The sequence below is a fragment of the Glycine soja genome, chromosome 20 (genome assembly GCF_004193775.1).
Source record: "Glycine soja cultivar W05 chromosome 20, ASM419377v2, whole genome shotgun sequence".
NCBI classification, from domain to species: domain Eukaryota; kingdom Viridiplantae; phylum Streptophyta; class Magnoliopsida; order Fabales; family Fabaceae; genus Glycine; species Glycine soja.
This window is the reverse complement of record NC_041021.1, coordinates 38,639,128-38,711,216: the sequence shown is the minus strand read 5'-3', so window position 1 is coordinate 38,711,216 and position 72,089 is coordinate 38,639,128. Positions and strand designations below refer to the sequence as shown.

The 72,089-nt window shown below is 30.3% G+C and overlaps 1 protein-coding gene, 1 long non-coding RNA gene and 2 pseudogenes across 4 annotated transcripts; 2 read left to right on the top strand and 2 right to left on the bottom strand.

Annotated features, from left to right (window-relative positions):
- Window positions 1–16,886: 16,886 nt before the first annotated feature.
- On the bottom strand, window positions 16,887–19,163 carry LOC114403081 (ethylene-responsive transcription factor ERF118-like). Of its 2 annotated transcripts, none has more exons than XM_028365808.1 (2): window positions 18,647–19,163; window positions 16,887–18,565 (listed from the first exon to the last, which is right to left on the bottom strand). In XM_028365808.1, the coding sequence occupies exon 2, from the start codon at window positions 18,339–18,341 to the stop codon at window positions 17,235–17,237; it is 1,107 nt and encodes a 368-aa protein (XP_028221609.1). In that variant the 5' UTR covers window positions 18,342–18,565; window positions 18,647–19,163; the 3' UTR covers window positions 16,887–17,234. The 2 variants fall into 2 exon arrangements, with proteins under 2 accessions (XP_028221609.1, XP_028221610.1); XM_028365809.1 differs by having other exon boundaries at window positions 16,887–18,568; window positions 18,647–18,789.
- Window positions 19,164–29,074: 9,911 nt separating this feature from the next.
- Window positions 29,075–35,469, bottom strand: LOC114402096 (annotated as a pseudogene). The gene is made up of 13 exons (XR_003664388.1): window positions 35,398–35,469; window positions 35,141–35,296; window positions 34,906–35,044; window positions 34,712–34,814; window positions 34,469–34,618; window positions 34,328–34,382; window positions 34,154–34,218; window positions 33,794–33,980; window positions 33,129–33,165; window positions 32,901–32,937; window positions 30,725–32,802; window positions 29,989–30,117; window positions 29,075–29,802 (listed from the first exon to the last, which is right to left on the bottom strand). The product of XR_003664388.1 is annotated as a protein RNA-directed DNA methylation 3-like (transcript).
- Window positions 35,470–35,624: 155 nt separating this feature from the next.
- On the top strand, window positions 35,625–38,232 carry LOC114402294 (annotated as a pseudogene).
- A 4,258-nt stretch (window positions 38,233–42,490) lies between these two features.
- LOC114401399 lies at window positions 42,491–45,965 on the top strand. The gene is made up of 8 exons (XR_003664264.1): window positions 42,491–42,623; window positions 42,723–42,788; window positions 42,909–43,014; window positions 43,595–43,682; window positions 43,782–43,931; window positions 44,139–44,259; window positions 44,654–45,644; window positions 45,771–45,965. It is a non-coding gene; the product is annotated as an uncharacterized LOC114401399 (long non-coding RNA).
- The last annotated feature ends 26,124 nt before the right edge of the window (window positions 45,966–72,089 follow it).

Sequence of the window (72,089 nt, the reverse complement as noted above, 5' to 3'; positions counted from 1 at the left end):
GAAACAATGCGGAAAGTAAGGTGGTTTGCAATTTGCAAAACGATTTGGAAAGTATATGAGAAGGTGGGCGTTGGCAGAAGTATGTCACTAGCAGGTGGCAATTCCTTTTAAATTGTTTTATGTTCAGACTTTCGTATTTATATGTGAAAGTATATCGTGGCAGCGTGAAGATTTTGCGAAAGAAAAATGTACATCAACAGTCATTATACTGTTTAACACCTAAAAGATTAAAAAAATATATAAATATAATAAGATTTATAATGTAATGAAAAAAGAGAAATATTGAAAAAAATATTTAAAATAGTAAGATATTTGAATATCATTAATTAGTTTATGTAAAAATTATCAGGCCACTAACATAGAGTGCCTTTGGCAAATCACAGAATTGTTATGGTCACCTAAAACAAAGTTATACTTTTAGTATCTTTATTATTATTAATAATTTAAGTGATAATTTTATAAAAAATGATTAAGTTTTTATCACCTTAAATTAAAAACATATTATCAATATAATAGTAATAATAAAAACCATTTTTAATTTTATACCTAACTTATTGTCATTTTTTCATAATTTTACAAATTAATAATTTTTTATTTATATAAAAAATTAAATATTTAATATTGTAATTATTTCCATTTTTTTGTTTTTTCATCTCGCTTTTAAATGCGTTTTTTACTTATTAATTTATCATTATCTTTCTTCAATTTATGTCAATGATTTATTTTATTTTCTTTATTTAGAAAACGTAGCGTACATTTGGACTATATTTGAAATAATTTTACTGCTTTGGATTATATTTGATCAAAGTAACCGAAATGCTAATTAAAAAGAGAAATGATACTTATAAAATAAAATGTACAACAGATTTTACAACTGAGACGGAATAAAGAACATTGAAATGTAATAAATGTTGTGAGGGAAATTATATAGAGAGATAGACATAAAAATTATGTTGTATAAATTATTATATATGTATTACATTTTAATAGAAAAATGAAGAAATTAGTTTTTTTACATGCAAAAATTAGTTGAAAGCTAAAAAAACCTAGTTAATATAACGAAAAGTTAAAGGTATTAATTAACCTATTAAATTATAAGTGTTTAATAAAATTATTTATTAAAATGACTAATAAATGTAAAAGACATTAATTAAAGGACATGTTTATAATATTTTAATATTAATTTTAATTTATTTTACCGGTAAAAATATATAGTTGAAAGTTGTTAATTAGTTTATATATAATTTAAAATAAAAAATAACATACACCTAGGTATATGTCATGATTAGGGTTATATATATATTTGACTTTTTATTTGATATTCAATTAATCATCATATCCTATCACATCGGATTATCTTGAGGTAAAATGACACTTTCATTATAATTTTACGTTTAAGTCAAAGATCAAATCCCAAATTTTACATAGGAGACTTAAGTGTCAAATTACTTGTATCAACATTTTTGGTTAATGGTTAAAATATTTTGAAGTATAATTTTAAAGTAAAAGAATAAATAAAACTAAATAGTATATAATATAAAAATATTTAAAATAATAAAAAAAATAATTTTATCATCAATATCAATATATCATTATCTTGAAGTAAAATACTAAAATAATAAAATAAAAATTATAAATAGTGTAATAATACTTAAAACAAACAACATAATACAAGAAAAATGCCCAAAAAATAAATTAGAATAAATTTATTATCTATCATTTTTTAATCTCCTATGTAATTTTTATCGTCTATATACATGTCTATAATAATGTTACACGATTCCAACAAGATTATCTTCTATATACATGTCTTCTATACATAATAAAATATAAAATCCTATCATATATAAAAGGACAAAAACAATAAAATTTTATCTTTTGAGTAGAAGAAGAAAGTAACAAAATGATAAAAAAAAAATCTACCTTATGTTTAAAAGAGTAGAAAAAAATATTAAATAATTTAAGGAGAAAAAATGAGTAAAACATAACACGTTAGAAGTTACAATGTTAAAAAGTACAACTTGAAGTAATATATTAAAATCTAATGATAAAATTTTCTTTCTTTTTATTGTTTAATTTTCTAATTACATCTAAGGATATTTAGTTTGACATATAAATAATTGACTATATTTGATAAAATAAATAAATAAATAACTACAAATATAAAAAAAAATTAATCTATTATTAAATAATTTATTTTTCAGAAAAAATGAGTTATACGCTGAAAATTAAACGATTTTTATATTGTGATTGAATAACAAATTATAATGTATTAGAAATTTCTTAACTTTAATAAAATTACCTCAAAGTGGTGATAACAATATTTTCTGATTAGTTGATACTTAATAATGATATTATAAAATAAAATTACACTACAGCCACTGAACTCTGTTTCTTTTTTGAAGGTACTAAGCTCTTCTTTTTACAGAACTAAACTCTATTTTTAAACAGAAAAAAAGTCACGAATTACGTAATTAGTTGAGAATATAAACTAATAAAAGCACATAGACCCTACATATCTGCGCTTGATCTTTTTACAGCAAGACCCTAAAATTAAGGTTTTGCTGCCGAAAAACTTTATTTCTTTGCATTATCTGTGTATGTATGCGGCTGTGGTTGCAGAGGCTATATATATATATATATATATATATATATATATACTTCATTGTAATGTAGATTGGCTGTGGTTCCACACTTTGATGTTCTGTCATATGCTAACCGGTAATTAATCAATAGTAGCTGATCATGACTGCTCACAAGTTTCTTCCAGTACATGCTCAGGTTTGTTCTTCTTTCCCTTTCATTCTATTTAAGTTTTAATTTTCTTTATACCACATCATAAGCAACACTTTAAGCATCCATTTAATTTTGTACCCACTCATTCAACTTAAATTTTCTTAATTAAGCCCCTCTCCAGTTCATCCGTTGAAAGAGCTTCTTAAAATTGAAATATAAAAAAATAGATACTTTTTTTTTCTTTAAAATAAAAGCTTTAATTGCTATAGGGAAGCATTGTAAAATTCAATTAACAAGGTTTTGAGCCAGTACAATAAGAACTGTTTATTTATTTACATCATGATAGAAAAGTTAAGAAATCAGGTCATCCACTCAATCAGGAATTTGAGCAATATTACGCTTTATTTGTTGAGGTTTGCTATTTGTTTTGCGTCTGGTCTCTTGACCAATGTTTTGCGCACTATGTTCTTCCTGATATTCACATGAAAGTTATCTTTTTGGTTTTTCCACATAAACTCACTCTTAATTATATTCATTAAACTTAACCTGAAGATCAAATCTCAAGTAGCGGATCGATTTCCTTAGATTCCAATGTTAAACTTAAAAAGGTATTCTTCCTCCTTCGACAATTCTTTCTCCTTCATTTTGCTTACTATATATTTAATTCTCTCGGAAACATCCATCACAAAATTGACTGAAACTATTTTAGTTTACTCTCATCGCTTTTACGGAGTCTGAGGATACAATTGCACACATAATGAATTGTAGCTTTTTTTTCCTCTATTCTATGATTGACTTGATTTCATGCTTCACCGTTTGATGCTTTTGGTGATTTAAATACTACTACAACCCAAGCTAACAAACACTGCTCAATCATCAATGGTAATATATCCAGCATTAACGGTACGGTTATAGACTTATAGCTTGTCCTTAATTTAAAGCATGCATGTATCAACACTCCCACGTATACATATAGGATTTATTTTTAACTATTATGAATTTGTTAGTAGTGATCAAACACGGTTTTAATCCATGGGCAAAAGTGAGATAATACATAAAATAGTTTCATTATAAGTTATAACTAGTATTTAATACAGTAAGAATTTCTAGATCGGATCATTTGAAATTGAAATAATTTTTCGTTTATGTTACAGAAAATCTTCCAAATGTATTTTCACTTTTAGAAATTTGGATTCAAGAAAGAAAAAAAATATACAAATTAAATACAAGTTTAAATGAGACTGAAAAGTCCTACTCATGAGAGAAGGCAAACTGCTGTAAGCCTCTTGTTATAAAAGCTATAGTTGTTGTTCTTGATCGTGCTGCTGAATGTCTGCAGCTGATGATGATGTAGCAGGCTATATATTTTATTTTGAGTTTACTTTAATCAATTTTCATTGGGTGTCGAGGTCGATGTATAATTGATTTTTTTTAAAATATAAATATTTTTATTAAATGATAGAAAATTATATTGTTTATGATTATTTATAATTTACATAATAAATATTTTTTTTAGTTTTTAACCAACGTCCTAATTCTTTAACTTCAAAGTAAGATTACAATCTATGTTTAATGAATGGCTGATGCCTGATGCAAAGAATTACTACTTAATTGGTTGTTACGTATTACATTTAAACGCAAGTATATATTTTGTTTCCGATTCGTCGACACTCCCTTTTGCATGCAGAGGACAAAAGCATAATTGGATGCCTAGTTATCCAATTTGTTATCAGACCAAACATGTGATAATCAAGCGGTAGTTCAAACGTAAGTACGCAGAAAACTCAGCACCACACGCTTTACTTGCCAATCTCGTGATAACTTCATGCGTATATGCATGCTATTGCGTTTTCGTGATAGTGAGTATATATTATCTACTTATATCTAATTAAGGCTCTAAGCCTATATGCCTTTAAGAAAAAAAGGCTATAAGCCAATATACATTAAAAAAATATAAAGTTGTGATAGATATACTTTGAGTGTTTTGGTTTTATAGTCAAAAAAAAGTGTTTTGGTTTTATGGTAGGAACTATGAGAATGGATTATTACTGCAGACTAACTTGATTTTTTTTAAAAATGGTGTTTCGTTACCTAGCTAGGTAAAACTAATTTTTCATTAAAACTTTAATTTGACTACAAGTGATAAAAGGTATTAGATTAAAAAAATTATAATAAGTTCTATAGAAAAATTGTTTGCAAGATAAAAGTATTCAAACACAATTTTTTATACTTGAAAATCAATTTTAATTAACAAAAAATAATTTTACAGAATTAATTAATTTGTAAATGCTCAACGAAAAGCACACTTTAACTTGCATAAAGGGAACAAAGTCTCCAACAAAAAGTGCGGAGTATGTTGTTTTACTTTCTGTTACTCTTCTTATTTCTTATTACACAATCTATCACATTTTTTTTCTTTTCGTCTTTCTACTTCTCTCTTTAATCCCCCTCTTCAAAACACATTAAATATAATATGTAAAATTAAAAGTCGTTTAAAATAACTTCAACTTAGGCTAGGTTTATATATGGCCACAGGATGGTTGATGAATATATCCATATTGAAAATCACTATTGTTTGTTTCAAGATGTTGAATGAAATTGTGATTTTATGATAAGACAGTATCATAAGTATTATTGATATTGTTATTTAATCTAAATTGATTCTTTTTAGTAGTTGCATGCTGTTAATGTTAGTGGATGAGATAAAAAGTAATTTCTAATTAGAGCCAACATCAACCTATATAATATTGTTCTATATAAGTTTTGTTTAATATTGTCGTTTCTCGTCATTTTGGTTAGCCTAGTCATAACTTCCCATGATATAATAAGTAGAATTCGTTGCTAGTTTTTCCTCTGTGTGTGTGTGGTGGCTTACTTGACCACTTGGAGTTTTTTCGGTTTCATGATTCATCAAAGATAATCGTATAATAATTACCAAAACTAAGATAATTGTATAAAAAAAATTCTGAGAGAGCAAGCATGGAAGTAAGCATCCTTCATTAAAGCAGTGTATGCATGCATCATCTTGACTGACAACAAAATCATGAGCATCCTTGTCACGTTTCTCCATTAAAAATGAGACAACTGGTCTGCTCTATAATTTAATTTTCTAGGTGTGAAAATTAGACTATACTCACGACAAGATCGTATTTCAATCCATGTTGTGTATTTTTATTTTATTTATTTGACTCCATTCCTTTCTATTATTAATTATTTTTAGGGTTTTGTTAGTAGTGTTTTAAAGATAAAACAAATAATAATATATGTATTAATATTGTAAGGAATGCTATATTCTCATTTACCCATAAATTTTTATATATAATAATTTTGATTAATTTTATCATAATTAAAATAAAAATCATATCAACACTTCTCAAAGATATTGGTCGACATTATAAAAACATTTACTTTAACAATGTATCTCTATTAATTAAAGTCTTAAAGATATTGGTTAAAATTATTAAACCAAAAGTTTGTGTTAATTAAAACTTTTAATAGTATTAAAAATCAAGTGTATTTATCACACTTTTCATTATTTTATTGTATTTTTTAATTCTGTTACTAGTATCTTATAGATATTTGTTAACATTCTCCTTATTTTTAGTATTATACCGAGTGAGACCTATTATGAATTTGGAGAAGTTGAAGCAGCCATCGACCACCTACTTTAGCCCTCAAAGCAAGTAAATAAACCAAGTATGCCACCCATAATTATGTGGCTATTTCTGATGGGGAAATAGTAGTTGAGAACCTCCAACATGGCCTCAGGCCTAAGCAACAGGAGACAATGACGAAAATGGAAAGAGAAACAGCAAACAGAAAGTTGAGTTTCTATTATTCAAGCAAACTCGTACAATAACGACAGAGATATATATTATGTTTTGAGAGTAAAATTTATAGGATGCTGTAACTTAAGTTGAGAGAAACTGCAAGAAAGATATGCTATGGGGTGATTTCTACTAAATGTTCTTAACTTGATATTTATTCCATAAAATACCACTGTATCTTTTCGTAAATTAAAGATTCGTATTTTAAAAAGTTTTGTAATGCATTGTAAAATACTTGAGAACAAGTACAAAATAAATAACAATGTATATATCTCTTAAAAATAAATATTTTGCTCTTCAAAAAAAATATTTTGATTTTTTTAAGTAAAAACTTTAACGGTTACTTTGTCTTACGGGAATTTAAATTACTTGACTACCTCTTCCTTCTTCCAAATAAAATAGAATGTCCACACACAAGCAAACAAAAAAAATTATTTCTCTTTGATTAAATAACAGTATTTTTCTAGTGAGATATTTTATTTTTGTGATACTGTTACCGTTTTTTTTAAGCAACATGGACCGAAAAGTCAACTATTTTGATTGCATCTATTTTTTGTGTTTGATCATTCATCCATGAGAAAGCTAACAGAAAAGCCGAAAATTGACCCAAAAAGAAATATTGCAAAGCACTTAATGTATATATGACCGATTGAACTGGACATTTGAATCTGCACCTCACATTTTATTTATATGAAGAAAAATACCTCAAAATGACTTATGTGTCAACACCTGCTTTTCCCACCATGAAGCATCGACCAACAGCAACTCCCTCTGCCACCATCGCGCCTCCACCAACACATTTATATATTTGATTTAATAATGCAAGTATAAGGAAAACGAGGAAAGGGGAATGTGGATTCCTAGCATAAAAGATGGAGATTGGGGTTCTTATTGATTTTGGAATAGAACATTATTCAAGAATGGAATTTCCCATTTAAAGGATTATTTTTATCCACACAAATAAAATAAAAGGTAAACTATACAAATTGGGAGATACAAGATTCAAATGCGCTTAACTGATTAAAAAAGTAGAAAGGTTAATAGGAAGAAAAAAAAACCAAGCTCTTACTGAATGGACTTAGTAATTCTTAGCCCACTCATGCCGGAAAACTGGTTGAGCTTTTTTATTGTTATTTTTTTTTATAACAATAGGTGAAGTGAACTCTGAATGAGCCTGTACTAAATGGGCGGGTTTAGATATTACGAATGCATCCAGAGCTTTCAAATTCTCCATACAATGCAAAAATTGGTTACACAAAATTTCACATAATAATAAATTCAAATTTATAAGTATTTGCCAGAACTAGAGTCTTTGATTTTTAGTCTTGTTGGTAAAAAGAAAATAATTTATATATTATGTTAGATATTTTTTTATAATAATTTTTAGAAATAGGACTATCAATGTCAATGTAAAATAAATTCACACTGTCATTTAATCAAAAGTCAAAAGTTATATGAAGGTGATTTATGATTAGGATGACAGTGTAAATTTGTTTTATATTGTTAGTGCATCACCGTTAAATTCATTTTTTTAACAAAAAAAAGGTTAAAAAAATATTTTTTGTTGTAAAATATTAATACATTATCCATACTGAAAAACATTGCAGATGAATCCTAATTACATTGTTTCGATTGGGAAGAAATGGATAAAGAGATCAAAGGATGAAAATTAATATAAGTTTGAGTTTTCAGTCTTCACAGTTGATACACTTGGAGTTAAAGATATTGGTGAAACTGAAAATGTCATAAATCTACCAACACATTTCTCTGCCAAGTTGAAGGGAAAAAGAACAATGAGTGGTCACATAATTTAACGATAAGATTCAGTAGAATAATTTTCTGTTGAGTATAGTCCAACGCTTTATATACAATTATACTTCTAAACGAATACTTAAAAGAAGAAGATAAAGAGGTAAAACAGATAAAACTTTGCCTTCCAAAAAAAATCATTAATTAAAATTAATTTATGCATCAGGGCCTTCTTTGATATAGTTGTAAGTTTTAAGATTTGAAATTTTAATTTTAAAATTTGTTTTAAAGTTTATATTATTTTGTTACAAATTCTTGTACTTTCCCAGTTTCAAAATTTTAATACAAAATCTTAATTCAAACCCCAAAAACCACATTACACTTCTTACCTCCACATAGGTCAACTCAACCGTAAGGGATACCTAAAGTAATTTATGAGATTTTTTTACTTTAAATAAAAGAGTTATATGTTGATTTTTTTTCCTAATATATATGACTTTTTTTCTTTTATAAAAATTAATAAAAAATATATATTTTTTCGTTGGTGACTTAAAATTTGAGTTTAAGTAGTGTTATCCTTAAGTGAATCTTATCTCCCAATTCAACCTCATTTGGTGACAAGAGAGGTGATAATTGGGGTGGCCACAATGAGGTAGTAAACTTGTAGCAATGAAAAATAGTGATAACAGCTAACAATAACATCTTGATAATTGCAACAGCTATTATGAAGGTAAAAGAAAGTATTATTGTCATTTCACCGCATTACATAACTTATTTACTATTAAGGTAAAAGAAATATGCAATAACTTGTATTAATTAAATATGTTTTTTTTCTAAAAAATACTTATGCTATAGTCATTTTCTATGGTAGTCTCACGAATAATTGCGCCGAATATAATTTTCAATTGCCGAAGGTTGAGTGTTATGATGAGTAGCATGCAATTAACATGAATTATTTTATTTTTCTAATCACGTCTGATCATGTTTCTCTTTTGTTTTATGTATCTAAAGTATACCCCATTCTAGTACCAAGTTTTATTATTCCACCGAAGAAGTCAAATAACGGAAATTTTCTCAAAAACCTCGTAATATACTCCTTCCTTCTCCATAGCTTGTGAACTCTCAAGAACCCACTAAACCTTGTTGTAATTTTAAAAAGAATTTTTAAAAAATTAATTAAATGGAAATAATAAGGTAAATAAAGAAAGTTATGACATTTATTTCAATAATTTAAAATTCAAATCTCCTACAATTATGAAAAGTTATTATCGAAACTGATGCAATCAACGAGTATTTGAACATGAATTCAAAAGTCATGGTCTCTCAATTGTTTTGCTCCTCCTCTTTGCTTCTATTAATCTTTCTCCCTCTTTATTCTTGGGTTGTTTTATCTTTGCAAATTCTATAACATTAGCTTTCCTAAGACATTTATGTTGTATCTTGGGAGGTTTGCATAGGACACAGCGGATTAATCTTTTAGCGGATAAATCTTTTAGGTCAGTGACTAACACACCTCAGAAAGTTCAACTGCGTTCGTGATTTTCGACTTCAGCACCAATAATCTAAAAGGTTTATATCATGGCTGAAGCCACAAAACCTATCATCAATGTCGACGCTTCCAAACCCACACCACCGACCGCAACCTTTGCCAAGTCGTTGCCTGACGTCTCAAAAATTGAGGTCTTGACTAGCCAAAACTTTCACCGCAGGCAAGAACACGTTCGTACCTTGTTGGACATGCATGGAGTTGTCTTCGCTCTTTCCACTCCCAAACCTGATGCCGCTATTGATGCCAATCAACTTCAACAATGGGTTCAGGCTAATAAGGTATGTCGTCACACTTTGTTAAGTGTATTGTCTAATGATCTTTTTGATGTCTACTACTCCTATAAGGAATCCAAAGAGATATGAGACTCTCTCATACTCAAATACACTGCTGAGGACGAGGTCAAATAGAGATTCATCATCCCCAACTACTACCAATGGACCATGAACGAAGAAAAAGACACCAAGGAACAAATCAATGAATACCACAAGCTGCTGGAAGACCTGAAGCCTGAAAACATCTCTCTACTTGACGAGTTCGTTTCTGAACTCCTGATTGAGAAGTTGTCAAAGTCTTGGAGTTAAAACACAGACACAAACAGATGTCACTACCAGACCTTATCACCCACATTATCACTGAAGATACAAATAAAAAGGAAAGTGTTGTAGCAAGGACCAAAGTAACGTTTACCAAGGCAAACACGACACAAGACAAACCGTTTCATAAGAAGTATGTCAACAAAATTGATCTCAATAACAAGAAAAATTACAAACATAATAACTTACGTGATGCTCTTTCTAATCCCATCCCACGTGCTTTTACTTCTAATTCTTCTTTCGAGAAAAAATGAGCCTTTTTTGTTTGTGGGAAGCCTGGACATTTTGCTTTTCAATGCAGAATGCAAGTATAGAGTTATGAAAAATGACAATCCTCCTAAGCTTAAGGCTAACCTGGTTGAAGGAGATGACATTATTGTTGCGGTCATTTATTAAGTGAATGTTGTCACCACTGTGAACAAATGGGTGGTAGACTCTGGGGCTACCAGGCACATATATGCTAATAAGAGTATGTTTACCTCCTACACTGATGTCGGTGATGGAGAAGAATAAGTTTATCTTGGTGATTTGAGAACTACTTCGGTTCAAGGAAAGGGAAAAGTTTTTCTCAAGCTCACATTTGGGAAAACACTGACTTTGAATGATGTGCTACTTGTTCCCTTTATCAGAGTTAACCTTGTTTATGTAGCATTGTTGGAAAAGGTTAGGATAAAGATATCCTTTGAGTATGATAAGATATTTATGACTAAGAATAATGTATTTGTGGGGAAGAGTTATTGTGATTAGGGTCTCTTTGTACTTAATGTTTCTGAAGTGATTAATGAGAATGCATCTTCTTCTGGTTACTTGATTGATTCTTATGATATATGGCATGCTAGATTAGGACATGTTAATCCAACATATGTTATGAAGTTGCAATGACTAGGTTTAATTAATATACATGATAAACAAAGTAAGAAATGTGAAATATGTGTTGAATCAAAGTTAACTAAAAAATCGTGTCCTTTTGTACAACATGAAACTGAATTGCTAGGCTTAATTCATTCTGATCTTGCTGATTTAAAACAAACTATGACAAGAAGAGGTAAAATTTATTTTGTAACCTTTATAGATAATTACTCTAGATATACTAAAGTTTATCTAATTAGACACAAAGATGAAGTGTTTGGTATGTTCTTATCTTATAAAGCCAAAGTTGTAAATCAATTGAATAGAAAAATCAAGAGGCTAAGATCCGATTGGGGTGGTGAGTACACTTTGTTTGATGACTTTTGTGAAAAGGCAGGTATAATTCATGAAGTAACCCCAACATATTCACCCGAGTCAAATGGAGTACCTGAAAGGAAAAATAGAACCCTTAAGGAAATGATGAATGCTTTACTTGTTAGTTCTTCTGCTCCTAACAACCTTTGGGGAGAGCCCTTTTGACTGCTTGTTTTATACAAAATAGAATTCAACATAAGAAAACAGGTTTGAGCCCTTATGAGTTATGGAAAGGATATAAACCAAATCTAAAATATCTAAGAAAGTAGGGGTGTCTAGCCAAAGCGATGTTACCCAATTCAAAGAAAAGGAAAATAGGATCTAAGACTTCTAATTGTTTGTTTATTGGTTATGCTGAACATAGTGTTGCCTTTCTAGTTCTTAAGAATGATATGATGAGTGTGACAACATCATGGAGGCTAAGAATGTCAAATTCTTTGAGGGCGTTTTCCCTTTGAGGTCTAGTGCTAGTTCCAATATCGTTTTTAGTCTTAAACAACTAGTTGAAACCTATAGTGAACCTATAAGCGAGGATTTGAGGATAAGTGAAAGACATAGGACAGGGAAATCTTTTGGAGATGACTTTTATACATATCTTATTAAGGATGACCCCTTAAGTTTTTCAGAAGTTATTAGTTCTTCAGATGCAAACCTTTGGGAGCAAGCCATTAGGATTGAAATTAATTCTATTAAAAAGAATAATACATGGACTTTAGTAGATCTACCTGAGGGTGCAAATCCTAACATAGATTTTTTGGATACCTTTGCACTTGTTGCAAGGATTTCCTCCATTAGGATTTTGATAGCATTAGTTGCAATCCATCAATTAGTGATTCATCACATGGATGTTAAGACAACTTTCTTGAATGGTGATTTAGAGGAAGAGATATATATGACTCAACTTGAGGGGTGTGTGGTAGATGGTCAAGAGAACAAAGTGTGCAAACTTTTGAAATCTCTACATGGTTTAAAACAAACACCTAAACAATGGCATGTTGATGGTTTTTCTAGTAGTGATGATGATAGATGCGTGTATACAAAGTCTGTGAATGATAATTATGTTATTATATGCTTGTATGTGATCAATATATATGCATTGTGATTCCCAAATAATGATAGTGTGGCTAAGAATAAAACATTCAATGGGAAAAATAGACATATACAACTGAAGATCCTTTGACAAAACCCCTAGGAAAGAATATGATATTAGAAACATAGAGGGGAATGAGACTTAAGCCACTTGAAAATAAACAAGTAATGGTAACCCAACCTTTGCTATTGGAGATCCTATGAAGAAGGTTTATATGGGTAAAAACAAGTCATTTGTCAGTTATGCTAACACTCAAATTGATTTCTATCAATTTCCTTTTAGTTCCTTCCTATGGTGTGAGAAAGTGTTAGAGATGCATTAATGAGAGGATAAACTTTTTAGTAAACTTTACGTGTTTGAGAAAGCTTTACATCTTATAAAGATTTTAATGATTTCCATATCCCTTATGGGTGGTGTATGATTTGTAGCATGCACTTGATGAAATCACCTATACGAGTGTCAAGTGGGACCGCTTGTATGAGATCTTGGCGAGATCTCTAGAGTACTCATGAATATCAGGCACACGCATGGCCTAGTAGCACAACACAACGATAACAGTAAAGATTGTGGGGGTATCATGTGATTGGTAGACACAATTATCGCACACCAAGTGTTTTTGGTTCATATAGCTTGTTATACCAAGTTCGATGCATTACACCCCATGTTAATCCAGGAATTTTCTTTTATTTATTAAATGTAATTTATTCTTTTGAAATATGTGGTGGTTTGTTGTGTTTTTAATGTTTATTTCAAAATAATTTTTTTTAAAAGATTTAATAAAATGGAAATAATAAGGCAAACAAGGAAAGTTATGAGATTTATTTTCAATAATTCAAAATCCACAATTAAGCAATTGTGTGGGATACCGCAGATATCTTTTAGGTAAGTAATTATCACATCTCAAAAAGTTTCGACCGCATTCGTAATTTTTTATTTCAACAGCAACAAACCTAACCAACTGCATTAGTGATTTTTGACTTCAATAGCAACAACCCTAACGTCTCGTTCTTCTCCCACAAAGTCTACACAATTTTTTTTTTCACAAGAAATTAATATTGGCAGAGGCACCCCTTCACGAAAAATCCTCACAAATATTGTTGACACTTTAGTGCTACAATTAAATTCAAGATTGAACTTTTAAATTGAGCTTTCTTCTATCACGATTAATGTGTGATTTATTCTGGTATATATTAATGCGTAATTTTAGTCTTTTAATATTTTATGAACTTAATTTCTCAATATTTTAAAATGTTAATCAATTTCAGTTTTTCTTTGTATAAAATTTTTAAATATTTATTTTCTTCTCGAGTAATTAAAATTTTAGGACATACTGTATTTATTAAAGAGAATAAAGGTTATTTACAAAGTTTAAAAGTCAGGTTGAAGTTTTTTGTTTTTTTAAAGAAAATATAAAAAAAAAAGGCAATTCAATTAGATATGACGTAAATTGCAAGATTGAAAATAAGAATTATATGAAGTCCACGAACACCACCATAACGTGGAGTGAAAGCAAAATTGTTACACTCCTTCGACTTTTAGTTAACTCGAGAAAGCACAGTATAAAGTCTTTTGTTAAGTACACAAGAGGGAGATGTTGATATTATTGTTTGGGTGTGGGAAACAGACAATTGACAAAGATTTGCAACAAATGGTGACAAAGTCAGCATTGCCTCCAAACATAAAGCTTAATTAAGGCTTATTAATATAAAATATTAGTACAATTGTTATATGATGAGCAAGAGAAAAATAAAGTTGAACAAGAGATTACATGGAGTGGGGCTAGGAACCAATAGTGAAAGAGGGGAATAGTGTGACTGCTATTTAGAAATGTTGATTCTCACTCCCATCATGAGAATATGATTAATTCTCATATTGTAAATGCGAATAAGGGGCCCACTTCACCCCATACATATCAACATTATTCTCTTCGCCGCACCACCAATCACCAAAGCTTTTTCTGGTCTTCCACCGCTTGATGCTAGCCACGTGTCCTGTTGAATAAACCCCATTCCCTACCCTACACTCTCTATGCATGGACCTAGTTGTTAGTTGTTAGTTGTTACATTAGGATTCTCCTTTTGAGCATGAAAAAAGTTGGAAATTTCAAAAAAAAAAAGAAAAAAAAGAAAGCAGAAACAAAAATGAAACTGAATTGCTATAATAATATGGGAGTATGGGTTGGTTGGTTGGTTGGAGAAAAAAAAAAATCAAAAAGTCGTAGGCATGTGAATCAAATCTGAGATTCTGAATTGTCTGCAATGAACCACCTACACCGAGTGCTTCGCAGCTAGAAGAAAAAAAAACTAATGTGAAATTTAATAATAATAATAATTTATTTTAATAATAAGAAGGATTTTATTATAACATTAACAGTGTATAGATATTATATTTTATTGTCTAATTATAAATTATTATGCATAATAAATTTATTAAATTTTTATAATAATAATTTTAAAATTCGTAGCAATTCAATTAAGGCTAAATTAATTGATAATATAAAATGTTACATTAATAACAGATTAAAATTAAATAATGACAATATTATGATTTAATTTATATACATTCTTTTTCGGAAAATACAAGGTATTTGTCGATCACAAATCAAAAATTAATCTTTTGAAGTATTGAAATATATTTAAAGAGTTAAGTTTTTTTAATATATGTTTTACTATATGCATAAACCTAGTATTGAACTTCTGAATATGCTTAAAAACACAAGATTATTCACTCTAATAATAACAAGAAGAACACTCACTGAAACCATTTTCTTATATTTAAATTCCTAAGTCAAGGGGTTGTCTAATAATTAAGAAAAAAAAAATATGTGGAGATGATGCCTTTATTTAAACTTTAGCATGTCTTTAGTATTGTGTGAAAAGTAATTTAGTTTAAATTAAACCAGGAACGATGTCGATGGAAGATACTTTCATGATACCGGAAAAAAAACATTTGAAAATCCTAAATCCCAATCTAGTGATTTGGTTTTAGCCGGCCCATGCGTGGTCGAATAAAAAGATGTAATATTTTATGAGTGGAGAGTGATTTATTGCAATTGCAAGGATATGAAATTGTAAGCTTCCTAATAGCAGAAAATATAGGATCCTTTGGTAGGATATATTAATTCATAAAATCAGAACAAAAAATCGGATCCTACGGTATCTCACCTTTTGGACGTACCACTACTGTCGTATACGATATGGAACAACACATTTCTTGGCAGAGGACACGTGGAATAAAGGGTCCCCCTGCTCACTAATATTATACTACTAGTATTTCTTAATATTATTGAGATACTACCTTAAAAGGTACTAGTTAAAAAACTTATAAACATATTTTTACTGAGAGATAAAAAATTATCTTACCAATCTTTTTTATAATTTAAATAAGTGCTCAAAGGGTGTGAGAGTGTAATGCGTTACAGCTGGGTGCTGTACTGTGTACCCTAACGTCTACAGTACACCTTTCTTTGTCTCCGGTTGACGAGCTATGCTTCGCAAAACCAAGTTCCCTTTGGGCCCCACTTTCTGCATATAATACTTGCCTCCTCAACTCTACAACTTTTTTTTTTAAAGCCAAAATATTTATATTATTTTAAACCAAAAATGACATTAACGTAACCATCTAAGAATACCGGAAAATTAGTTTGTACAGAACGTCCAATATAAATTGAATTTAAATATCAGTGTTTGAAAATCAAATAAAGACATTTTGAAAAAAAAAAATCAAAGAGACATTTCAATTTATTAATTCAAGTGAAATCAACTAAATAAATTTAATAAATATCAATTAAAATTGTATTTAAAAAAAAAACATTTAATTTCTTACCAAAATAAATGAAATACTTAACAATTAATAAATGAATTAACTTAAAAAATTCAAGAATATTTAATAATAAATCAATATTATGTTACTTAATGCAGAGTTCTTATCCAATTTTAGAATCTTAATCCATAAAAGGTGACCATGATCCATTCTGATAAATAGGCAGATCAACCAGCCAAGAGATTTTGATGACTATATGAAGAAAATACAAAAAAGATCTTCGCACATGGGCAAATTCGTGAATAAAAAGACAAATATCAATGAGACGACCAATTCATATGCAATGAGACTGGAGAAAAAACGATGCAAAACATTAACTTTCATTCCATTAATACTCTGCCATTGAAGAACCTTGAAATTACGACATAGTATCATGGTTCGAGATTCCCTTGGACGGCTCTTTAACAGCACGGGAAAACCCAAAGGATTCTCTCACCATCTCACTGCTCTAACTAACAACTCCATCAAAAACAAATGAAATGTAAAACGCATATAGTAACCATTCACTCACTCATCATTCCTGAGATCCCACAGAAAAACTAACTCATCATTCCTGAGATCTCACAGAAAGACTAACTTATAAATAACAAAACTTATAATATTGTAGAAATCTAGCCTCATATTCCTACGTAGTTCTGCAAAACTTAGGCACAAGGTATATTCAGGGGCTCCTCAATCCAACCAGCAAACTCATCAGCACCAAAATCACCAAAATCAAAATCAGGAAGCTCAGTAGGCTCATTGTCATCAAACCCACCAATATGAATATCTTCCAAGCCACCGAAATCATCAAAACCTTGTCCATAATCATTAAACGATAGCCAATCAAAATCAAGCCCAAAGTTTGGCTCAATCCCAGATGAAACAGCAGCAGCTGCACCACCAGAATCAGATGGTGGTGGTAACAAGTTTAACAGACTGACATCTGGTACCTCTAACCCTGCAAGTTCAGCCACCAAATCATTAGCCTCAATAGCTTCCTCGGTTGAAACATTGCCCTTCTCAAGGGATTTGGAAGCCAATGTATCCAACTCTAGCACAGAGGATGGTGAATTGTGAGACAACACACTCTCTTCTAAGTCATCAAAAGTAGTAGAAAACTTCTCAGATACAGACACATCAGCGGCGGAGACGGCAGCGGCGGAGATAGCAGCGGCAGAAGAGTTACAGCAGTTACTCTTATTATCAGAAATTGTAGCCAAAGGTTCAGAAACAGAACTAGTTTTGTAAGCTTGAGCCTCTGCCATAGCCTCAAACTCAAGCCTTCTGGCCTCGTAGGCTTGGGAAGCCTCTTCTGCAGTGTTGAAAGTGCCGAGCCATATACGAGTACTCTGAAAGGGGTCACGAATCTCTGCAGCCCATTTACCCCATTTTCTCTGCCTAACACCTCTGAATTTCCCAGAAGTGTTCCTCCTTGTTGATGGGGGGTGAGTCAAAACCCTCTTCTTACTCTGGGGTTGACCTTCAATGAAACCCTTCAATGTTGCATTTTTGCCGCTATTCACCTCACAGGAGCTGGTTTCAGGAGTGGTGGTGAATGGTGGAGGAAGAGGGGGAAGAGAGATCTCAGACACGTTTCTTTTAACTCTTCTCGGGCTCTGAACCTTCTCAGTCTCATCTTCGGATGAATCAGTAGCATCAGGATCGTCGCAAATGATGCGAAGTTTTCTCATCGCCTTGGACTCTTGCAAGGAGTGGTGATGAAGCTTTTGCTTCGGTCTAGAAGCCGGTTGTTTCCGAGACTCGGGCATGGTGGAAAAAAAATGAGAAAGAAAAACCCTCCAAAAACCCCTCAGAATACCCAGAAAGGAAACCAAATGGAATCAAAGAAAGGAAATCTCAAAGGAAGAAACGAAGAAAAAAAGGGTAACAAAATCTCTCAAGGTATCAGGTGAAATCCCCTCTTAAGAATATGAAGAGATAAGAAAATCTTTGTATGTGAAAGCCTCCGAAACACTCCACTCCACAACAAGTCCTGCTAAAAAAAACAGAACCAAAACCCATAAAAATAAAACCAAAGAAATATAAAACACAAAAAAAAGCACACCAAACGAACCTTTTTGGTCTCAATCGCATTGAAACAGATGGGTTCACAGTATTGTGGCTCAGGATGCAGTGTAGCATACAGCAACAGTAGAACACTAAGCGAGTCAGGAAGAAAAAAACGGAAACATAAACAATGAAGAGCTTCAACGGAGCCCCAATCACTGCCAGAATAAACCCAGACGACATAAATCCACTGCTGCCCCTTCTTTTTTTGAAGACAAATTCTCCAAGAAACGCAGAAATCAAGCCTCAAGCTTTTATATGCTCTCTCACCTCTTCACTCGCCCAAGCAGGAGAGAAAAGAGCATCAACAGGTGAAAGAAACTGATATATATAACCAAAAAACAAAACAAAAACAAAAACAGTCTGGTCTAGTTCCCCAGATAAAATATTACAAATCTAAGGCCAAGATTGTATCTTCCCGTACAACAAAACACTAGTTTTTATCGCTCTAACGAAAACACTGGCATGTGACTTGGGTGAAACAAGCTCAATAAATCCAGAAGAAAAAGAAAAGAGAAAAAAAAGCCAACCTTGACACAGAGAGTGAAACGAACGCAAATCTCTATAAAAACATGACAGACTGAGAATTTTATATTTTTAAAAATAAAGAAAAGCCCATTACACGACCACTAATAATAAATAAAAAAAGGCCGTGTTTCTCGAGAAGGAAAAGAAGAAAATTCAACGGAAAAGGATTGAAACTACACAGTCCACAATGAAATTTACCTTGTTTGTTTTTCACTGGGAAGGAGGAGGCTACTCTGTCTCTCTTGGTTTCTCTCTCCTCTGTCTCAGAGTGTCTTCTATGCGTGGCAGTGTTTTTCTCTCACAGTGAGTGGCCCCTTTCTACTTCTACACAGCACAGGCCTTTGGCCTTTTTTTTATCGCCGGTCAAAATTTCGCATTAAAGTGACCGATTATGCAAAGTTAATTTATTTCCATTATTATTAGGTGTGAGCTGGCATGGGCTCTGTGTGACACACTGCACATACTAGATCAACCATGCATGACCCATCAACGTATATTATGCCAACATAGTGTAAGTGTGCAACGTCTCGTCTTTCGATACTACCTCCTCGGAATCCGATGTTTCTGTTTTTCCACGCGTGCATCTAACGTGCAGGGCTAGCTCCGTTACGAGGATCCAACGCGAGGTGAACCACACGCGCGTGAAGAGAGATTGGGAGAACGAAAGTCTCGGGGGATGCAGCTTTTTGCGCCGCCAACGGTGACTAACCAAAGGAGCGCTTCGGTTATCAACACACAATGATAACGGACACCGTTGCTAGTATTTTTACTGGAAATACCAATATTGGTGCCTGTCTGTTCGCCGAGTAAAGTAGTAAATGATATTTAAATTTTTTTTAAAAAGGTAAAAGAAGGGAAAAAAGGAAAATAAGGTAACTGTATTTTTACTGTTATATACTCTTTTCGATGATTTTGTTTCTTTTTACAAAATACTTTTACTTTTTTGTTTGATTTGTTTCATTATTTACTTTTTTAATATACTAGCTCTCTCATTCTGTATATAAATAATATAGGATAAATCATCAAAATCAAAAAATAATTATTATATTTAATATTATCATAATAAATATGAATTTTATTTCAAAATTATCTTTAAATTTAAGTATTATAATTGATAATCTCATTTAATATTAAAACTCCTACATATATTTAAGGACCCAGAATAATTTATCATAAACATAACAACAATAATAATATAATATAATTATACTGATAAAGAATTATCTCAGAAAAATTATACAGATAAAGAATTATTTCCAGCTAGTTGCTACGAACCATACAATATCTTAAGGATAACATATTATAGAAGATCTTTCTTGTCTTATTATAAAATTTTTAGTACAATTTTAATTTATTCCGATATTATCAATATAAAATAACATCCTTCGATAAGATGATTTTCAAAAATTATTCTCACTTTTAAGTTTCAACAGGATATGTCTTGTCTTAATTCTATACATTTTGAATAGTTGATTTTATTTTTTAAAATTTATTCTTTCAAATTTATTATTTATAAATTTCAAATTAATAACTAGTCCAAAAAAATACTTATCAATCTTCTCAAATTCTTTTTAGTTTTTATCTTTATCAGAATCTTTATCAGATATCTGAAGATGGAATGTATTGTCTTTCACGTTCAATCAATTTTATTCTTGTTTCTAAATTAAAACTTCAGTCATTCTTTAAAAGAATTTGTCAATATTAAAAATAATATTTTATCTGAATATAAAATATTTTTCATAAATTTAAAATTTAATTTATATCTTAAAAATATTGATTATAATGAATTTTAATTACAATATAATTTTCTGTACAAAATTCTAAAATAATTTACAAATTTAAAAATATTAACAATTATAAATTTAGTTATCTAAAAAGAAATATTTATCATGTGCTTTAATTACACATATTAAATTTATATATATGTATGAAATAATGTATATTAATGATAAAGATTAAACATATTTAATGTTTTTCTATATTTAATCTTTAAGATAATGGTTAAAATATTTTTTAAAATACCTAAACAAAATATAACTGTAATGCTCTTACTTTATTTTGCTTGATTCAACACTTACTATATAATAATATAATTATATAGATAAGTGTTAATTTATATTGTAAAAATAAAATGGTTTTCCATTTGACAGCTAGTTACTATGTGTCAGAATATTTTAAGAAAAAATAATAATATTTTTTAAATTATATTTATTTTTTATAAGAAAACAATTATGTTTGAACTAGATGGGATAGATCATTATACGCAATAAAATGTTTTCTCTAAATTTGGCTCCCTTTTAAAGAATATTTTAAATTTAAATTTTGTGAATAAAAAAATTATAATCTGTAAAGGAAATCTTAATAAAAGTAATTAATTCGATTTTTTTTTTACAAAGATTAATCATCAATAAATTTAACAGATAACCCATGTCTAAAGAAGACAAATGATAAAAATAAAAATCAATGAATTTAAGTATATAAATATAGGTGAAATAAAAATATAAATTATAAAATTTTATTTATAAATTTATGTTTAAAAAAATATTTGTAAATTTAAAAAAAAATAGGGAATACAGATGCACCCTCGATCACAGTATAGGTTCGCTGATGCTTCATATCAATATGTTGATAATGAAAATAATTAGATTATTACACTTTTATAATATATATATATATATATCGCGAATGAGATATGTATCTAGTTATAATAATTTTTTTATAGAGTTTCGTTATAATAATGTAGCTTAAGCTACATTATGCATGAATCCATGTTAATAGTGTTATTACACTCATTTGATGCTTTTGTTATTTTGTTTTAATCATAAAGAAAATATTTTTATCTTTTTAAATTTTTAAATAATTTATCAATAAATGTTTAACGTATGAGATTAGAATTAAGATGACTTTTTAAAATATAAATATAAAAAAAACATAATTGTTAAGAAAATAGTGTGAGAATATATGAGAATTTTTTTAGTGTGCAGTAACAGTTATGAAAATTGAAAATAAATGCTAATGCATCTATCCCAATTCTTCACCACTTGCTGATCCCAGTGGTCATACGTGCTGCTATAATTTAAAAAAAGACAATTTTTTTTATTAGATGTGTGTGTTTATATGTGTTGTTTTTCATATATATAGTTGTCATTGTTTGCCTGTGTGTTTTTTCCTCTGTTTTTTTCTCTCGCGGTGTCCATGTCTATGTTTTTATCATTATGCGTGTCTGTGTTTTTCTTACTGTTTGTGTGAGTACGTATGTGTATATTTTTTTTACTGCATTATATATATCTTTAAATGAAGTATTTGATTCTTTTTTTTTTTCTTTTTTTGACTCAGCAGTATTTGATTCTTAATATAGTGATACACATATAAAAACTTTAACATTTCAATATTAAATTATATATGTAATAAGTTAAAAAAAATATAAGTTGCACTAGGCACAAACTATTAATTGGTTGAATTAACACCAGTAAATCCTATAGTTATAAGTTAATGCATGTTTACATTACCGATACAAAACTATCCCCTCTTTAAACTTAAGTACTCCCCCAACGTTGATTATAAGAAAAATCAGATAAATTTTACACTTATTAAGAAATTAATTATCTTCATTAAAAATAGGTGAATCCCAATTAAAAAAGATAAATATTAATTAGTACTTTTGATATATTTGATTAAGAAATTATAAAAAAAAATATTAGAATAATATAAGAAAGAGAGGAATCCAGCAGTTATGAGAATGACATAAAAAAATTAATTAGTACCACTTATTTACTTTTTAGTAGTTAATTGTGTTTGGGTGTATAGAATGGATGATTTTTTGAAAGTTATTTTAAAAAACGCGTGAGTGACAGTAAAGTTTCATATTGATATATAGGAATCATCATTAATTTTGAAAACAGATAAGACTAATTGTCAAAGTTTTAAAAAAGGTTATTTATAAAAAGTTGTTTCCAATAAAAATGATGAGTGAAGTATCATAATAGTATGTGAATTACTAAGAAATCCACAAACCAAAGGGATATAAAAAAAATTAAAACTAATTAATTTTATATTAATTAAGAAATTTATTTTTTTATGATAGAAAGTTAGTTTGCTTAAAAAAGAAAAAGAAAAACAGATGGTTAGCATTATTTAATTAAAAATTCATTTGAACACAAAGTTACATTATACTGGAATAAAAGTATTTAATTTTATGAAATTGTATTAATATTTAAATTATCCAGGTAAAAATATTATTCTAAAATCACATTTTTTATATACAGTGTGTATGTAATTCAATACTGCACTCTAAAATTTTATAATTTAAATAATATTTTTATATTTTTAAATAGGAAAAATATTTTTTTATTTTTAAATGGTGTGTAATACGTCTTCATATATTGTATGGATCACCATGTTAGTATAATATATGAGAAATTTAATAGTAATAGGTGGCAAGAATCCATGATGCAGTGCATGAATATTGTAATTACAAAGCGAAAAAAAAAATAGTATTAAAAATTATTTAGTAGTAATAAAAATATGAAAAATTTATATGTTTAATTTTTAACATAAAAATAAATTAATTGATGGGCTATTTTCACCCTACTGAGTAATTTATTTTCATTGATAAATAAACATTTTTAAAAGTAAAAAAATCTAACAACTTTTCTATTTAACTAGGTTTAACAATCTTTCCTGTCAAAAAAAGGTTTAACATCTTATTGCGTAGGGAATTAGTATTAAAATATAGCAACAGTAAACAGTAATACATTATCGGATAAATATAAAAAATGCTTTATCACCTTTTAATAATATAGCAACAATGAAAGTAGTTTTAGGAATAATATAGTGATTAGAGAAGACTTGCTGGGATATGAAGCGGTTCTTCGTAGTGCATCTGCGATAACTGAGCTCCAACGTGGGATCTCGCCAAACGACGACAGTGTCTGCAAATATGAAGGGGTCGGAATTAATTAATTAAGGGTCACTTCATAAAATACTATTACTCTCATTTTTATCAAATGCCAAACACGTCCTTAATCCTTATTAATAATTCATGTGTGGGGAACAAGAAGCGGTGACCTTAATTACTTTTCAGGGTTGTGTTTGGTAATGCTTTAAGACTGGATAAATAATTTATAATAAAAACGTTTTATTAGAGATAAATTAAAATGGTCAGTTTTGTTTAACGGAAGAAAATTAAAAAATGAACGTGCGAGGATAGTGTCTTATTCATTAGAGTTGTAAATTAAATAATAAGGGTTGTCAGGTGCAAGCAAGAATCCATAACTAGTCATGGATCAAGTTGGTTCATATCTTGTCATTATTTAATACAAGTATTAACACGGCCAGTAATAGAATATCACGTGATGCGTGCGTGCAGGCAGAGTGAGAGTGAGAGTGAGAGTGTGTGGTGCATAATTTGGTGTCCCATTCTGAGTAAGATATTTTCAATTGTCATGATGGGGGGTCACGTGACTCATGGCATCATGGTATTATATATGCACATGATGATATGGGGTGGGTGGTATGCATGCACATGCATGTGAATGATGATGATGATGATGGTGTTTGACCACTATAGAGAGTGTGGGGTGGGGAAAAAGGCGAAGAAAGAATGCATGTGGGTTACGGAAGTGAATGAGTGAGAGGTGCTTGCTTCGGTTTCCCGCCAATAGCGCCGACGTGGTGAGTGATGGGACAAGTGTCCTTCCTAGGTGGTTGCGTGGAAAATGCTGCTGCCGTTCGTTTTTGTCTAACTAAATTACTGTCTTTCAATTTTTAATATGCCTAATCCTGAGACACGTCACCCTTGTCAACGACTTACGATGATGCATTGTTGTAGTACTAGTATGTGATTTCTCATTTCTCTCTCTCTCTCTACACAGTACACTCTACTCTACTACCTACACACTCTATACGGAACTACCAAACCTTGTTCTCGTTAGTTATTAGGATAAATAGTCATTCACTATCGATTCACCAAAGTATTAAAATTTTAAAACATACTTTTTTAAAAGTTAACATTTTTGTCTCCTTTACATGTGTAATTTGTCAACTAATAACACTTCATGGTACGCACGTAAAAGATATGTGATAATTTAGTGTGTACATGACAATGACAATGAGTAATATACGATGATAAGTGGCAATTTAATTATTATTATTTTGGTTTCTAATTAGACTGCTAAATGTATACTATTAACTATCATGTACACATCAAATTATTATTATGCCTGTATCATCAACTCTTAGGATCGATAGTGTGTTAATAATTATATGTGTTAACTTTATTGATAAAGTGACAAATAAATCTTAAATTGCACTTTCAAAAACTTTTTTGAAATTTTAATACTTTTAGGACTTACGTGAGAGCAAATTACACTGTACCAAAGTCATAGTTCATCTTTTCTTTTTTTTTAAAAAAAAAATCATACTTTTATTTAGCACTTGACTAATTTTCTTTTATTGGGGTGTTCATTTAGGGTAAAATGATATTTGTAATCATAATTAGAGATAAAATCACATATTTTAATTAAAAATAAGGTTATCAAACTTGATAGTGTATGTAAATTTGTAGGAGCTTTATAAATTTAATTTATAAACTCGTAAGAATATGCTTCGTTAAAAAATAATAAAATACTTATAAACAACATATTAATTTAACATTTTAATTAACACCATAATAAAGTAAAATAGTAAACAACAAACTCCATGATACTAAATAATTAATTTTAGCAATACATTACTGTTAGACACATTCAAACTACACCAAATAAAACATAGATAATTTCACAGAATTACAAAACATAAATTCTTAAAATGATAGCACTTAAATAATTAAAAAAGACAAAGGTCACTTAGATAATTCATAAAATAACTTAAACCAATAAAATGTAGCTCATTACATGAACATTTTGAGTTGAATTTTGCATTTCAATAAACTTGGACTTAAACTCACGAATATATCAAGTATGCTCTAAGTCTATCGAATATATAAAAAGTGAGTTTGTTAACAAATTAATTAGAAATGTGGATGTGAACTCATAAAATATGTCAAATTTATAAGTTAACCTGAGAATTTAATAATCATTTGATAATCATAGATAAAAAATCTAAATGCTAAATTACTTGTGCTAATAACTTTGAGTACTACCAAACATATTTTTAGTGTATAATTTTTGTTTTTTTTTTCTCCATTGTTATGTTATAATACTTTTTTTAAAAAAATGTATAGTAATTTAGTTTCTGTATTACATGTTATAAATTAAATATTTGTTTATTTAATATTAAAATATAAAAATAATTACTTTTATTACATAAATTATGTTTTAATTTACACAACACAAAATAAATTATAATTTAAAGTGGTTTCTTCGATTTAGACATAAAAATAAAAGAAAGCAATAAATTAAAAGAGAAACCCAATTAAGAACAAAAATCAAATCAAATATATAAATAAAAAGAATAGGGAGATAATATTAAAAATATCCATGTTTAATATAGAATGAGGAGTTATTTGAAATGAGCAGCTCATCAGGAAAGAGTGAGGGTGTGAAAAAAAAACATAGTAAAATTATTTGTTCTTCTATTTATTATTGTTTAAGAAAATTTCATTAACCCATTATGAACTATTATTATATCTCACTAGCATCTCACCTATAAATACTAGAAATCTAGATTTCTCATCTTAGTCAGGTATTTTCTTTTCTTCGCTCTGATACACCGATACTCAGTTCCTTGCTGACTAAAGCATAATAATCTTTACAAATGTCGCCACTTTTATCCAAAAATGTGAGTTCAGAATTTATATTTAATTCCATCTGAGATCAAATATAATTACATAAGATATTTAATATAAATATTTGTATACAAATTTAAAATTGGCTTGCATTAATTATTCATAAAAGACATGAACCGATACGAGACAAATTTAATTAGCAAATTTGAAGAAACATGGTGGGTACGCCAACCCAGATGAAATGTCAAACAAAAATAAAAACACACCAGTTCAACTTAAATCAAAAACTTCGTATCGGGTCAAGAAACAATTAGCGAGAGTGACGCCTCTGTCGGCTAAAACACGGGTCATTTCTCTTTTAAGTAGACTGTTGTTCACCTAATAATCGACCAAAATGCCTAATTAGTTTCCAACTTTGTTTTACCAAACAGCAAAGCTAGAAGAGAGTAATGCCAAACTCTAACCAAAATCCAATTTTTGTGATCTTGTATCTTCAATCCACTGTAGGCCCCTTGTTCGATTAGACTCGGTCTACGCTGAATCTATCGTATAAATTACGATTTTAATATTTACAAACGAATGCATGTTTTGTAATTAAAAAAATATACTATGATTTTATCAGAATACTAACAATGATGAATGCAAGAATTAGCAAATTTTACTCTTATATATGGAGTGGATCAAGATTAAAATACCAGACAAGACAATCATTTAGAGAAAATTTCAAATAAAACTAGACTTAACCTTGGGTATTTGGGGGTGAATCAAGATAAATTGGCTGCTTTGATCTCTTTATTTCTATATAGGCTTTGAAGATTTGCATGATCATATGGTTCCTGATATTCGAGTTTTAAATGATGAAAGGATTTCAAAAGATTAACATTTGAAAATTAAAATAATGTTATGATCAACTTAGCAAGATATTAATAAGATGAGTAAAGAGAAAAATTCAAATAAAAAGGCCAAGAAACAATGTAGAATCGAAGAGATCAATTTCGTTGAAGTGCCAAAAAGAAAATCTTGTTGATCATAAACAGTGAACAATTTGTTCATATTTTCTGTGTCGCACTTTATTGGTTGGGTTGATCAGGGTTATATTTCAATATTTTTCCTTTGTTTGAGTCTTAGTTTAGACCCAAACACCAAAATCCAAAGAGTCCTTGATTAAGGTAAGCTAGGGAGTGAGCCTTAGTATTGATGAGGTTGTGCAAAGCCTGTAGAGGCTACAAAAAAAAGAAATACTACAGTGTACCTTGTAGAGGTTTTAGAATAGTGTATATAGGCTTGGAGAGTCTGATTTGAGAATACTCTAGGTGTAATCAGGTTGATTACAATGAAAAATCTCTGTAAGTGAGAAAACTAGACTTAACCTTGGGTATTTGGGGTTGAATCAAGATAAATTGGCTATTTAGATCTCTTTATTTCTATGTCATCTGTTTTTGAATTGACAATTACTGTTTTATAACTTGTTGATAAAGTTTCAGAACGTAAGTCTTTCTCCACATAAAATTTTGCTGGTCAAACTGTGTGACACTAACGACAGGCCAACAATTATAGCATATGAAAATACAGTGACAACAGTAATTAGTAGGAGTAGAAGGACATGCAATGGAAAAAATGAGAGGTTATGGGTCCAATCCGAGAAAGGAAAAGAAACAAGGTGAACATGTAATTTCTATAAGTTTATTGAACTAATGGTTAAAAATTTCAATCAGTAAATAATTCTGAGTTGATGTAGATTTGAATCATTTGACTAAATTCATGGTCCTTTTCTCACTCAACTCCTTGATGGCATACGAATGTGAAAAACTTTTGATTGACACTCTGATTCTGCAATATTGCATTTTGGTACAGAACATCTTTAGGTGGACATAATTTTGGATGAATTAACTTAAAATAAAGCTACTTTGCCTCCATTTCTTATTGTGTGGCTCATCAATAATCAATACAGTCTCTGACTCTGCAGATTTATAGTACTCAATTTTTCGATTTTGTCAGAAGGAAATAAGTTGCGTTTGATAGTTTCAGAAACACGTTTGTAACCTGTAAGGCCAACATTTCTCAGGATTTTAATTCCTCTAGTCCTTGCTTGTGCATGTATCTTTGCATGAATTGGAATATAATGACTACTTAACATTTCTCAGGATTTGTATTGACTACATTTATTAAACAATTGATACGTTTAATCAGGGTGCACTATGCACCAAAGGCAGAACGAAATTTGAATTCAAGCATTTCAAAGATTCAACATAACATTGAGAGGCAGCTTAATCTAAAAGCCTCCGTTAGTATGGAAAAGGAAGAGCTTAATTCTAGCTCATCTCTCCTTCCACGACACTAATGGGATTTATAGAAAACATAAAAGAAGGTTACAAAGTTTCAATTAAGATGAAACAATCTCAAAGTTATGATCCCATCTTCCAGGTCACAGCAAAACTTTTACCTACAGGGATATTCAAACCCTTCAACCCTACCATCAATATTTTCTCTCCATCTCCCTACCAATACAAGTATTTATGTTCAGTTGTGCTAACTTGCGCATTTGAGATACTCATTGGTGGTTCTCCATCTATCTCAATTTTAGGTAGTGCTCCATTTCGGTTTAATCCCAACACATTTATCGTGTCAATAACCCAACCTTTATCTAAAGCAAACTTGCCCTCTTGGACTTCTAACCAAACTTTCACTGCTCCATCTAAAAAATTATTTCGTTATATTTTCACCTCAGTATTATCAGAGATATGCCTAGTCCAACAATAATGACTCAAAGTTGGGGAACCATTTACAATTGCATATGTAAGGAAGCTTCAATAAAAGGCTACAATGATTTCAATGGGAGCATCTTTAATTTTATAACATACCTCATCAAAATCTACAAAAATATGTGAAAATTCGGCCATAAACCAAACCTGCCAAGAGAAAAAGAAGTCAAATAAACAATGCCCTGACTCCTAAAAGACTCTGAAACAACAGTAAAATTCACTGCAACCATGAAATTTTACGTGAAAATAAACATTGGAAAGCAATCAGAACTCGATGAACTTAAATGTAAAACATCATAAGCACAAAGGATATCAAAATGAGGCACCAATTACCATTGCTGAAAGGCATTGCAAGCTTGATGCACTCAAGCAGCGCTTTTCACATGCTTCACCATGTTCCCGTGATAGCATGCACACTTTCGGCACCAACTTTTCAATGTTATGAGTATAAGTAGCATCCACCTGTTTTTTTTTTCATGATGTCAATAGAATGAATATGCATGGCAAATTGACATCAGCTAATTTATAGGTTCAAAGAAAGTAGGAGGAGGAAAACCAATCAATAAATCATTTTTGAAAGGCTGAATATCACCCAAGGAAGGACCTATAGTTATTATTAAAAACAGATCAGACCTAACTCACTTGCAAAAGCTAGCTCAATTGACATCTTAATACACCCCCTAACCCAAGATTGGACATCTAGAGCACCCAACATTAAGACTGAATAGATTTAGATACCATGTTAGACATGGGGGTTGAGCTTAACTCACTCCCAAATATTAGCTAAAGGGAACAGGACTGACTAAGTCTTATTAGGAGTATTCCAACCATATTACTAACCAACGTGTGACATCTTAACAATTATCAAACAACTCTCTTTTGAAAATTACTAGAATACTAGTATATACACTCAATTTTGGTTGTATACAAAGACATTGTCTGCAGGTTTTTTCTGTTCCCAAGTACAAAAATCCAAGAGAACATTGATCTAACTCAATTACAATCATGCATAAGCCACAAATGCAAGCAGCCAATAGGTATCTTAGGGTTTTTGGATTGTATAATTCACCTGACAGTAGATGAACTTTGATAAGCACTGGCAACCAAGTGTCTGAATGGTCTCATCCTTAGAAGTAGTGTTTGAACTAGATCCCTTGTTCCACCCACCACCCTGGATATTGGTCCCTTCAGTTGTAGATTTTTTCCAGCTAGCCTCTGCAGTCTGCGATGACCCATTGTTGTTCCAATTATTGTTACCTCCACCACTTGCTGAACTCCAGCTCTGCTTATTTCCAACTTGGTTTCAGCTTGGATGCTCCTTATCTGCATTTCCCTGGTTCCAAGCCTGAGATCCATTATCATTAGCTCCACTTGCTGAACTCCAGCTCTGATTTCTTCCACTTCCTTGGTTCCAGCTAGGATGCTCCTTATCTGCATTTCCCTGGCTCCAGCTCTGCCTATCCTTGTCACCAGTATCTTGGTTCCAAGCCTGAGATCCATTACTATTCTTCCATCCACCATTATCTGCCCCCTTCTTCCAGTCAGAGGGCCCATCCTCACCAGAATCCCTTCTGTTGTTCCAACCACCAGATTGATCGTTCCTTCCCCTGCCTCGGCCTCCACGTCCTCCTTCTGATCCCCACCTACCACCAAAACCTTCCCCGTCTGATCTACCTCTACCACCAAAGCCTCCTTGTTCCCCTCGGCCACCAAAGCCTCCAAGCTCCCCTCGTCCACTGAAACCGTCACGCTCTCCTCTACCCCGAAAACCTCTACCTCTAAAACCCCCTCTGTCGGAGCCACCTCTACCCCGGTAACCACCTCTCCAGTTCCCACCACCTACTCCATCAGAATTTTCATTTGAACCTTCATTGCCATCATCGCTTGAGGCATTTGCGGTGTTCCAGCTGCTATTGCTTCTCCAAGTGGTGTTTTGATTAGCATCACCAGATCCAGAAATGCAATTATTTTTGTTGCCCCAGTTAGAATCTTTATTTCCAGGATCCCCAGAACTCCAATTAGATTTCTTATTTTCATTCCCAGCACTCCAAGAGGATTTGTTAGAGTTCCAATTGCTATTAGGATCAGAAGGTTGGTTACCACTGTTCCCAGAGTTCCCATTGCTTTTCTTGCCCTGATTGGCATCTTGATTTCCAGGATCACTATGCCCAGAACTCCAGCTGGAATTCTTGTTTTCATTTCCAGTACCCCATGAAGATTTGTTATTGACATTGGTTCCCCAGTTGGAATTTTCATATCCAGAATTCCAATTGCTACTTTTTGGATCGGAAGCCAGGTTTCCACTGTTTCTAGAGTTCCAATTGCTTTTCTTGTCCAAGTTGGAATCTTGATTTCCAGGCTCATTACGCCCAGAACTCCAGTGAGAATTTTGGGTCTCATTCCCACTCCTAGATCCAGAGTTCCAATTGCTTTTCTGACCCCAACCATTACTACCCTGATTTCCACTGGAATCACCACATACATCGCATGAACCAAATTTCTTGTCGCCCCAATTAGAACCTTCTTGGGTGTGCTCACTCAGCCCCCCTTTCCAACTAGAAGCTTGACTGAAATCTGCAGCCGAACCACCTGAAGCTTTTCCTGCATTCCACCCACCTTGATCATTACCTTTTTCCACTTTATCATTTGATGAAGAGACTGGAGCATTCCAATTGTTTTTTGTTTCCCAACCAGATGACTCACTCCCATCCTTATTTGGTTTGTTTTTCCACCCAGCATCCTGATTAGCATCAATATCTGAAGTACCAGCAGGGTTCCCAGCTTGTTTGACTCCACTTGATCCAGACTTCCAGCCACTCCAAGTAGAATTCAAGTTTCCTTCATCTGATCCACTTTTAAACCCATTGCCACCACCCCATCCAACTGATGAAGTTTCATTTGACTTTTGGATACTGTTCCAACCAGAAGACTCCCCTTCAGAAGCCTTGGTTGTATTCCAATTGCTATTCTGATTGCCATCACCCACACTTCCAGTTTTATGCTCTGCCTGACCCCAGCTCCCTCCACCACTTCCCCAGCCACCAGACTGATCTGCATTAGAAGCAATTCCAGTCTTATCCACTGCAGCACCCCATGAGGAGGTCTTATTAGAATTACTTTTAGTTTCCCAAGCAGAATCTTCTGCACCTACACATTACAACAGCAATGAGGAACATGATGAACAAGTAGTTAACTAGAAGCAAAGACATGCTAATTATATATGCAGTTATGCACTACAACTTTACCCTTGGAACTGAATGGATTTGAGGTAGATTCTGTATTCTGCAAAAACAAAAATATGTCTACATATTAAATTAAAATGCAGTAAAATCAAAAATATAAAAAGCAACTGGGTGTAAACGGATAAATATTATATCAAGGATGGTTAGACCATGCACAGGAACAAAAGGGGGTAATAGGACAGATGGGCATGGAGAAAGACACACACATAAAGGGTGTTAGGCAATACATACCAATAAGCTTGGAGCAGAATGATTAGACCCTGCATCCCTGCAAAATGTTATCACAAGACAAAAAAGTCAAAAATTAGTAACTATCTTTTGAGTTGAGGTTAAAAACTAATCACTAATGAGAAAGAAAAGACCGGGTATTTGCAATTTTAAATCATCTGGTCAATGTTTTAAAAACAATAATAATATAGATGATGTAAATACAATAACACTTTAATTCCTTGATATATCAATTAGATACGGTTTTTAAAAATGGCAATGTTCCATATCAGAGGAACATTTAAAAACTGAAATGGCGTATAAAGAAGGTCACAACACCCACATCTACATAACTTGGTTATGCTTTCTAGGTTTTAGTACGTAATAGCCATACTTGCATATGTCAATTCAACATTATTCATAATTATTTGGCATAAATATGTTTTTGTTGCATTGTCATCTGTGGCATACTATTGTCTGCATCAATGCTCCATAGCCATGACTTATCCCTTCCCAATTATCACGAATTTCAAGATTACTGGACAATATCTGGACATTACTAGAATCTTCCTTTTGATGAATAAACCCATCATGCAAAATTAGCCAGGATATATGTTAGTTGAATATAATATTGACTATAAAGCAGATGAAAATCAAGTAGATTTAACTAATATCACTATGAAATATACCTTTTAGATGACGCCCCTCCAGCATTCCATCCACCACCCCCAGTGGATGACGCCCCTCCAGCATTCCATCCACCACCCCCAGTTGATGATGCCCCTCCAACATTCCATCCACTACCCCCAGTGGATGATGCCCCTCCAGCATTCCATCCACCAGCCCCAGTGGACGTTCCCACTCCATTTAGCCAACCTTTACAATTGGCAGGATTCATGTGTAAATAAAAAAAACAAGACCAAACAGTACGGGAAAGGTAACTAGCACACAAGTTAATTGATACTGTGATCCATTTAAAGGGGAATTTTTTTCTTGTTAAAGGATAACAGGATAAGATGACAAAAAACTAGAGAATAAGGGATTCCCACCTCCAGAGCTGCCTTCAGTACCCAGCATATCAAATGGCTTAGATGAACTTGAATCTGGATCACCACTGATATAAAAAACATTGGGAAACTCAGGACAATATTCACAGGTGCGATCAAAGTAAAATCAATAAGAAGTATTGCGGCATGCAAAGTTATTGTCAATGACAGAAATACCTTGATGAAATGGCAGTACTCTTCCCCTGAACCTCAGAAAGATGCTCACATTTAACTGTGAAAACATTTTTGAAGAAATTGTTCTAAATAAAGATCTAATATATCAAGAAACAATACTCGAGTTGACCATCATAAACAAACCTGTAAGAACCTTCTGCTGAGAATCTAGTTTCACAGTAACATCAGCACGACGCAAGGCAATGACTCGGCAAATGTATCCCTTCAAAGGACCTATCCTAATTCTCAACGTCTGACCAATAGTAAACATGTTGTTGTTGTCCCCACAGTTAACTGCATGCACAATTATCAAATTGAGAAAAAAAATAAGAAACATGCATATCCACAGCTAATACACTTGTCAAGGACGCATGTATCTTTACAGACATTCACGGTTATTTTCTCTTGCTTGCCATGGTTTTTTTGGTGACAAGGGAGATCTTGGTGATGATGGTTGGTCTTCAAAGACTAAAGGACCCGGTTCACTATCCTGAGTATGGAGCATAATTAAAAACATTAAAAACTCTAATGAAGTCATCAGACAGTTTGTAACAGAGCACGATACAAGAAAGATTACAAACCTTTCCACTGCAATCACCAACAACAAGCTTGACCTTCTCACACATATTAGATTTACAAGTTAAGTCCATTTTCTTCCTCATTTCCATCATATAAAAAGACAATCCCTCTATAAATGTGCTTAACAATGCCTTGTTTACCCTGCAAAATGACATATTATGGAAGTATCATGTGAGGCATGAAAATTCCAAATATACCACAACTAGAAATCTTGCAGTTCAGAAATATGAATCAGACCTTAGTTGGACCCTCAAGCACCCTGACAGTATCATTAACCAATATAGTCTTACTGTGCAGATCTAGGGCAGTAAGTTTCAAATCAAATAGCCCACTCTTAATTTCATGTCGATCAACAGTTACAGCATCAGGTCCATCTGAACCCTCTTTTAGAATCTATAATAGAAAGGGAAATTAGTAAAGAACTTACCAAAAATAACAGGTACTCAAAATCAAAAGTTTGGAACAAATGAAATTGCATAGAATCAATGCTATACCTTGTAGATATCATCTTTATCCATGCCTACTATTACACCAAAGTCCTTCTTACTGCAATGGCAAAGATTCATTGGAAAGGAAGATATGCGTAAGAACTTGCAGATATGTGCAACTGTAAGAACTTGCAGGTATGTACATGTGAAAAAATAAAAACAATTAAAAAAATTATCAATTAAAAAAACGAATTAAGAAATCAATTATTGGATTATTTCTTAACTGTAAAAAATAAAAAAAGGGGATGAATTCAGTTTTGGGAAGTGAACAGCAACGTGGCTAAAAAAACCTTGCTGCCTCTCTCTTCGAAAACGCTTCTTCTCTCTCGTTACTGAACCTAGAAGTCAAACGCCAAGTGCTCTTCCAACCTAAAATAATAGAACAGAAATTCTAAACTAAAAATGCCTCCAAAGCCAACCAAACTAAGAAATTGCGGTCCTCCATTTACCACCCCCAAACCCACCAACAAGTTCTACTTCTTCTACGGCCACCGCAACCCCTCCCAGAACCGCCCCACCGTCCGCGGCGGCCTCTTCTCCGACCGACAAACCCTACACCCTAACCCTTCCCAACCCAAACCCACCACCAAACCCTTCAACATCAAAAACTGGGACCCACACTTCCTCTCCAACCCAAACTCAAACCCCTCCCCATCAACCCTTTCCTCCGCCTCCCTACGCCTCTCCCCGATCGCGCGCTTCATCGTCGATGCCTTCCGCAGAAACGACAACAAGTGGTGCCCCAATGTCGCCGCCGAACTCAGCAAGCTCCGCAGGGTAACCCCCAATCTGGTCGTCGAGGTTCTCAAAGTTCAAACAAATCACACCCTCGCTTCCAAATTCTTCCACTGGGCCGGCAGCCAGAGAGGCTACCATCACAATTTCGCTTCCTACAATGCCCTCGCCTACTGCCTGAACCGCCACCACCAGTTCCGCGCCGCGGACCAGCTCCCGGAGCTCATGGAGTCCCAGGGCAAGCCCCCCAGCGAGAAGCAATTCGAGATTTTGATTCGTATGCATAGTGATGCCAATAGAGGGCTTAGAGTTTATCATGTGTATGAGAAGATGAGGAACCAGTTTGGGGTGAAGCCGAGGGTGTTTTTGTATAATAGGGTTATGGATGCGTTGGTTAGGACGGGTCATTTGGACTTGGCGTTGTCAGTTTATGATGATCTTAAGGAGGATGGGCTGGTTGAGGAGAGTGTAACCTTCATGGTGCTGGTGAAGGGTCTATGTAAGTGTGGGAGGATTGATGAGATGCTGGAGGTTTTGGGGAGGATGAGGGAGAGATTGTGTAAGCCGGGACGTGTTTGCATACATGGCGCTGGTGAAGATTCTGGTGCCTGCAGGGAATTTGGATGCGTGTTTGAGGGTTTGGGAGGAGATGAAGAGGGACCGGGTGGAGCCGGATGTGAAGGCATATGCTACCATGATTGTGGGGCTGGCAAAAGGGGGGAGGGTTCAGGAGGGGTATGAGTTGTTCAGGGAGATGAAGGGGAAGGGTTGTTTGGTGGATAGGGTGATATATGGAGCGCTGGTTGAGGCGTTTGTGGCTGAGGGTAAGGTTGGATTGGCTTTTGATTTGTTGAAGGATTTGGTGAGCTCCGGGTATAGGGCTGATTTGGGGATTTATATTTGCCTTATTGAAGGTTTGTGCAATTTGAATAGGGTTCAGAAGGCATACAAGCTTTTCCAATTGACTGTTCGGGAAGGCCTTGAGCCAGACTTCTTAATGGTGAAACCGTTGTTGGTTGCATATGCTGAAGCAAATAGAATGGAAGAATTTTGCAAGTTGCTTGAGCAGATGCAGAAGTTGGGTTTTCCTGTTATTGCTGATCTCTCCAAATTCTTCTCTGTTTTGGTGGAGAAGAAGGGACCGATGATGGCATTAGAGACATTTGGCCAATTGAAAGAAAAGGGTCATGTTAGTGTTGAAATATATAATATTTTTATGGATTCTCTTCACAAGATTGGTGAGGTGAAGAAAGCGTTATCACTATTTGATGAAATGAAAGGCTTAAGCTTGAAACCTGACTCGTTTACGTATTGTACTGCGATTCTATGCCTTGTTGACCTTGGAGAAATTAAAGAGGCATGTGCATGTCATAATAGGATCATTGAGATGTCTTGCATTCCTTCAGTTGCAGCTTATAGTAGCCTCACTAAAGGGCTTTGCCAAATTGGAGAGATTGACGAAGCCATGTTGCTTGTTCGCGATTGCTTGGGCAATGTTAGTGATGGACCAATGGAGTTTAAGTATAGTCTTACCATCATTCATGCATGTAAATCAAATGTTGCTGAGAAGGTGATTGATGTATTAAATGAGATGATAGAACAAGGTTGCTCTCTAGACAATGTCATATATTGTTCAATCATCTCTGGCATGTGTAAGCATGGAACAATTGAAGAGGCCAGGAAAGTTTTCTCAAACTTGAGGGAGCGCAACTTCTTGACAGAATCCAACACAATTGTGTATGATGAATTACTAATTGATCATATGAAGAAAAAGACAGCTGACTTTGTGCTATCAAGTTTGAAGTTCTTTGGTCTAGAATCTAAATTAAAAGCAAAGGGTTGTAAGCTGTTGCCAAGTTGAAATTTGACACATGTTAAATATTGGACTGTTGCATTGTGATGCTCATAAATTAACAGGTTGCATAGATTGCATCCTTTAACAAGCCAAAGTCCTCCAGAAAGGTCAACTAACATCAAACCATAGTTTAAGCTCTTAAATGGTGTAAATGGAATTCTGAATATAAATTGTTAGTGCTCATGACATAAATCCAATGTGGAATAAAGTATTGAATATAGATATTTAAAATACATTTTTTATATATAAACTATATAATTAAGAGTATTAAGAATTTATGCAAAATCTCTTTGCTCACACTCAATCCACCTTTCTCCATCCCCTCATCAAGTCTTAAGGCCTTCATCGGAACTGAATAAAAAGGCCTTTTTGCTTCCTTTCAGGACCATTTTTCAGGTGCTCGGATGATTTAGATAATTTTCCTTGTGTTATCATGCTAAAGTAGGATAGGTACTGTCACTGTTGGGTTAAATTGTAAACTATAAAAAATTTGAACACACTCAATAATTTTACTTTTACCATAATTGAACCTTATCTTTTAGTATATGCAAATGAATGGTTTGTTTGTAGTTTGTAGAACTATGGATTAACTTTTGTTGCATACGCCCTCCTATTCCAAAAGCATTTGGGGTAGGTTTTACAAAGATGAGCAATGGACTACTAGCCATTAATGTTGCTGCTGCACATACCTTGGATAAAAATATGGTTGAGGCCAACTCTGCGAGCAATAGAGCAAGTAAGACGCCTTTACATTTACTTCATTTCAGACCTTCTTTATGTAGTGGTATGTGTATTGATTATTTTTTCTGCACTCGTAGGTATTTGCTTGAATGCATCTCAGATGCTAAGCCACTTGTTTAGCATATGAAACAGTTTTTTTTTTATAATATTGTTTAGGACTATACTAAACTTCTTACTCCTTTTTTTTTGTTTCCTTTTTGGACTACCAAAATTCTTAATTTTTTCCTGTTCATTGAAACAGGCTGAATTATACCAACCTTAATGGGATAAAGTTTGTCTTACTGGTTACGTGTGTAAAAGGACACACAACTAAGACATTATCAATTATAATCATTCAAAAGCTTGTCATTATAAATTTAATTCAAGTGAGGATAATCATGCATTTTTTTAAATATCAATGATCTCCAAAGCTTAATATTGGAAAATGGCCTGATTATGTTTATAATAAGGAAATTTTTATTTGGTTTTTCCCTTGCCCATCTTAAGTCACTTAGCAAGTAACTTGAATCTTTACGGTCTTGAGTTTTCTTTCTTCACTGTTTGCAACTTTCCTTTATGTTTTGTTTCCCTCATACTATATTATGATTTGTGGCATGTATGGGATATGTGTTGTGAAGTGCAAAAATATATGGACCGGTTTGTTAATGCAATCTGATCTGGAGTGGGAAACAGTAGCATCATTCTGATAGGGATCTGGATGAATTTTTAGGATTTTATACTTGCTAGATAGCTACTGCTTATTTGAAGAAAACAAAAAATAAGTGGTTTATTGTACAATGGTGAGGGTGCATATTTAAGAATATCCAACTCATTATTATTATTATTATTATTATTATTATTATTATTATTATTATTATTATTATTATACATCTATTTTCTTTAATTGGAACATATTAGTGAGTTACAACTTAATATTATTTTAAAATATTTTGATGATCTAACTTGTTAACATATTTTAATTAGAAAATAAATATACTTTAACAAATACTTTTGAGGTTTATCCACAAAAAATTTCTTATTTTTTAATTGGAGTACATTAATTAAAAAATATAATTAAAATTATCTTAAAATATGTTAATATTTAATATTTAAAAATCTCTCAAAAATAATTGTCGTAAAAAAATATTTATATATATATAGGTGCGTATGAGTGTTTAGATGTGAAACTTAATATATAATTAAAATTTTCTACAACAATTACATATAGATCTTAAATGCAGAAAAATAAGAATTTAAATTAATATGGTATGTGCTTAATATTTTTTATTTAGTTGTAAATTTGTCTTTAAAGTTTTAACAAAAAGAAAAATTTAAATGATAATTATTTAATTTAATTTTCTTATATTTCATTGATAATATTTAAATTTTTTGTATGTAAATAATATTAACATACGGAGAAGTCAAATTCTTACAATTTTGAATATACATATTTAAATATTAATTTATATACATATAAATGTATATATCATTAGTAATATACATATATATCAATTTTATTTGGATTATTCTTATTAACAAACGAAACACACCAATCTTTATAAATATATAAATTTTAAATAAAGATCTTACATCAATATCTATATACTAAAACTGAAGTATGATAAATATACTAAAATGCCCATGGCTGAAGTGTTGACATCTGTCCATTTTCTTGGTTTTTTGGTGATTTTATAGCCCTCCAGTTTTGTTTGATTTTGTGCCACCTCGTTGTCACGTGTCCTGCTTTGAACATTTTTTCTGCTGTCAACTCCACGTATCATTCTGAAACTGGCAAATTTCAATTTTCGTTTAATTTTGCTTGATAATTTGTCTCAAATTCTAAATCTTTCTCTTTTTTTCGAAAACTGAAATTTCCCCGGAATGCTGAAGCCACCAGTTTTTTGCAATGCATTCTCTCTTCTTCTTCTTCTTCTTCTTCATTTGCTGCTCGCGTTGGTCTCTACACGAGGATCTCACAGAACCACTTGGAATACTCTCACGAGTTCGTGTTGTTTCCTTTCACTTTTCTTTCTATTCCTTTTGTGTGTTTTTTCATGTCTTCACGTTTTGCTTAGAAAATGCACCCCAGGAAAAGAAAAAACAAAAAATTAACATGTTTTATTTTTGGAATAGGCTATGGTAACAACAGCGACTTTGGCAAAGAAGTTGTTAGAGAAATTACGAGGAAGATAGAGGTTCTTTTATTTTGATTTTATTAAAACGGTGTTTATGTTTTTATTTGTCTGACATTTTGTGGTTTTTTTGGATGCTTCGTTGCTATTTTTTCCTTAAACTCATATTTATGATATTGTTCCGAGTTTTACGGAATAGTCTACGAGGTAAGCTATAGTTTTTATGCATTTTCCTCAGTGCTTAATTATCTGGATTTGCATGTAAGCTCTCCACCTCAGAGTATCTTTTTGCGGTTTTTATTTTTGCGATTTTTATTTGAATCAGAGTGTCTATGGCTCAGTGGTATTTTTAGTGCTAACAATTATGCATTTTCTGATCATGTTTATTAGGGCATTTTTTTGTTGCAGGTTATGTGTTTGATCAAATGTCAAGATGATATTTTTGGATATGTTTTCTTATTTCTTATTTTAATTTTAAATTTGTGGCATTTTTAAAATTATTTATTTGTGATGCATTAGTACAGTTTAGAACTTCTAATTTTTCATGTTTAAAAATCTATCTTTTGGTCTCGGTGTGTTTTGGAAGGGGATTGACGCATTGATTTGGTTTCATATCCTGGGTGAAATATGCATGTCGCCTACGCTTCATAAGATGATAAAAAGAATAATGTCTGCATACTTCCACTCTTGATCAAACTGTAATTACATCATCTTTGTCATCATTGTAAATTTGTTTCACTTGAAACTGTATTTAAGTTAAGTGGTTTAAATTATTCTCACCCACATATGAATAAGGTGTACATATTACTTTTCCTAATAAAAATTGGAAGGACGGTGGTTTGCATCTTGATTTAAGTTTTAATTTCATGTCGTATTTGATTTGTAAATGGGATGAAAGATAAAACTACAACAATAATGTACTCTATAATACTCTCATGAGAAGGAATTATATGTATTCAAAGAGGAGAGACATAAATGATTTCCATTGAGTGCTACTTTTAACTGAGTTTGGAATTTGCACCATACCTTTCACAAATCTTTAAAGAGTTAACAATCTATTTATTGATGGTGTAAAGGATTTTTATAATGTCATCTATTCATAAATTTCTATATTTGATAAGTTTATTGACTTTTTGATTAAAAAAAATCACACAGGATTTCTGATTAATTAATGATATAAACAATTTTACACGTGCCTATAATTTAAATTAATATTCAAATTTCTCATTTTTAATTGTTTTCCCCGTCTAGCCAGTATGAATAAAAATGATCTTACGTCAATTTTAGTAGATGTGAGTAATCTCTGCTGTTTTTTTTTTAAAAAAAAAAATATTGGTGTTTCAATTATTATCTAGGATTTTCAAGGGAAAGAAAAACCATGTGTGAAATGTTCTATTTCTGTGGCACAAGCCTCTTTCTCTAATCCATAACTTTAACCTTTCCGAAGACATCCAAAAAGCTTTCAAATAGTTGGCACCTGCATGGTGATGGTACAACAACTATTTTACTGATAATATCAGCTCAAAAAAAAATTACTTCTCACCAGCATTTCTTTGGTTAACACTAATTATATTTTCATTCCAGCATTTTAATAGATTTGTATTTAGAATTGTGTATTTATATTAATTGGAACAGATATAGTGTTCCTTTTGTTTTTCTTCGTTAAGTTTGTGTTAATTAACTCCGTTGTTATTAATTTTTCTTGATTGTATTCTTGAATATCTAATTACCCTGGACCCATTGATTGTAGAAAGATATTCATAGGGGTTTAGCGAGAGAAACGACGATTGGTGAGTGTTTTCTATTTGTATTGTGTTGGTTTGTTTTCTTTCCGGGTTTATCAATGAGCATTCGTGTAATTAACTATTTTTTTTAATAATTTTGTGTAGCGCAATTCATCAAGCACTTTGGTAGATACAGTGATTGAGGACACGCACATTATCAATGGCAAGCAGGTGATAATTGACACGCGTTTGAATTTTGAATCTTTTTTAGTATTGATTATTAAAGACTTAAAGGAGGGAACAGAACAAAAGGGAAATGAAAGCTGATGCATTGAATGGTTTTGTTTGTAGGTGGAGATCAAGCAGACGATACCGAGGGAGGCTGCTGGCTGGAACTCAAAAGACTTTCGAACGAAGAAGATTTTTGTGGGTGGAATTCCTTCGACTGTGACTGAAGGTAGTGTTTCAATTGCGCTAATTTTTCACCTGTTGACAGTGAGGTGTTGATGTTGTAGACGCCTTAGTGTTATAAAATTTAAAATTTGAGCGTGAACAATGGGTATATATATATATAATATATATATATACCATAACCAGATAGTTTCTTTATCATAGGGAAATCTCCATCTCCACTACCCATATATAGGTTAGATGTTTGTCAAGCAATTTTCAGTTTTAGATTTATAATATTGTATTAGAGTCTTATTTGAGGTAGTGTAGTTCGAAAAATATGTTTAAAGATGCAGCTTCTAAGGGTACTACCAAGTAAGTCAAGTTTTGTTGAAATTCCACCCAAATAAATTTTTTTTTCTTAGTTTGTGTTCCATAGCAACTATTATTAATTTCTTATAAATCATTTGCAAAAGGAAAGCTTAGTGCAGGTGTAAACCATGGAGTAAACTACTACAACAACCTCATCAATGAACTCATGGCTAATGGTCATAATTCATTAATATTCATTTCTATAACTCTTTACATTGGATTAGTATCTTATCCATATGGTTGTTAATCATATATAATCACCATAAATCATGCAGGTCTGCATCCGTATGTGATCCTTTTCCATTGGGACGTTCCCCAAGCCTTAGAGGATGAGTATGGTGGTTTTTTAAGTCCTCACATTGTGTAAGTGAAATCAGTTTCCTTCCATTGTACGAATGTTGAGAGAAATTTTTAGCAAATCTAATGATATGATAAACATATATAATTCATATGAACATGCAGAGATGATTTTAGGGACTATGCTAAACTTTGCTTCAAGGAATTTGACAATAGGGTGAAACATTGGATTACTTTGAATGAACTGAGGAGTGTGAGCAAGAATGGCTATGCAAATGGCAGGTTTGCACCTGGTCGGTGTTCTGATTGCCTATGGTAAATGCAATGTGATTGAGTTTAGCATTTTGTTCTTTTTTTTGTTTTGCTGTTTTTGATTTTGTTTTTGCTTATATGAATGTGATATTTAAGATGGTTTCTTATTTTCTGTAGCCAATAATAATGTCCATAGGATTATCCCTTCATGGGCTTTATGCCATTTTATTATTCTTGCTGATCCTCTTTTTCTTTTCCTCCTCGCTTCAGAAGGACAGGATGAATATGAAAATGATGGGTTTATAATGGATAAGGACGAAGAGGAGGATGAGAAAGAAGATAGAGCAGAATCTGATGATGAGCCACAGAAGAAAAAGAAGAGGAAGAAAAAGTCTGTTTTTATCACTAATGTATTCTTTACCTCTGTTTGTGGTTGAAGTTAATTTAGATATATTTGTATGTGTGTATGTGTATTTATTTGATAATCACTTGCATCAAGTAGCTGATAGGTATTTTCCTTAAAACTATTCACATGTTGTTTGAATGACATACTTACATATAAATCTGTCTTCAATTTTTTTTTAAAAAGTTCAAAAATGTGCATGGCTAGCTTCTGCCCTTCCTTTTTTCTCTGGTACCCCTTGGTTCATTATGTGTCCCTTTGGAGGGAGATCGACATTGGATTGAATTTTTTTTTATTATTTGCTTTTCTCTATACTTGGTTGAAATTTTAAACATCAATGATGTTAACATTCATATTTGACAAATTAATCTCACTATTTTAGGGAGGAGTATGTCCTTGATGAAGATGATTATGAATTGCTGGAGGACAATAATATCAATATTCATCGTCGGAAGGTTTTGAATTTTTTGTACATGTGTTTCAATTTTTTTTTTATTAATGTTGGCTTTCAGTGGATAAATACCATGCTATATATAAAAATTTATTGAAAATAATTTTTATAATTCATAAGGAAAGCAAAAAGTTTAAGCAGCTGAAAAAAGGCAGGAGGGATACCGAGGAGGAGCCCTTTGGGCTGTCTGATGAGGAGGAGTTTGTTGGAAGTGGTAAAGTTGGGCGAACTATTGAGGAGAAGCTTAAATGCAGTTTATTTGGTGATGATGAAGTTATGCCCAGTGTCAGTGATTAGCATTCTAAGATCACAATTCACAAACAAGTAGAACTAATGGTGTCAGTCATTAGCATTCTAAGAAACAACAAATGAAGCCTAAATAAGAATATAGTAATATACAAATGAAAGGTAAATATTATTATATAGCATATGTACCTAGTGTCTGTATGAGTAGCTCCAATCTCCAATTCCATGGAGCTGGAGCAGTTAGAAGACAAGCTGTTGAGGTGTGAGTGTGACATAGCGGGAAAAGCCTTCTCTTCCTGCAAGACAATTGAATTTGGTTTTAAAATTCATATATGATATATATAGTATCTTTTAAAAAAAATAGAATTTAAAAGAAGATAAGATTAAAGTATGGTTGTTAAAAATTGAAGAGGATGATGTACATAATTAAATTTTAAAAATTGAGTTTTTTTAATGCCAGTGAACATGATAATCCATTATTTTAAGAATATCTTATCACTTTCTCCTATTTTCTGCTGTTAGTTATTAAATTGACAAAATATTTAAAAGTGTGTATGCTGGCATCTCAAAAGGGTTTAATAGGGATTACCTTGAATTCTGACTGGTATGTGTTGGTTTCTAAAGAGAAATCTGATCAAGATGCTGCATGTAGGGGCCTTGACTTCATGTTTGGATGGTAAGTTTTTACTCAACATTTATAGCTTGAAGGGAAGCAAAATTGACAGAGACAATATTTATTTTTGAAAATATGATCATGTAGTGACTGATAGTATACTACATTTAGTAAGAAAAATGTGTGCAGGCTGTGATTGACAGGGTTACCAACTTGAGGAAGGACATTATCGAAGGTCACACAGGCAAGAACTTCATTGAGGAGAACAGTTGGAAGTATGCATTGTTGGATGAGGGACAACGTGGAAAAAATTGATTTCCTTTGTTAGGAAAAAAAATGAGTACTGGATGATCCAAGAAATTAAGCAAAGTAATTTTTGTAAGTATTGAGTAATATATATATATATATATATATATATATATATATATATATAAAAAAGATAAAATATAAATCAATATCAATAAATATACTATCAATTTAATCTTGGAAGTTGTCATTTGTTTTATTTCTCTTTTGACATGTGACTTTTTTTGGTGCAATTTCTTCCTTTTTATTCTTCTAAAAAATAAAACAAAAAAATGCATTTTTTTTTGTGCAATTCCATTCTTTCATGTTTACTACTGATGTTCATGAGAGGGTCATCAAAACAAAGGAAATAGGAAGGCATGCATTTAGTGGCAATGAAGGGACCAACCTCTCTGTAGACAAATAGTGGAGAATCTTTGGATAATTAATGGGATAGATCTAGAATATGTGAACAAAGAGGAAGGGGGGTCTTCGGCGTTGGACAAGGATATTAAAGCCCAAGTATATTTGCTAATAGTTAATGATGTTCTCAATTCTCAGTATTGTGCTTCATCCTTTCTTTTTCTTTTCTCCTTCCAATTTTGAGTGTTTTGAGGTTGTTTGTGAAATCTGGTGCAATAATTTGATAGATGTGATCCTATTTTTGTTTTATTTTACTTTTTTTTAAGGTATGCCAATATTACTGAGACAGATAAGAGATATGGCTCTTACATTTCTCGGGTTCCTGATTCTTTGTTGAAGAAAGTGTTAAATGGAGAGAAATATCTGAAGCTCTATAGCTACCATTATAAAATTCTATTCATTGCACTCTGTATTTCTGCTTCTAATCACAGTCCATTCCTGATTTTGCTGGACCAAATCATGATGGTCTGTACAGAGCTATATACATCTACTTGAAGATAGGATTTATTTTGTTAATTCTTCATGGTTTTTGTGGTTATTCTTGCTTAGTTCATAACTTTTGATTTTTGTGTGTCTCAAGGAAAAAAATTAATCATAGAGTTGAGATATTAGCCTTACGATTTATTTTCTTCTCTAATCTTTTTTATTTGCTTTTTGATTATAATCTTTTTTATTTGTTTTCTGATTAAAAAACAAACTAAGAAACTACGGTTGAACAGAATTTACATAATAATAATAAAACAAAATTAAAATAATTCTCAAATTTTGTTTCCTAATCCTTTTTATTTTTTTCCCTAATTAGAAAACAAACTAAGAAACTATAAAAGAGCATAGCCTACATAATAATAATAATAATAATAATAATAATAATAATAAAACAAAAGCAAAATAATTCTCAAGTTTACTTCCCTAATCCTTTTTATTTTTTCCCTAATTAGAAAACAAACTAACAAACTATAGAAGAACAAAAGCTATATAATAATAATAATAATAATGAAACAAAGCCAAACTTTATTTCCTATATCTTATTATTATTATTATTATTATTATTAGTGTTCCTCTCATTTTTCACTTGAATTTAATTTTTAAATTTTTTTCATGAATTATTATTATTATTATTATTATTATTATTATTATTATTTTTATTATTATTATGTAGTCTTTATTCTTCTATAGTTTCTTAGTTTGAATGGCAATAAGAAAAATGTCATAGGGATGGTGGTGAGTCCTATTCTTTTGTATTATCTTTTAAATTTAAGTTGTTTAAGTGTAAATTAACAATCAACTTATTATTATGTGATCTGACAAATATAAATATAGAGTAATTTATATTATAATTGACATGATGTCATATGTTTATAAAAAAAATTATTTGACTTATTTAAAATTTCAATTCTCAAATTAACTACACTTTCTTTTTTTCTTTTTAACCCTTTTTAGTTTTAAACATTTATTTTCTTTATTATGTTTGAACCTCATGATTAAATCATGAAACATAGATAAGTAATGTTTCTGTTCCTAAACTTACAAGATAGATTACCGTGGGTTTCTTTCTGTTGTGTCTATACTGATCTCTTATTCAGTACTGACATACACTTTTATTGTTTGCCTTTTAATAATTTTTGTTCCATTCATTCCATTAGTTACCCCACTGATCTTTTCAGGAGAGCAAAAATTCACTCCGTGTTACATTGGCATCACCAGAAATTGCGTCCTGGAACAGCTGCATGATAGTTATAAAAGAATCCTTTTGTAATTGCATTGTTGTCTAGAAAGTGAAACTACTATGAAATTAAGGTTATTTCATGAGTTCTTATCATGCTGGACAAGTTGATTAGTTGTAGATGATAGTATATAAGTAGTTAGTCTTTCTTCCATGCCAAATTAATTTGCATTACAATTTGGATAATTCTGGTCATATTATCTCTTATGAGATGAATATCAAATTTTGAATAAAGTAAAAAAATATAACTAAAAAAGTTTGGATATATACATGTTTGATGCAATTACAATACTTCAATCATTATTTTCCTATATCTTATTATTATTATTATTATTATTATTATTATTATTATTATTATTATTATCATACGTTACAAATGACAGACATACATGACATTATCTCTTTTGTGATCCCTTCTCTACATTATCTCTTTTGTGATCCATTCTCTCCATCATGCGTAGGTCAGAGGATTTTAAGATGTTAGTGTTCCTCTCATTTTTCACTTGAATTTAATTTTTAAATTTTTTTCATGAATTATTATTATTATTATTATTATTATTATTATTACTACTATTATTATTATGTAGTCTTTATTCTTCTATAGTTTCTTAGTTTGAATGGCAATAAGAAAATTGTCATAGGGATGGTGGTGAGTCTTATTCTTTTGCATTATCTTTTAAATTTAAGTTGTTTAACTGGAAATTAACAATCAACTTATTATTATGTGACCTGACAAATATAAATATGGAGTAATTTATATTATAATTGACATGATGCCATGTGTTTATAAAAAAAAAATTATTTGACTTATTTAAAATTTCAATTCTCAATTTAATTACACTTTCTTTTTTTCTTTTTAACCCCTTTTAGTTTTAAACATTTATTTTCTTTATTATGTTTGAACCTCATGATTAAATCATGAAACATAGATAAGTAATGTTTCTGTTCCTAAACTTACAAGATAGATTACAGTGAGTTTCTTTTTGTTGTGTCTATACTGATCCCTTGTTCGATGCTGACATACACTTCTATTGTTTGCCTTTTAATACTTTTTGTTCCATTCATTCCATTAGTTACCCCACTGATCTTTCCAGGAGAGCAAGAATTCACTCAGTGTTATATTGGCATCACCAGAATTTGCGTCCTGGAGCAGCTGCATGATAGATATAAAAGAATTCTTTTGTAATTGCATTGTTGTCTAGAAAGTGAAACTACTATGAAATTAAGGTTATTTGAGTTCTTATCATGCTGGACAAGTTGATTAGTTGTAGATGATGATGCCAAATTAATTTGCATTATAATTTGGATAATTATGGTCATATTATCTCTTATGAAATGAATATCAAATTTTGAAATTTTGTCTTAATCAAGCAATCTGTGCGTATGCACAGGTTGGATTCTAGTTTTAAATAAAGTAAAAAAAAAATTGTTAGTATAATTATTTTTTTTTAAAAAGTAAACAAATTATATAAAAAATATAACTAAAAAAGTTTGGATATATACATGTTTGATGCAATTACAATACTTGAATCATTATTTTCCAATTAGATGTGTGCCATGGCGTGGGACTGATGGCACCTAAAGTGAGAATCAAAATCTTAAAGAAGGGCAGGGTTAGCATGCAGATATTGATAGAAGTCATCTTCGTCCTAAGTGGTCCCCAAATTCTCCCCACTTAATGGTATGAGCTTTAACAATAGGACAGTAATCATGGTCATGCTCCAGTGAAGTATTGTCCCTTAGTTTTCTTTTTGGAGCACTCATTATTTATTTGTAAAACTTTCCCTGTGACAGTGCCAATGAATTGTTAATACTGTTTCCTTGACATTTGTGTTCACACATTTTTTTGGATTTACGGCGACAGCTAATATAGGCGTGGTTCACTTAGGACCCAAGATTTGGAAATGAACCAACACCTCTCTGGCAGTATTAATAACTCGTGAATTTGTTTATATTTATTTACTGGAATAAGTATTTATTTTAATAAAACAAATGGTTTTTATTTTTTTATGCACTTATTTTACTTAAAAAATAGTGTTATCTTATTTTAAGAAATACATCATATTTATTTTTTAAAAAATACTTATATAAAGAACATTTATTTAAAAATTATTCTTTTAAGTTTAAACAACTCACCGTTAATTTGTCTGTCACGTGATAAATAAAATAAAAAGTTATATTATATATAAAATATTTTTATAACGTCTTTATAATATTATTTTTTGAAAAAATAATTATATATTAACAGTATAAAAAGATTTTATACTATTCATTTGGTCTTAAAATAATTGTAATCCTACGAACCAAGAAAAAATAAAACATAAATAAAATAGAATAATAATTTTATAAAATTAATATTGTATTATCATTAACTTATTTTTAGATTTTGTTGTTGACTATTAATATATATTATAAAAATATAACTGGAAAAATTTAGATTGGAAAGCTAAAATATTAATTATTTCAAGATAAAAAAAATTTCTCTTAAAGTATATGTAATCACAAATATGCTAAAAGAGGATGCAGATAGCGGAGACCCATGCCTTTGGAAATCGGACATGGTCCTTTATTGACATAAATTGTCCAATTAATTAAGGGTAGCTTCAATCATTCAACATATAGTGCCATAACGCAAGTAGTATGACATTCTTTACAACGAATTTCCCTTTCGTTCTAAATTCTCTCTGGTTCAAGAAGCAATTCCATGACATTTTTGTTCACACATATTTTTTCACTGACAGCAACTATGATAAACTCGATATTTATGAATAAAGATTTGAAAGCACTAGCTAGAAAGTGCTGATGATAAGGTTTTTCAGTCTCGTCTTATCATCCATAGATATCTTGCTGACTCATAGAATAACCTCTTATTATTTTGGGTCGTTAAAAAAAGAACCCAAATTGTAACAAAAGCGATTAACGAAAATATCTTTCAATAAAAACCGTGTCCCATCCGTCACCAAGTTACTGGAGCTTCGAAGTTTGAATCTCCATAGCCCACAGATTTATAACTATAAAAACCAAAAGGTTCATTTATACACTAACACATATTCAACAATAAGATTCGTACTGTTTAGATTAATTAAGCGCAAGTATCTACGTGAAAGAAGGCAGTAAATTACGTTGAATTCTGGAACAACGAAAAGGAAAATATATGCTACGAATATTATTTTTTTCAAGTTGACGATCAAGGTTAGAACTAACAGAAGTGGATTCTCTTAAAAACAAATTTTTCATGAATTGACATTTACGGTTAAATGGTAATGGAAATAACAATTTAAATTTCTAAACTTTATTTATATAATTTATTGTACGTGAGGCGGTGACAAATATTCATTTTAACGGATATTACACATTATAAATTATTTTTCAGAGTATATATATATAATAACAAAATAGTGTTTAAAAAAATATAATTTATTATAAATTAATTATTAAACATTATAATTTAATAATAAAATAATCTTACAAATTTAAGAATGAAACTAATCTATCACATTTTTCACAGAGTGAATTAAATTTTTCATATTTCAAAAATTGATTTACCATCAACATTTTCATGTACAAAATGGGTATTTGCCCATGTTTGAAAATTAGAATTATGATTATAATACTTATCCGTAAATGTCAATAAGGGAGAAGCTAGGCACAAGAATTGGAGTCATTTTTAGATATCAACATGGGCATCCCTTTGTAACAACAACAATTTTTTCCCCAGCATGTTAGGATCTTATTTTCACATAGATATAAAATAGATTAAATAATTTTTTAAAAAAAAAGAAAATAAAATCATAAGTTCATTTTTTTCTACTAATAAAAGCTAACATTTTAATAATTAATATTTGTGAATTAAAAAGATAAAAATAAAAACCTATTCTGGCATAGGCTCTAGCCTTCAATTAGCAGCTGTCATTTGTTTCATGAATACTTGTTTTGAAGCTGACTGCCAACTTCTACAGACTATGTGAAAAAAGAGCAACCATCGAGATTTGTCTTATGTGGCTAGGATTATTCTTCACTAGAAGATCTGCAAATTCAGTAGTTTATGGCTTAGCTAAGTTAACTTTTCTTTTTAGGGAGTATTTCTCGATTGAGGAAACCCCTCACCAGATATCCCATCTATTTGATTGCTGGTGTAAATCTTCTCATTAACAGAAGTGCCTTTTCATTGTAAAAAAATAATCGCATTTATACATACAACAAACTACGTATTTCGATAAATAACTAGGTAAGTATAACCTAATGGGACTAATATCATCATTCTATAGCGGTCAGGATTTTTATTTTTTATTTATAAGTAGGAGTTCCATTGGTTCCAAAAAAAAGTAGGATTTCCACCAACCAAAATAATTAAGTATCAATATATTTACATTTCGATAAAATTAATTTAAATTATTAAATACAAATAAGATACAATTTTTAAGTGAATTTTAATTATAAACTTTATGTTAAAATGTGTGTTTTTTATTCATTTAGAATGCATGTTATAGCATAAGAATTTGATTGGATTTCACTTGATAGAAATTAAGAGTCCGTTTTAGAGAAACAGAAGAGATGTGAAAATAAATTGGAATGAAAAAAGGGAAATATTTGAATTAAAATAGAATATAAAAATATGAAAATTACACCAATTTTTAAACTTTTATCTCAAATGCACTAATTAAAGCAAAAATACCTAAAAAATACTTTCACTTCTAAAACAATAATTTCATCTTTACTACACTCGGTTTAAACGTACGTGACAACTAATAATGATGTCATGGTGTAAAAAGGGCAGGTCCATTGAAGGCAGAAGGTAGACCCGCGAAATTATGCGATTCCAGCATTCTTAGCATGCTATCATGTCTAGGGATACTCTGCCCCCATCAATCAGATTCTGCAAGCTGCAAGCTGGAAAGACCCACTTTCTAAATTTAGGTGTTTATTTAGATTTTCACATTAGCAAAAAACACATGATTAATTTAATCATATTTAAAATTTTAAAATTAAAATTAGATGTCAACTAAATTCAAATGATGGGAGATATATTTAATTTGGAAATTGGTAAATATAACTCTAATCATTATTATATATACCTCTTCCACTTTTTTTTTATTAAGTTTACTTAAATATTCTTACTTTTTATCTCTCCTTTACTTTTAAATATACAAGTTTTTTTTTGGAGATGCACGCCCGGCCCATTTGGCCCATTCCTTCTAAAATACATTTTCTTTGCCTATACCTTATTCATTTGTTTTTTTTTTTATTAATTAATGTTGTAATCTTTTTTAATTTCAATATTGGTTAAATAATTTTGATAAGGATTCTCCTCCTCAATTTTATGTTTTTGCAATATTTCAAAAAACTTACTTCCTCTATCCCATTATAATGATCCCAGAAATAAATTATTTCAAAATAATTATTATTTTAATTTTCACTTATATCTCTTATAATATTGATGAAGAATAGCAAAATCTATAAATAAATTAATGATGATATAAAATTAATTTATAAAATTGTTATTTTCTTTTATTTATTTATTATTATTTTTGTCTTTATAAAACAAGTTAACATGATAATTATAATGAAATAGTGTGATACTAATTTTCATTAGATATTATCTTATCGGATTTTGATATGGTTATATATAACTTTTTTCTGCATAATCTACAGCAGGATCTTAAGGAAGCCTTTATACAAAAATATGATGAATTGATGAGAATCTTTTACCGTTGTCTTAACCTATTATAAGAAATAGATCACTGACTATAGTACTTTTCTAATGACATCATTAGTTAATTTGTACAATTTATTTGCAAATATTTTTACAAATATAAATTTAAAAAACATTATAACGTCTTCCATCTTTTTGTTTCTTTTTTTTTTTTTCAGAATTTGCCTCTTAATGTTGTTTGTTAAGCATGTTTTGAAGTTTGATAGTGAGACGATTCCTCACTCATCCTAACTACTTGATCTACGAGAATCAAATGAACATAATAATCTACTATTGCATTAGCCTTTGCTAGAAATTTCTTCAAGAAAGTTGCATAGAATTTTGAAAGTTTTTTTCATCAGCCAAAAGAGATTTATTTATAAAGTTGCATATAAGGTACCGGTAAACGTAACTGCACATACATTCACCATATCGCATATCACATGTTGTTATTCATCTAGCTAGCACCATTTTAGACCCGACTTAAGCCATCTGATCTCATTTCCCTCCCCATTACAATGATTCCCATCCATCATAAACATTGTATACAAGACAAAGGATTTGAATACCACTCAAAATAAGAGAAATGAAAAACCTTTAAATTTGGCCTCCAACCATGCCCAAAACTTATATTTTATTACCTCCATGATAGATTCCAAGTCAAGTAATTGATGGCGAAAAATTATGTTGTTTCTATGGCACCATAAGGCCCATACCCTGGCGCACCATACAATTTTCCAAACTTGATTCTTCAACAATCCCAAGACAAATCTTGTTAGCCTTCATGATAGAATTTCGAAAATATTTGAAGAAGTAAGTCTTAAAGGATAAACTTTATTAGTCTTTGCCTTTACAAGAAAAATCTTAAATGGTATTCTTAATTAGAAGTTATTTAAAAAAAACAAACAAAAAATATTTTTTATCAACAAGTATTAATTATTAATTTATTAATTTTTATCTTTACCATCCTATCAACCTTATATTTCCAACATTTATTACATTAGAAGCACAAAATCATTTTGATACTTGTTTATACCTACAATATATTTAATATGACGACGTTTTGGTAAATTAAAAACTACTTTAACTAGCTTATAAATCAGTTTGGCATCAAAGTATCATACGCCCTTTCACATTATCGAAATTTGGAAAACATAATTACAAAACTTAAATTACTCAAAATAAGTGTTTTATTTTTTTAAAAAAAATAATAATAATATTACTGCCCATTTTTTTATAAAATTTAAGTGTGTTTCTTGAAGCTTTTGATAAAATCAAATTACAGAAGAAATTACATTTTATTATTAGGAAATAGCGAGTAATTATTTTATTATAAAATGAAAAAAAAATTTGAAAAAATTCTGAGCCAACCAACAGACAGCATAACAAAAGAGCACGTGTATCCCATCTATTGGGTGTGAGAAAGGCATCATTGACGGCAAGGGACGATATTACTGCCTTAGCATTCTTTAAAACAGCGGACCCGGCCACGACCACCAATCGCAAGCAAAGAACAATTTTACGTTACGAGAAAGCAGCGGTGACATGTCTGGCGCCAAGGACAAGAGGAAGCAAGGCGAAGACGACGCCGTTTCGGGGAGCCAGCAGCAGAAGAAGGCGCGTGAGGATGAGGCTGTGACGGATGAGGAGGTGGAGGAGTTCTGCGCCATTCTCCGCCGAATAAACACGGCGGTGAAGTACTTCAAGAGCCACGGCGAGGACGTGGCAGCGTTGGAGAAAGATATCATGCAGGATGTGAAGGAGGCAACCAGAATGAGTAATCAGAAGGAGAAGGAAGAAGACGACTTGAGTTTGGATCTAAATGTCACTCCCCAAACCCCCACCTGAGACTCCGACTCAGACCTCAATATTATTACCATCTTTCTCTCCCTTCCTTCATTTTCTATTTAACATAGGGATTTTCTTATATGTCCCCTATGAATATAAGGATGAGTTCAATAAAATGCACCGACAAATCATCCTTGAGTTTCATTTCAATTACAATTGCACTCTTCTTATTTTTAATTGAAAGCATAACTTCCTCTAGCAGAGATCATGGTAATTTAGTTTCAATCACTTCCCTATTTGGAAGATAAGTGTAATAATAATTGATTGTTAATTATGGTTTTGCAATAAAAAAAACCAGTTAATGCTCGCCTTTTAAAAATATTTATGATAAAATATATGCTTTTAGTCTTTAAGTTTTGTTGAAATTTGATTTTATTCTTTATAGTTTCAAATTAATCAAGTTGATTTCTATACTTTAAAGAATACATAGATTTAGTTCATATTTAATCACTTGAATGTCACTGTAGAGATCAAATACACTATGTATTAATGTTCTTTGAAACATAGAAACCAAATTGATTGATTTAAAATTATAAGGAACAAAATTAAATTTGACAAAAGAATACATAGTTATTCTTCAAAATGAAATGAAAGAAGAGAATAAATTTTCAAATAAAATTAAGAAACATATTTAATGACTTACAAGAATTGAACAAGAAATCATATGAAGTGAAAATCTCATGTACAATTTTATAAAAAAACCATTATCCGTTAATTTTTCAACTTTACTCCCAAAAAAACCAAACACTGCATCAGGTAGTTGCCAGAGTGGAGATAAAAAAAAACATATTTTATTCAAATGTTTAATAACACATAGTTAATGTTATAAAAAAAATACAGTTAATGTTTTCTTTTTTTGGTATGGTTAATGTCTTCTTTTATTGTATGCATTAATTAAACGTGTTACTGTAATTAATAATACTAAATATTTTAGTTTAAAATACTATTATTTAGAATATAAGATGCAAATATGTTTTACTTTTTGTTTGAAGTGTTATATAACTAAATTACAGTCGTAATATTTTTCGTGAAAATGCTCTGATCCGCTTTATAAATAAGGAAAAACTCGAATTGAACTTAAACTCAATTAAAACATATTTTACATAAAAGTCAAGTTAGAATCGAATAAATACGACGTGCTTAAACAATAGACAGCTGAGATATCCTTTACATAAAAGAACTAGCAGAGAATTAGGAATAATATTTTCCTCGTATGAATGCGAGAAAGAAGCATTTTGAGAAATGATAAGTAATGTAGTAGATCTTTTTGTCAATCTAAAGTAAAGATTGAGGTGTGTATTCGATTAGTATTTTAAAAGATTATTTTGACATAAAAAGTTTTATAGATTTTAAAAGATTTTATAAAAATGTAATAATTTTTAATATTGTTTTAAAAAAAACTTTTATGACGAAAGATTTTATAATTTGTATGTTAATAGATTCATAATGTATAAATTTATAAGATTTAAATTTTTTTTTTATAGATTTATAAGATTTTAAATAACCCTTGTGATTTTTTTAGAAAACATTGAAAATTATATAAGAGTCTATGAAAAAAAATAACTAAAAGATAAGATTCAAATAAATAAAAATAAAATAAAAAATAATTCAAAGATAAAATTCAAAATTTAAAGAAAAATAAAATCAACACAAGTTTTGTCAATCATTTAACAGCTAATTGATTCTAATTTCACATTCTATATATATATATATAGTGTTTCTCCTAATCATACTTTATAGAACAATGTCTTTATAGCCATCATAATTACATGTAACTGACAATTTGTGAACTTCAACCAAAATGATTGAGTTCCTTTATAGAATACCCATCTCTTTTTTTTATGGGAAAAAAAAAAAAAGAAGAAAGCTACCTTGTACTTTTATGGATCAGAAACAAAAGCATGTAGCTTTTTTTTGGATAAGCAAACAAAGGATAAATAGTTAAATTTATCCATGAAAGTACGAGACATTAATAAATAGGTCTTTGAAAGATTAAAAAAATTCAAATTTAACTTCTAAATATATAAAAGTGCGATAAATTAGTCATGCATACAATTTAATAATAAATTGGTCTTAAAATTTGCGAGTTAATGCCAAATTGGTCTTAAAAATATGATTTATTGTCAAATTGATCATTGAATATTATAATTTAATGATAAAATAATCTCACAAATTAAATGATAGAACTAGTTATACTTTTTACACATTCAAATACTAGATTTGTATTTTTCATCTTTCATTAAATTATATTTGAATTAGTTTATTTATTGTTTGCATTTCATTAAAGAATCTCATTCCTAGAGAGTGCAATGCTTCATGTATCACTCTCATTCCTAAGGTGGTGAATCCTCAAGGGCTTGGAGATTATAGACCTATCTCATTGGTAGGGCCCTTGTACAAGATTTTATCAAATGTGCTTGCTAATAGATTAAAAAAAGTGTTTAATGGGATCATTGATCATAGGTAAAGTGCCTTCTTGGAGGAGAGAGCCTTTTACATAATGCATTGGTGGATGAAGAAAGAAGTAAGAAGAAGAAGTACTTAATCTTTAAAGTTGATTATGAGACAACATATAATTCCGTGAATTGAAATATTTTTGTTTATATGTTTGAGGTTGGACTTTCAGGGAAAGTGGATCTAATGGATTACGAATTGTTTGTCTACTGGATCGGTATAGTACCTATTAGGGTGTTGCTAGGTGCACCCAGCAGCAATATTGTTGGTGCACCCAACATTTTTTATTAATGCCCAAAATGCTCATGGCTTGTTGTTCCATTTTAAGTTGCTTTTTTTGGCTAAGTGATGATCTGTAAGCATATTTTTCACATACGAATCAACTTGATCCGTATGAATTATACGGACAAAGTTGATCCGTAAGTATAAAATTCATCTATATAAAACATATGAATGAAATTGATCCATAAGTATGAAATTCATCTGTATAAAGCATATGGATAAAGTTGATCCGTATGCTTTATACGGATGAACTTCATCCATATAAACCAAACGGATGAAAACTTCATCCGTATTGGTTTTTTGATTTTTTTTAATTTCTTAAAGTTTTATTTTTTTAATTATTAATATGTTAAATTATTCATTTGCGCATTAAAATTTTTTACTATTACAAAATTTAATATATATTAAATTTTGTAATAGTAAATATTTTTTATTTATAAAAAATATACGGATTAAATAATTTGTATGAGTTATATTAAAATTAATTGTTAAAAAATTTATTAATTAAATTTATATGTGTATTAAATATATATTAGAAATTATAATATTATATATAACAACATTATTTATTTTATAATATAATTAGTTTATTAAGTTAATTGATTAGAATGTTGTACTAATAATATGAATATTCTTATTTTTAGGAGTCAAAACATGGTGAGGGAGAATATTATGCAAGATATCATTTCTACCGTACCTGCACGTGAATCACCCTGGGTGATAATTTCTACCGTCTTTGCCGTAGCTAGATTCACTTGTAATATGATCAAAATATAGTTAGCGTACAGCTGGCGAGAGATAAGAATCATCTCATAAGCTAGTTTTTGGGTTAATTAACTCACTCAAATTCTCAGATAATATATGAATTTATTCTAGCAAGTTTTCTTTTATATTTTTTTATCAAGGATGAAATAAAGAAAACAAAAAACAGAACCAGAAACCTAGGGAAAAGAGACCCCAAGTGAGGAGGAGAAGTTTCCCACAAGACAAAAGGAGTAGAAGAGGATGATCCATGCTTAGCTAACCAGTCTGCACATTGGTTTTCTTCCCTTAGAATATGACAAAAGGAGATCTGCCATTGTTCTAGTAAGTGTTTTACTGTGTGATTTGAGTCTATTTGGATGTTATTTTACCATCGGCAAATGTCTAATCTTGCAAAGGCTTTTGCTATCCCATTCGTTAAATACACCACCTTTTTCTACATTTTCTATATAAAATTACTTAAATAACTTATTTTTCACTTCGTTTTTTCTTTTTCAAACGACACTCTTTGCTACACCTATTTTTCCACACTCCCTCTCTCTAGTTTCACTATACTCTTCCACACCACCATTTCTCTTTTCAGCATTTTTCTACAATTTCATTTCTCGTACTATTCTCCGACGAGGTATCACGCTACAAAAAAGCATACGACGTATAAGTTGGAGGATTCCAAAATGAAGCATCTCAATCGTCTTGTTTGTAATGAAATTTGTTGATGTCATCTTTCACGTGTTTGGTTTCCATTAATTTTTTTAAAGCTAAAATATGTTTTTAGTCATTTATGTTATTTAAAAAAATAATCTTTTTTTATCATTTAAAAAAATCATTTTATTTCTTAACTTATAAATCTGTGTCGTCCTTCCACCGAATCATTAGCGTGGAAGTAATGTCGTTAGTATTTTATATTTTATAGTAAATAATAATTATACTTTGCCATAACTACAAACTACTAGTAAGTGTACATGTTTAAAATAGTTAGTTTTAACATATTGGCACTTTTTAATCGCCAGTATAAAATTCGTCACTTACATTTTGCATCTCTGAAATTAGAGAGTTAGGCTTAAAAGTAAAGAATTACATTTGTCATCAATAAAAATTAAGGGAATAAATTAAAATTTAAAAATTGTTACAAAACAATACCTACTAGGGTGAACATGTTTAATATTACACACTGCACAACTAACACACGTGTTTGATAATAAAAACATGAATCAAATTTAACCAAAAAAATTGAACTACGACTTGTAACTGGGACATAGGGGAGAGGGTGAGGGAGAGGCCGATTAACAATTTTTGCATGGGTTGCAACAGCCAATTTCTAAACTAGCTAAAAGTAAGCATGAAGTTTTATCCGACAGCTACATCCTGCACCTCCAATGCTGTTTCTTGCACCTTTTTAATTCCGAAACACCTAATTCAGAATGTAAAATTACATTTTGGAAAGGCTTTTTCAGAATGTAAATATTTACTTTCTGGAAAGACTTTTCAGTATCTAATTTTACATTTCAAATTAGGTACAGAAAGTAATATGAAATGTGCAGAAAGTAATTACCTTTTTATCGATAGGAATTGTGTTTACCTCGTTTTTTTGGGTCAAAATTATATTTTTGTCAGGCCCAAAAAAATCATTGCAACTTGCAAGAGACCTCTACAAGTCTGTCCCAGTATTGTCACTCCTACAAAATCGAAACCTAAATGAGCTGGCAGCCTTGGTTGAAACGGCCATTGGAGAGGGTGAAATAAGAAGAAAAAAAATAATACAAGAAAAGAAGAAATGACAGTTTGTACTTTGTAGAATTACAAATATAAGAAAATCTTACGTTTAAATATATTTTTTTTGTCCAGAAGCGATTTTTTGTTTTGATAAACAATTTTCTTTATTTTTTATTTCTGTAAAATTTGAAATCATTATTTTTTTCCTATAAAATGAGTGAATTTTGAAATATGAATATTGTTTGAAACGAGATAAATGTTGCTTTTTTAATTAATTTTTCTTATTGATTTTACAATTTTATAGTCACTCTAAGTATTGAAATGTCATTTTTTGTTTCACTACTTTGTAAACAAATAAAAAAATAAACATTTCATTTAATTAAAATAAAAATTATGACTCTTGGCATCTGTATTGTTTGAAATGTGGAAGGATTACTCGAACAAATTTTAAAATAACTTTCATCGAAATATTTTACTCATTAGTGGTAATCAGACAATCAGTGTTTATTCTCCAATAAGTACTTGTAATTCATGTTTTGACACTTAAATAATTAGCGATTTTACTAGAACAACATTGTATAACAAATGTGTGCTTAACTTTAACATCGAAATTGACCATATTTATAATAGTATGAGATTAGTTAATATCCTCTCTCTCTCTCTCTCTCTCTCTCTCTCTCTCTCTCTCTCTCTCTATATATATATATATATATATATATATATATAAAGAAACAAATGGTAAATGGTAGTACTTTTTGTCTTAATTACAAGAAATATATTATCACTTTCAAATGTATAATTAATGGTTAATTTTTTTAATTATTGATTTATTATAAAGTTTATTAATGAAATATCTCATTTATTTCTAGTGAAAGTTAATACGTTTGTTGAGGTATATTAGTAATATATTAACTCGTATTCATTGATTGAAAAATTATTTCTTGAATTTATAAGTATCATATAACCACCATTTAAATTAATTAATTTATAAGTATTTTGAAAATAAAATTAAAATATATGATATTATTAATTAAAATCAATTAATTTAACTACTTTTATTGTTTTAATGAATTATGAATTTATATTGTATAAATATATATTGGAATGGAGATTATAGTATTTGCTTATTTTAGAAAAACGAGAAAGTGACTTTGTTCTAAATGAGTATATACTGCTCTATTTTTAAGTGCATTGTAGTATTTCTGAACATAGATGAACATTACCAAACTAGACCAAATATTTCAATGTTTCTTTTAAGTTGAGATGCCTTATTAGAGAAATTGAAACTCAATAAGTTCATAACAAATATATATATTCTTTTGCGCATCCATATTCTATGAAGTAATACGAGTCTTATAGTCATTATTGGATGGCTTGATATTTTTTAATTTATGTTTTATTAATTTGTAATATGTGACAAATAAAATAAACGGTACAGTTGAATTTCCCGAATATGATTTCTTCGCAGTTCGCACACCAGATAAGAACCAAGTTACTCCATATAGAAACCTGCCAACAAAAGGAAAGAGAAGCACAGTTGTTTCAACGATCAATGTTCTTTTTTCATTTCATTTTTTTTAGTTAGTGTAATGAAGAAGATGAATGTTTATTTTATTATTAGTAAAATTTATATTAAATAAAAAATTTGAACATCTAAACTATATTTTAAAGTTATGACAAATAATTTATATTTTGATACAAGATTTTTTAATTATTTTAAAGTTTATTTTATGAAAAAAAATCAGTTTAAAAATAAAGGTGAAAAATAAATTGAAAGAAATGAATGATTAAAAACCAAATATAAAAAAAGAGTGATTTGAGATGGTTAAAAAATATTCATGTTTTTAGTTCCTCGAAAAAATTAGACTAGTCGTAGTCCTTCAAAAAGTTTTTGTTTGTTTTTATTGTCTCTCATCTAATTAAATTTAGACAGTTAAACTTAATAATTAATTGATATTTTCACATATTTCTATTATTACTTTATACTAATATGAGTTTTATTTCTTCAACAAGTCATTTTAACAAACTTATAATTTATTAGTTAATTATAACTCAAAACTCATTCATTTTTTATATAAATCATTACATTGTTTTATATATCATTTCAAAAATTCCAAATTATACGTATACAAAATAGTGTTATGTAAGCATTATTAGAATAATTAGATTGTCATTGTATAAAAGGTGATGAGTTTAATTTCTATCGATACACTTTTATTCAAGAAAAACAAGAATTCAGCAAAAAAAATAAATAAATAGAATAATCAGATTTTTACTTGCAGGTTGTTTTAAGTAAATATTAATTAATTCATTTATTATCTTATTAGTTCAGACTTTCTCTAACAAATGAAGTGTTTATATCTCGTCTAGAAGCCTTTGGCTGGCTTTAGGTTTTAACCAAGGCAGTTTTTTTTTTCTACAACTAAACAATGTAATGGAATGGATTAAGAGAAAGCCATCAAGCCACAACGAGGCTATCTATTCCTTCTTGCGTTTGGTGTCACATAAATGCTAGCTATTTCGTAGATGACATACAAAGTTTATATAAGGTGCGCAAGGAAGCTTTTTACACTCTCTTCTACCACTAATCTAGGTTCCCATGCCTTTACACTTATGTGGAATTGCTAGCTACACGGTCTTGCATGCACTCCAGTTTATTAGTGTACTTCTATGTTTCTATGTTGCTTCTTTATCAATTCAATAATTCAAAATATTTGGGATTTCTTTTTATCAAAAGACTAACAAAGGGTAGAGGTTTACGTAAAAAGATAAAATGCATTTAATGTATACTGAAAATTAAATTTTTATTACTAAGATTTATGTAATGTAAAGTGAAAGATTGTATTTTATTAGATGAAGGATATTTGAACGGATGCATTGAAAGTTGTTTTTATTTCAATTTGAAAGAAAATTTATTTATTATAGTTGGTGACAATCTTCATTATAAATAAATAAAATAATTAGTGGAGAAGATACATATGAAGAGAAAGTATGTGAGAATATAAATTGTGAAATAAAATCACTTTGTTATAATCTTATAATCGTTTTTATGATATTGAAATATTTTTGAAACGGTTCTTTAGACATAGTCAAGAAGTGTCGAACCACACTAAATTCTTGTGTTCATTATTATTTTTATCATGATGTGACAATTTTGTTTGGGAGAGGTTAATTACTCAATACAACCTACCATCCATCTTTAATTATTTTTCGCATGTAATATATTTTATGTGTTTTTGTTATTTTGTTCTCTCCAACTACTAAATAAGATATATTAATTTGATTTCAACTCTTAGGGCTGCTTGAGACTTGAGTGGTCTAATTTATTAATTCCTTTGTCTTGTTTCTTTCATCAAGATGATCACATGCTAAATGCTAAACTTGTTTATTGTCCAGTTAAAATAAATTTTGAAGAAAAAAAACATATTTACTTAAATTATAAATGTAAAATAATAGTTAGTCCCTAAATATAAGAATTTTTTTAACTAATTGACGCTCTTTAAAAAAATTAATTAATATGGTTAATAACATTAAATTTATTAACAATTTGTATTATTTTATCAAAATTAGCCTTAAAAATTATTAGGATTTATATTTTTTTTCTTTTCACTTAATTATTTTATCACCTAACTAATAAATATGTGTTAGTATTTTTATCTCATTCCTATAAAAAAATGTATTTATCTTTTAAATATGTAGTAACGTAACTAAGGATATTTGAGTTTAAAAAAAAGATGATTTAAAAATAATCTTATAAAAAAAACAAATATTTTTTTTAAAAAAAATCTTATATTTAGTAACAGTAATATAAATTATTTAAAAATGATAATTAATTATTAAGTTTAACGATGTAAGTTGCTTCTTATACTCCGTGAATTTCTTCCTGCACCAATTTAAAATGTAGTTATAATTCGGATGGGCTAGTAAGGTAAAAAAAATATGTAGGTAGCAAATTTTTAGATGCAGAAATCAACTGAAAATGCCGAAAGTGTTACATCCCATCCTTTTGGATCGGTCAACCCAAACCACTCTAGTGTTGACTCCATCAACCAACTTATTGGAAGTCAATGTGCTCATTAAATATTGCACACAACCCTCATCAATTTGAAGCCTATTATTGAATACAATGCTAAGAATTCGAATTTTGAAGGGGAAAATAAAAATAAAAAAAATGACAGAATTCTGAGAGAGACGGTCGCAAATGACCTAATAACAGTAGAACGCAGGAAAGGAAAAACAAAACCAACAACTTGTCTTTTTTGACATCCCCGGCCATCTACACGTTTATTTGTCAATATAATATGGACCACATTATTTGATTTTGGTTGCAAATTGGTTCTAGAGACTTTATGACTAATATTTGAATTTATTTTGTTTCACTTTTCCCCTTCTCTTCTATCATTTTATTTTTGCAAAAGTTCATACAAAAAAAAAGGAATCTATAACGAATACTAAAATGAAAATTTGAATGGACTTGTAAAAAAAAATGACAAATTCAAAATATTTTAAAATTTTTGTACATGTTATAATTTGTTTTATTCTTATATATTAACGTAAATTGATGAAAGTCTTAATTATAAAATTCTCATAGTCGCCAAAACCAATTTTTTATAATCCGGTTAAAAATAACAAAATAAAAAGAGAGAAATTCAAATGTTAAAATAAAAGAGCACTAACAAGTCCATTCACATATGTTCTGTATTTCTCCATGTGACGTAAGGTAGCATTCATGCGATGAGGAAATCTCATTAGGTATGTAGATAAATTTATGACAAAAAAACTGAAAAAGTGTAGAGATAAATTTATGCTCATTATCTAGCGTTGAAACCAACTTATGCCGTAGAACCATACATTAAAGCTAAGGTATAGTATCCTATTTAGCCACAGTGAGTGGGTGGTGGGTATGGGAACTTTGTCCCTTTTTTTTGTATAAATGGATGTTGGAATTGATTGGATTTGGTCACGGACTTTGTTAGGTTCAAAACTTATTTTTCTTGTGCTTGATGCCGACTTTGCCACCACGTAGACCAAGGGTGCTTGCGTCGACAGAGAGAGAAAGAGGAAAGAAAAGAAAGGGACACTTTTTTGTACAAAATAATTCCAGAGCAAGGAGCATATTTGTACCAAAAGATCATCAATAATGAATCCAACTTTATCAAAGTGTTCTCCCAAATTATAATAATATAATTCCGTGTGAACTACAGAGAAAAGCATGCCCATCCTGTTATAAAGTGTCAAGTTGAAAGGAATTAAAGGGTTATTGTCGACAATATATATTAATCAAACTATGAACTCAATTATTTGCTTTGATTTATGTTATACTTTTATAGTTCAGAAAAAAATAATTAATCACCATTTGGTGAATTGTTTAGGAAAAAGCCGCAGGCATGTTAATTAGTAGTATTTTCTCCAGCTTTGTCACGCCACATGCAATTAATGGAACAAGGGGTCTTCATTTCAAAAAATTAATATATCCGCAATTAATATATATATTCATAATCTTGGTGGATCTTTATGTGGTATATAACAGGGTTTGATTAATTCATGTAAATTAAAAATTTTAATTACGATAAAAAATTAGTCGGCATCGTGGACATATAATAATCAAATCATGCAATAATTTATCAACTCTATAAACTCCTAATAATTCAAAATCGCTCTTTATCTGTTTTTGATTATTTTTTTTCCTCGTTTCCCTCGTTCTCCCATACTCCTCCTGGTTCTGGACCTCTCCCCAACCTTTCTGATCCTTTCCACCTTGCAACAACTAAATATGCAATTACAAGCCTAGCCCTTATACTGCCGAAAAGAAAGGGGGAAAAAAACCCAACTTTCCAACAACATAGTTGGTTCTTTGTTTGATTTTTCTAGCCAGTTATCTTGTTTTTTCTTTTTTGCAAAATATATTCAAACTCGTATAAATAGGTGTATTTGTATTTGCTCTTCTCTAACTCTCTTTCTTCTTTTATATAATGAACTATTTTTACTTCACGATTGATCACTAACATAAATCATTTTTAAAATATGAAAGAGAAATGTTTGAACCTACTCTGCGCTGCTCATAGTCTGACTCATGTCTTCATATTTTGGTTTTGGTCTGTCGCATGAATTCATGTTAAGAATTAAAGCATTTTTCGTCTTCTTTAATATTATGTGCAGGGAAGAGCCTGTAGCTAATTAAGGGTGTCAATAAATTTCGCAATTTATCTGAGATGATACTAGTAACCATCAGCCCACTCTCAGATAGGTGTTAATATGGGTGGTTACTGGTTTGGGCTTAGTGAAGCAAGACGAAATACTAGTTATAAATTTATATTTTTTTTTCTTAACTTTCATGAACTTGTTCATGAGATTTTAATTAATTCAAAATTTTTCGAAAGATTAAATTCAGTATTATCCAAATAATTTAATCTTAAATTTATAAATTATTATTCCCATTTTCTCCAAATTCACTAATATTATAGGAGAGATAAAAATGAATTTTGAAACATTTTAGTTCCCTCATTTTCCTATCATTTCTTCAATTATTCTTTTTTTTTATCTAAACGAGATAGAATTAAAGGAGAAAAAAATCTTCTTTTTCTTCTCCATTATTTTCTTGGAACCAAACACCGTTAAAAATGGTTGAACTAAGTTGCTTCAAAAACATACAACCTTTTTCTTCAACTTCAATATGGAGAGAATTTGATTATCGTACACTCATTTTTTTTAGAGCATGTACCTTTTTTTATTCATTATTAGAAACATAAAAACAAAGGAAATACACTCGAAGTCTAAGTAACCCAACTGCATCTGCTAGTAGCGATAGAAACATTTGGGAAGGACAGTTATTCCAAACTAAGAAGGAATGGCCGTTAGAAACTCCATGCACTTGTATGTTTTTAATTACACGAAGATGGAGAGAAATTCAAAGTTTCAATTTCAAAAATGGGGGTAGGAAGCAACATTGGTTGATTAAGAAAGAAGCTTCAATAATATATATTTGCGACCAATTCCTCTTGGAAGATTATAGATATTTGGGTAGATTCAAGCATGATGCATTGTATTTGAATTGAAAAGTAGGAGAACCACGATTAATTGCTTTGAAGGAATTTTCTTTGACACAAATTTTCTAGGGGACCCACCAAAGAACACAAAAAAAGGGTTACAAGGGGCAAATGCTTTGTCAGAAGTTAGCTAAATGTCAATACCACTTCCTTGAAAACGAAGTAAATGTTATTTTAAATACTTAATAAGCCAAAGTCGTGAACAAGTTAGAAAGCAGATAGCCAATTAGTTCGAAAAAAGGGTGAACTTGTAGTTCCCTCTAAACAAGGAATCGGTGGAATTAAGGATACTTAAGCTCATGCTCCTAAAATTACAAGATTGAAAACGATTGACAACTTTGTTCCGATTTTTCCACCACGACAACGCGTGTTCGGCGTGTTTGCCTTCGTACATAAACAAGCAACCAAATGATCCAGCGTTCACACGGCGGAGACGGTTTTGTTTTTTGTGTGTACTAATTAAAATTTATTAATTCCAAAAAATATTTACATACACATTAACATAAATCAAATATCATTTTACATACTTAATTCATTGACTATGTCAACTTTATTGATGAAATCAAGTTATTGCTGGAATCAAGTCGTCTCACTTTCATCAGAGTTTGGTTCCATTCTTTTGGAATGCAGAGAAAGCTTGACCATTGTACAAAACCATTTTGATTTTGTTAAAAGACAAATTAATCACGTCACTCACACCATTAGTATTATAAAAATTGTCTGATCGTCGTCATGTGTTGATTAGATAATTCTTTTAAGTTATTTAAGCTTCTTATTTTATTTTACTCACTTTTTTAATCGTTCTTTCCTTTGTTTAAGCTGTGCATTGCATACGTATCACTGTTAGTTTTCTATATGTGCTCAATCAAAATAGTCTACAAACAAATTAATTTTAAATATTTATTGTTTCTTAATCTTGTATAGATGTTAGTTGACAACGGTACACTTAACGGCATAATTATTCACACAGACACAAAAAAACTTAACCGCATCATTCAAATAATTAGTTAAAAGTAAAACTAATTAAAATGAAAGTGACCATCTCTTGAAAAAAAAAGTGATCATTCATCCATGATTGTTTGGTTAAAATTAACTTCTCTTGTAATTCTCGGCTACATATTTTATATAGAGAGGGGGAGAAGGAGAGAGAGGAATCAAATTTATGTGATATAAATTACACATATTATTACTTCATTGAATAATTTTGAACTAAATAATTTTTTTTAGAAAGGGCTAGAAGTAATATCTTCAAATCGGAGGTACCTTCCTATTATGTTAGCCATCGTCTAAATAATTTCATTTTAAAATTCATCAAGATCGAAACTTCATGTCACATATATATCTACAAAATTTTATATTAATAAAAAACATTTGATATCTCATCCATATCTATCACAATCAATGTAATATATATTTAAAAATATAAAAAAATATATTTAACTATCTATTTATTATTATTAAATTTTAACAAAATTTAACACAAACATCAAGATAATTTTATAATTATATTTTACTAGTTATTGATCATGTAAGTTACATTGATATAATTTCATTATTTATCTCTCTATATATAAAGAGGGGGCAACTAATGTAAAAACATTTGATTATTGTAAAAAATGAGAATAAATCATAACAATTCTTAGATTAAAATTAAAAATAATATACCATTAAGATTAAAGTCTAATTATAAATATCTTTTATGATATAACTAATATTGTTGTTGTTATTACTATTGACACCACTATTTCATCACTTGCTCATATCATCACCCTTATTTTCACCCCACAGGGACACCACCATTGGCATCATGTGGAACCATGGTGAAGGTGGAAATTAAATGGTAGGGAGGAAACATTGGTGGGCTTATAAAACATAAAAGGGTTCATCCAATAACATGTATGTTATATACAGCAACTAATAAAACTATATGGAATCATATTATTCTTATGCGTTTGAGAATGACCATAATATTTTTTTATATTATTCTCTCCTATCACATGTTTATCAAATATTTTTATATTTACTTTAAGTAATCTTTTTCCCCTTAAAAGTTCATCTAAATGGAAACTACTGAGTAGTGAGTACATGTGAAGTAGGGATGGATTAGGATGAAGACATGCAAGTCTGCACAGTGTCACTGACTCACTGCCACTGTGGGCCGAGAGGGGTAGATTAGATATAATAATTTTGGGAGCACCAACTGGCATTGAGAATGGCAAGTACTGCTGCTACTTCATTCATTCGTGCCTTCTCTATCCGTTCACGTGGTGGTTGAGGAACCCCAACTACCTTTTGTTCCACCTTAAATTCTTACATGAAAAAAAAAAAACAAAAACAAAAACATAACGCAAACATCGCCCACTATTCGGGGAAGTTCGCCTAAGCAAATCAATAAGTATTAGGTTTCTTTTGTTTCTGGTCTAAAACAAGGATCAAGTTAAGTGGCGTGTTATTGCAATAAATTAATCCAACACCCACTTGGGCTTCGCTTTCTAACACAGCAACTAGCAACCCTTCAAAACGGTTCCCCCTGCCCCCGGTTTTAAAATACTTTAATTTTCGTTTACTTGTTGTATTATGAATTAAGTATATAAGGTACGACATGATCCAATTATGTTATATTAGTAACGTTACTCGGCTATCATAATAGCAAGTTAGCAACAACTATTTGACTAGAAAAGCTCATCTATATTGTAAGACAATTTGGCAACCAGTTAAAATTAAACTTTCTTTCCACACAATATGCAATATTAAGTTTCTTGACAAGAACATTTAACTTACCGTGTGATGGGAGGAAAAAAAACAAGGAAAGAATAGACATCTCGAAGCCTAAACTAACTAGTTTTAAACATAAAATGTTAAAACAAACGTTAAATTATTGAATTACTAGGAGTAATCTAAACATTTTTTTTAATTAATTTAAACACTTTTTTTTTCTCAAAAAGTAAAGACGTTTTTTGCATTGTACTAAAAGAAAATGTGCACGATCATATTTTAGTACCTTATTTTTGTGAAATATTATAGCAGTTACTAAGCCTTTATTGAAAACGATAAATGAAATGCTTCCATTTTTTTATGATAAAATATTTCAACTAATATATTATCGAAACTACAAATATATATTTAAGCCATAGATTAAATGAGTATTCTTTTTGGGGTGTATATCAATTTGTTATGGCATTTTTTATTTTTTTCTTTGAATAATGTAAATTAATGTAACCTATTTTTAATTTTATTTTACATTTCCTTGAAATTCTGTTTGGGGTTAGTATTTTTCATTTCTTTTGTTGAAATCTTATGTATGTGTAATCGTGTAGGTGAGATGAAATTAAACAAGTTTATCAATGTCTTTATCCGATTCAAAAATTAGATAGGACTATTTATTAGGATTTTTTTATAAAAAATTCAGAAGAATTAGATCCCGGGAGTTCACCAAAATTAGGGCATGCTTCAAGACTCATTAAGTACTTACAAAATTACTTACATATTATCCTCTAACAAGAACATCACATCAACAATCAGATTTGAACTCCTGACCTTATGAAATAAGAATGTGATCCTTCTTAACTGGATCAACCTTTATTGATACTTATTAGAATATGTATTTAACCAAATTAAGATCTCACAACATAAGGGCAAGAATAAATTAGCCCAATACAAAAGAAAAAAAGAATAATAAATTAGTTCAATTTATTGATTTTATATATATATATATATATATATATATATATATATATAGTTAAATTATAAAATTAAATTCTTATATAATATAACTTTTTTTGTCATTATGAAATTGATATATAATATTTATAATTAATTTTTACCAAAAAATCTAATTGACTATCTTTAGTGAAATTTTTTCTTTCAATCATATTTTTTCATCCACATAAATTTAATATGTTTTTTTAAAAGGGATCGAGTGACGAGTTAATAACCACTGGAGTTATTGTTGGTAGTGTATAATATAAATAAAGTTATTTTATAATATATATCTCGAGATAAAAAAAAATTAATATAATATTATGTTACATATAACATGCATGATCTATTATAATGTAAATATGTCTTTATGATACATAGGGGTTAATTTTCTAAACTTAAATAGTATGTTGTAAGTAGTTTCAAGTGCATCATCAGGTTAGTGGAATGAAACAAATCATAAATATTCTTACATACGTGAACACATACGAATCTTATTCTTTCTGTTAAAAAAATATATGAATCTTATTCCAGTAGATTAGAAAATATACAAGACTTGGTAATGGAAAAGATAGCAATAA

What these genes read in the sequence shown, in the direction of transcription:
- LOC114403081 (XM_028365808.1), bottom strand. Translation starts at nt 18,341, where the DNA reads ATGCCCGAGTCTCGGAAACAACCGGCTTCTAGACCGAAGCAAAAGCTT.